The 53,851-nt window shown below is 32.9% G+C and overlaps 2 pseudogenes; both read left to right on the top strand.

The window, feature by feature from the left end:
- The first annotated feature begins 9,573 nt into the window (after positions 1-9,573).
- LOC124371805 lies at positions 9,574-18,079 on the top strand (annotated as a pseudogene).
- An 11,892-nt stretch (positions 18,080-29,971) lies between these two features.
- On the top strand, positions 29,972-53,217 carry LOC124371806 (annotated as a pseudogene).
- Positions 53,218-53,851: the final 634 nt, after the last annotated feature.

Here is a 53,851-nt window from a genome sequence, read left to right as displayed (position 1 = left end):
ATTTTGACATACAATAAAAACTATGTTAACTAAAGTTCTATATGTAAATTAAAATTAAAAAAAATTATTATTGTTAATACATTTTACTGTATATTTGATTTACCAAAGTAAAACACAAAGCTCACTCTAGCACATTCCTCATGTGGTCAAAGGCAAAGGGGAAGCAAATGATATTTTACTCACAGTTCCATTTTGTGGTTATCAGAAAATAGTCTAATAAAAACTTCAGGCTGTATTGCCGTCATTATCGTTATCTGATTTTCTTATCCACTGGAAAATCCATACTGCTCATGTTGCCATCAGCAGTGTTTGTGACACACCATCATAGCTTTAAAAAACCGCTCCTATCAAGCTTTTTTCTTACTAGGCTTCTCTTTAGATTTTGTATTGGCATTCAAATTGAATCCTTACATTTCTTTATTAATTTCTTAATATTTAATTTATCGTTACGATATTTATTTCTGGATTGATGGCCGATGATTGCATTAACACTTCTGAATTTCTGGTCTATGATGAGCCAGTTATCATCCAAGCACTAGAGCTTTGCGGTCACTGCGTTGTACAAACACCTTGATATGTCTTTATAAAACGTCTAGTGAGCACGAAAAAGAAGTTCCACAGGACTTGCAAAAACAGCTTACTTATGTGGCAGTGTATAAATAGATTGACCGATCAGTGGCTTACTTTAACCGTGTTTAAAAGCACAATCGACACAGTTTGCACGCTGGAACGCCTTATAATCAATAAAGGTTTGATTCCATAAAAAGTAAATATCTACACTTTTTTCTAATTCATGTTCTAGTATTGGCTTCCTTCTAACTTTAATAGTCACAAATTTAGAAGGGGGCTTCACCCTTTTTGTTAAAATCTACCGTACTGAACGTTATAAAGATGATTTTATGGTTTTCATTTTCAACATTTTATGTTATGTACGGCCAAGAACGGGAAGTGACTAATTTTCATTAACACACAATTTATGAGTCTAGAACCTATTCAAACAGGTAGATTACCGCCTTTAAATCTAGAACTAAAATACTGTGATGCAAAATTGATAAATCATGTTTTTGTTACATCACTACAAGGAGACTTTGGTTGAAAAATATGCTTCCGACAAGCATAGACAAAACTCACAGGTTTATGGTGTAAACAGCATCAAGTTTACAAACGAATATGTTACTGCATCAAGTTAATACGCAACATTATCTTCTTAGCAATTTTACTGGTCTGCTTGTTCCTTATGTAATTGTATCAGCCACTGTTCGAAGTAATAGTTATTGTTCCAGTGCCGTTGTCTAGTTCTGATAAGAATTTTAGTTCTATAGTAATAAATACAAATTTTGTGTTGCTGTTCTCTGGATCATATAATAACATTATAACACTGAATTATGGAGAGGTGATTCTAAGACACCGAGGCTTTACTGGTTGTCTCCTACATGCCATTATCAGCGTTTAAAATCCAATATCTCATTTTTATGAAACACATTATGTAAAATTACATTATGTTAAACATTGACTGTACGGTTAGTTCAGTTACTGTCCACCAGGTTACAGCACGAGTTAGTCCTGACTGAGTCTGTCGGGAGCATCTTGTCGCTGTGTTTATCTTCTGTGTTGTCAATACTTTTTGGCACTTAAAATAAAATAAAAAAAGTCTCCTAAAGTTATATAAAACGTTATTATATTTCAATTTCTCACAATAAATATATATTATTTTCAGTGCAATACAAATAGAAACAAACAATACAATCAAACGTACTTTTGTACGCTCTCGTCTGAAGATTTAACAATAGTGTTTTATCAATTAATCATTCCCATTGAAAATTGTCTAATTATGGTTACTCCTTAGACATTTACTCTTAACTGAATGTTTGGAAGTTGCAATCATTCATTCTTACCTGAATGTTGATTGGCAGCTCATCTTCTTGTCTAATTTTTAGTTTACATCTTTTATGAGTGCCTAATTTGTTATGAAGGTAAATTTTATTTAGCATTGCCGTTTAAGCACTAACATATTTACTACTACGATCAAGAACTGTAAATATCGTTATTTAAAACCCTAAACACGGAGGATTTTAAACACAAAACCTTGTAAATTTGTTGTACCGTATTTATTAATTTTTATATGTACACATTAATTATGCTTTTAGTAATATTTCAACCATCGTTAAGTAAAAAGAGTCGTAAATATTAATTTAATATTAACATTCTTAAATTAGTTAAATGTGTCTATATTTAAAAATACTGTCTCTATAAATATAATACTGTGTTTAGTACAATATAAATACAAACAGAGCGACGTAATGGAGGGTATTTTAATGCGCTCTAGTTCACAGATTTAAATGTTGCGGCTGCATAGCACCTAATGTTATAGCACCTTATTCCATACCACCTATAGCAAAATAATCGTGAAGTTAGGTGTTGTGAGATTAGGCGCTGTAAGATTAGGTACTGTGCGACGATCCACGGTTTGTTTTAGGTGGCGTGCGACTGTTTCAGTGCCACATCACCTACTCGTTTCTTATTGGTTTAAATCAAGCTTTGGTGGGGACAGAGCGGTTGGAGGAGAATAACCGCGCAAGGAGAATCCGACCTTACCCCTTCCCCTCTCCTGACGATCCGCCATAGCTACAGAAGGGCGAGCAGTCGACAGCACAAGGCGAGGCGACACGAGATAGACGCTTCGCACAAGGAGGACGGGTCTGTGCGTCCCCTGATTATAGATCCTTCCCAGAAGTCACGGCGGTTGGTGATTACAACTAAGGATAGCACAAAAACACCTTGAATGTGAATGATGTTTAGGCAAAACTATAAATCCTGCACATAATCCAATAATGTCACTGCAGTTTTAAATATTTATGTCAGTTTTTTAATTGTTTTTCGTAGTTGGAATCGAAAAACTATACAAGTTCAACAGGTTTGTACCGTGCACCAAAAACCAGTAATACTATCGCATTCCAAGCAATTTCTAAAAAAAAATACAAAGCCCTCTCTCAGGACTAAATCTCCCACATTCCGATATCACACAAAGTTTAAATTTGACCCACGTAAGCATCATGACTTAAATAAAAACAAAAGTATTTTGATTACAATCTTACAGATTTTATGACAAATTTACAATTGAGTAAAGGGGGGCAACTAAACATTATCAAATACAAACCCCTATCATGTCTCAAGTTTTTACACACGTCTAGCACACTGTCAAACAGCCAAAGGTGAACAGTTTGAACACCTGCTACATTAAAAACAGGTAACTGTTTTTAGAATTTGCGTTAGTGTTGACTCATGTTACGATAAACAGGACAAGACAGTTACTGATTTTATTATTGTAAATTTGTCATAAAATCTGTTAAAATAAACGTAGAGACCTCTAGTTTGGATTATTGGATTTATTTTTTTATTCTCTTTAAAATGAGGGGTCACACGATAGGGGTTTGTATTTGAAAATTTTTAGTTGCCCCCTTTACCCTCCACTTTACTCAATTATAAATTTGTCATAAAATCTGTTAAAAATAAACGTAGAGACCTCTAATTTGCATTATTGGATTTCTTTTTTTATTCCCTTTAAAATGAGGTGTCACAAGATAGGGGTTTGTATTTGAAAATGTTTAGTTGCCCCCCTTTACCCCCCTTAAGAAAGGGGGGGGGGCATTTTCAACAACTTGAAAAATTAAAAAAAATATGTTATAATAGTTAGGGTCAAGGTTTCACATAGATATCTCGGGCCGTTTAAATTATATCCAGGTGTGCCAGGACATAAAACTCACTCTGTATATATCTTACTCCAGCCTGCGTACAAACCTTGTAAACACTATTTAAACACTGCTATAAAACCAGCTTGATAATTAAAGCTGTGAATGTTTCCACATAAGCTACTCCAAACTGGTGGGCTTCCTTTACATTGTGGTATGAGTTGAAATAACCATTGATAATAAGGACAAAACATTACAAACAATGCATTTACTTCTAGTATATACCTTAGGAAGATATCATTTTAAACGAGTTTAATAAATCATTTTTCAATTTAGCGTCATCATCTCAATCTTATTTTATTAGCATCAGACATCCTTTCGGCGATGAAGAACCGTTAGATGTACAGTCGCAAAAGTAGAAGTTTCCGCTGCCTTCGGTCTTGTGTGGTTCAGTTTATCCTCTTCATAAAAGTAGACTAATAATTGGTTTTAGCTTACTAAAACAGTTAAAGATCTTTCCTTTTCTCAGTGATGGGATCTGTTCGTTCGATAAGATGGGAGAACTCCTTAATATGAGAAGAATACGCAAGTTGATCTTACTCTTCTGAAAGCTTGAAAATACAGACAAATCGGTCAAGAACGTCAGTAACCACCAACATCTTTTTCCACAGACACTTGTAACCCTGGATGCACATTAAAATATTACGAATATTTTTTAATTTATCCTCATGGATATTACTTATTGTAAAGATAATAAATACAGTTCACTGTAGAAATCAAATTAAATATGACTCGCCTGATGGTCCTACTATGAGATACCTGTATTAGTAGTAAAAGTACGAGTATCATACTATTAATCGATGTATTCTGAATGCACTTGAAGTATAATTATATTAGTAATTGTTTTATATATTGTTTACTTGAACACTTACTGGTTTTACTTATACTATTAATACAATGACTGATTTGACAGCAACAGATGTAGGCTAGGCTTATGGCTAGGAATTTTTATTGCACCGACTAGGATGAAGCTTTGAAAGTCAGCTATTAAAGAATATTATTTAAGGAAAACTTAATGGTCCTGTGATAATTGTATATTTTACATCAGCTTAGTCCGTTTGATTTTAATAACTCGATAAACAACAAATAGTATTTTTAAATAAATGTTCGAGTTTTCATTTAACAAAAACAAATTTTAATTTTAATAACGTAAAACATTAGGTTGTTTGAGCCCAGAAACTAAACGTTGATCAAATGTGGGGATGATTAAACGCACATTTTTATTCTTAGTTTACAACTTACGGTAAATTATTATGTTGTATAATTAGTTAGTAGAATATACGGAAAAGACAGTAGAATGCGGTTTTAACACTCTGTATATAGCATTGCCATTGGTTCTATTGTCTTTGTTTTAATCTTTTGGTAAAAGTGGGCTTTGAAATTCAACCACGAATCAAGAACACATTTGTATAAAATACTTTCTTGTTTGTAGAATTGGACTGTACTTTTGGCAACCCTGAATTAGGTATATCAGGCAATGATGGTGCAGGGGTTAATTCTGTTACATATAGAGCTTTCTAAAATCAAGATACTGTTGTAAGAAAAAGTAAATATATTGTCTCATAACATTGTATTATAGTGCAACTGACAGGAGTATATGTAGATCTCTTACATGCTTCTGGAATTTCTTTTAGAAATATGTCTATGATGAAGATAAAAATAATTAAACACCAGAATTTGATCATATGAATTCAAATATAAACTAATGTATTCACTTTTTTTACTATGTTTTAAACTAGGCTGACAATCGTGTTAATACTAGTTTAACTTATGTCCACCAGGTTGCAGGCTGGGTTAGTTTGAGGTATTTGTTGCTTCTTTCTGAAGTATGTTTATTAAAAATTGAAATGAAAAATACAAAACTATGTTAAATTTAGTTTAACGTGAATGCGTTAACAGTTTAGATGTAATGAGAATGCATAGTCAATTGTGTCTTCTACAATAAAATAACAAACCGACAAAGAATATTAACTTTATTTTTTACCTTCCCACTCGAAGATGTAATATAGTACTTTTATAAACATTGTCCATAGACAAAGATTTTTTAATCCGAGGAAGGTTTATATTTGAAGATTATTGTTTGAAAGCTGCTATCTATCGTTCTGACCTGAATGTGGAAAGCAGCTCATTAAAATTGTAAACTACCTATAGTTTAGTGTGAAATTGTAACATTTAGTCTACATTAATTTATGAAATAATACCTTAATGGCACACTTCTAAATACATAAATAGATTGATTTTTCATCGATTTATATTCGTGTAGTTCATTAATTATTACGACACTTATTCACCGACCGCTATAAAGTGTTTCTGTCACACGGTGTGTATTGTTATGCGGGTTTCCATTTTCGCCTTTGATTATTTGAAGTACCTAAAAACCGCGCTATGTTCTGTTGTTCTGTGTGTTGTCAACTGTGGACTAATTGAAAGGAATGGTGCATTTTTGATGTTCGAAACAATTGCATTATAAACTTCATCACTTGGCAATGAATCAGTTCATTTTGTATAGTGGGGCTCAAATAATTTTTTGGACCACTAGGCTTTTCCAAAATTCCCTTTAATAATGGGTCATATTCTGAGAGAAGTTGAATGATTGAAAGAACATTTCCTTTATTTGAATCTAGTATGTTTTTGATTTTGCTACGAAACGGAAGATTGCAAGTAGCTAACAACAGTGAAACGCCTTTAGCCCTTTTTAAAATCTTTCTCCCAGCAGTTTCGTTCGTTCTTTAAGTTAGTATCCAATGCCCAATCAACTGTGCTATACATTCGCCATGTTTCAAAAAGAAGGCAATAAATTTTGTGGTGTTCTAAATCCTTGTGAGTTTTAATACGATCTGTTAAATGCTGCCAGTCACATATTCCAGTCTCCCACGAGTCCCGGAAATAACCAGTATGGTTGGCAGTAAAAGTAATCTAATTTAGATGAATAACATAACCAAGAACGGCTTAGTTTAAGACCGGATACTGCCTGTAAATTGTAACAATTAACAAGAAAAGATCTTCCCTTCTGAGCAGAATCTCTTGGAAACCATCCGAGAGGTTGACAGAGTCTATTGACAATATGTCTTTCTTGATCCTATGGTCTGTTATCACAACAGGGAGCTCGTAGTCTTCTTTCGTAATAAACGCAAAAAAAGCTGTTACAGATAGGAATTACTGTTAGTAGCAGTCATGGAATACACATCAGATTCACTCATTTCAAAATTTTCAGAGTTAATTGTTGCATTATATTTAACTAGCCTATATAAATGTAATATGGTCTTTTTCAAAGCATTTATTTTAAATATATACTTATAACTTTGTTACAGTATTTCGTAAAATAGAATTTAAATGCAATCATATCATAAATAATTTTATGGACCCTGAAATGTAATGAGAGAAACTCATAAGCTGAAAATAATTGACATACCATCATTTTATATATTTAAAAATGGTTTAGATGCTGCCATAGCATCACTTACCTCACATCTAGAAAACCCGGGGTTTTGTTACTCGTATTAGCAGTTCCGTGTCCGGTTCCGGTGGTACGATTGTTTCTAATGATACTTTTAAAACATCCTGAACATCTTTGCCGCGGCCTGAAAAATGTGAAAAGCTTATATATTTTTTTTAAATACAACAAGTAGTTGTAAAACAGCGTTTGTTGATACTACACTTGTTTTAATACAAATATAATTAATAATACAAACACTTTTAATAGATAAATCTTTGTTTGGCCAAGTTAAACCCATCTTATGCGTTGTCTACATGATAAACGTATATTCTACTTACCATAGACAGAATTATCATCGTCACTTGAAGTAATTCTCTGGATGGAGAAGCAGAACTTGCAGAACTATTTTCCAATCGATTAGACATAGAGCTTGAATACTGAGCAGCTTCTTTTCATGGGGTTTCCTTTATTATCGTTTTTGAAAACCACTCTTATGAATTCTCTTTATTTTACCATCAGTATTTAATTGTAATAAATTATTACACTTTGCCAGATTAACACAAGAGTCAAATCACATCACCACAATGGGCGTATTGAGACTGAAACCGTGAAACCTGTGGAACATGAAAGGAGGGTATGAAGAGGAGTGGGGGAACCACGCAGCTCAAGCTAGTTCTAACTGCTAGCGTTGCTACTAGTAGGCAATGCATGTGCTAGATTCGCTGTTACTCTCATGTAAAACTATATGATGATCTTTTTATTGATGCGCGGGATTTTTTTAAAGATAGTGTAAATGATATTTTTGAGTCAAATTAATTTGCTTTTTCAAGAAATTTCTTTATTTTAATAAGATTTCTTACTATGAATAAAATACTTTCACATGGCAAATTTTGAGTTAAAGAGAAAACTAGATGCGAGAATGCGGCTTTGAAGAAATAAGAAATTAGCTAAGATGCAGGTTTTCAGAATCTCAACTCCAAACCTCGGGGATCCCAGTTCACCGCACCAGCCTAGCTACGCCCCTGTTTCTAAATGCATAAATAGATTTTATTTTTCATTGATTTATATTCGTGTACGTTCATCAATTATTTACAGATCGCTATAACGTGTTTTTTGTCACACTTTGTGTATGAAACCCAAAATTTAAATAACTTAAAAACAAAATATTGTACTTTGTAAATGATATTTAACTTGAAGTTCATATTGTCTGTCTATATTTTTTTCATTGTAGAGCGTCTGTCGCGTCTATTCACAATACATGCAGTGAACGTCAACCGCTTAGTGGCGGTAAAAACCAAGGAATTATACTACAATTTGTTGGTAAAACACAGTTTCTTATTTCCTGTTTCAAAACTCGTGTAGTTGTATATAAAGTAAATATATCCTCTATAAAATACACATACATTTTTATCCCAACATTTAGTTATCAGGAAAATGTATAATAAATATTATTTCAGTAATACAACTAACTATATATTTCAAGTATAAGGTATGTATAATGGAAGACCATTTTAGAATTTTTAAAGTCTAGGTAAAAGGTGGAGTATATGTGTTGTAATTCTTAAGATATAGCCATTTTTTGCAAGCGCCTGTTATTCTCTTTTGTTTAATTGTAATTCTATTACGTTATCGGGTGGTCTCCAAAAGATTTAAATTTAGCTTAAATATGTTACAGCTGTTTTTGTAAAACATAAAATAAGAAGAAGAATAATACTCTCAGATGGCTTTAAAGCTTAAAACTTTTAATATTATTAGCATTTAACATATTCCAAGGCCCCGTACCTCAGCTTGAGTGGAAGGTGGAAAATCTGTAGTGGTAAACCTCTATTAGATCGTCTTAAATACAGTTATGGCAATTATGGCAATGAGCCATAGTTCCTCTCTTAGTCGAGGAACTATGATGCCGCACCGTAGACCGCTTATTAAAGCTCTCCTCTCCCGTTTTCTATTTTCAATTAGTAGGTTTATTAAAGGGAAAACATTTATTTCATCAGCATACATATTACATATATGTATCCTGGAAAATGTACTTCAACCGTGGCCCAAGTTTCGTAATAGGAATGCCTTAAGGGTCTCTGGCGAGTAGCAATCCTAATTCTCACCAGCTATTCATTTCCCATATTAACTTAGATTCCGGAATTCTCAATTTTCACGTAAATAACAATACACCACAAATCAGGCCAATGGTTTTACATATTTTTAATATTCACTAACAAATTTTTACTAATTGTATTCTTTTAAACCTGTTTTATATTAACGTAACTAACAGGGAAACCACAATAAATGTTATCGGACTTTGAAGCAGCATGGCTTATTCCAAAGCATGCTTTGTTTGTGCTAATGTGCAAAACAAACAGAAAGAAGAAAATAAATCTAACCTCAAAAACTCTAAATCATTTAAATTAGGTTATTCGATTTGTTGTGAAATTTTTTATGTTAATTTAAAAGTATATTTCATATTTAACGTATAATTTTTTAATAATTGTATATTTTTATACTTAGTTTTTAGATTTAGTTATAATATAGAATATAGATTCATGTGATATAAACTTTTCAGTTGTAGACTAGTGAAATTAGTAATAGTTTATCAAACCAGTTTTAAATGTAAATATCAATGCAATTAATGATTAGGAAAATGGGTTCACTCTAGATTGCCTTATTCTTAATGCAGTATTACCAATAATAATGTTCTAGTGTTTTATGATTATGGATTCTACATGGGAAGATTTTGTTGGATTACCTGCTGATCCTCCCTCAAAGCGGGATATCTGTGATAAATGCAAGTATGTATAATTCTTCTTTGCACGCATTATTGAAATTGTTTATTTCAGTTAAGATGCCATTTTTCAGTGCAGACTACATTGTAATACTGATATTACAAATATAGGTCTAGGTTTACAATTAAAAGATATTATATATGGCCCAAATAAACTATGTAATAATCTTGATTTATTTAAAAATTATATGCTAAGGGCTATGTCTAGAAATAGAAAAGATTGTGTTTTGGTAAGTAGACAAGCCTAATATAAGGTAATATGTGGGATCTCTAATGTCAATATTAAAAACAATCTTTATTTTGATTTTCACCCCCTTAATCTAAGGTGACCAAACATCCCGGAAAACCGGAATTGTCTTGGTTTTTGATCATGTTCCAAAAGATTGTCTCAGGACATCTAAAAGTCTCGGAATTTGGTTTTTAAATGATTTCATTAAACTATTTAGAAATTTATATAGCCCATTTGAGTTTTACGATGTTGCTTCACCGTGCGTTGAGATTGTGTCTATCACATCGTAGTGCACTCAATTGTGCACCTGATGAGACAATGAGAATACCTTTTCACCCATATTACACTATATCTTGTGGTCTAGGTTTCTCTGATTTCAAACAATGTATTGAGTTCATTTAAAATTTCTTTGCTAGAGACTTTTTTGGATTTCTTCAAACAAACATGATTCCTATTTTTGATTGCAGTGTTAACCCATTGCGGATTGTGTTGTTTTGGCGCGCGGGCACCAGCGGGCACGAATTAATTTACGGTCAGCAGCCGAACGAACAGCAATGGTGCGCCACATCATATCGCTCGCTATTTTATACTAGAAAATTCAGCTGTAAAGGTATTCGTTCAGATGGGACATGGGCCTGCTGTTATCCGTGATGTAGGAACGATAACACGCTCGCAAGGTTCTGATGTGGCAGGGATGATATCTGAATCATAGTCTAGATAAAGCGGCTCGGGCGAAGTGATTACAACATCCGGACCATTGTCTAGACTAAACCCGCCAACATGTACGTCTGCGTCGTTTAGTTCTTTGTCACTAACCTCAAAAGTATTATAATAACAACTGTAGAAAACACCCAATCAGAAGCGCTAAAAAGCAAATAGTAAACTCATATGAATGATTTTTCAAATTCGACTTACAACTGCAATCTGTAGGATATTTATAAAACTTTTGAAAACTCTAAACGTAGACCGTTGTTAAACACTCTTAGTTGACAAGTGATGTCAACTAGTTGACGTTCGCCCGATCTATCAGACATTACTAGAACTATTTGGAGGGAAACTTAAAAGCAGACTGCTTTTGCGACCTGAGCTCGTCATCGTGCTGTTAGGCCCGGGCGCTGCGTGACGAGCCCAGCTCGTCAGTGATCCGCAATGGGTTTTTAATCCCTTTCTACTCATGTCCTTTTTAACTTGGTAAATCCACCTCATAGAAGGTTTGTACGGATCATGCACATGGAGGTTACATGCAGTTTACAGTCTACATATTTTAGTCTTTAAAATTTGATAACAGTATTGTGAATGATATTTAATGTCTATGGAAAGTGCAAAATCAGAAAATTCCGTTACCCTGGAAGTTCTAGGAAGGGTAAATCATATAGCATGTGTTTGCCCGTAGTCAGTGAGAACAGAAAATTTTGCTGAGGAAAATATTGTGATAAAATTAAGGAAGTTGCTTACAATTAAGTACCAAGTGGTTTGTATTTTAAATGCTACTTAAATGTAACTAAAATATTATATTTTTTCAAAAAATATTTGCTTTTAATCTGTTGTTCATTTTATATTTCACTATTAGGTGAATGGAGAAAAACAATTTGACTAAGACTTTGCAAACAAATTATGAAGTAAGTGAGATGGACTACATTCTAATTTGTTCCCAGACGGCCAAGCAATGTCTGCTGGTGCCCATACCTGCCCAGCGAGCCGCTAAGCCCAGTATCTCGTGTCGTGCTGCTGCAGCATCCTGCGGAAGAGAAGAGATGTCTCAGAACTGCACCAATTCTGAGTCTTGGCCTGTCTCCTGGACGTTGTCTCATTTACAAAGGAAAAAAGTTTCCTCAGCAGAGGTAAATACTTCTTGATAGGAACAGCCATCTTTAAATTTCTTGGTGTCTAGATTTGCAATTTTGACTGTTGCAAATATTTTCTGAACTTGTTTGTGCTTTATGGAAGTGAAAGGGTTTGAAAAAATAATAGTAATAAATTAGATTATTTGAATTTATTTAAATATTAACACATTATGCTTATACATGGGATATTTTAGTTGGATCGCCATTTTAATATCTGTCACTATCTCACATACAGTTATATCTAAAAGAATTATTAATATTAAGTTAACACATGTAACTATGCAATTTTAATAGTTTTTTCACGCATCACAGTGTATCTACCTCTAATAACTATTACTAGCATATATTAGTTTTTCTTGTATTCATAGAAATTTCGTATTACAAATTCTGCATCTATATAAATGTTTGAAAATGTAATAATTTGAATATCAACTTTTAAATATTGCTAAGTTATGGAAATGTAAAGTATAGCTATGGTCATTGTATTAGTGTCACAATACAACTGAAAAATAGTGAAAATTTAATTACACTGTTTTGAAATGATTGATGATTTTCAACCTGGTCAAAATATTAAAAAAATTTAATTTTTAAACATGTGTTACTAATACAAATATTTTGTTCTTAATACAAAATAAATAGTAATATTAATTCATTGGCCTAGACTATTATTCTTGAATTTGTCATATTAACCCATTGGCCTAGACTATTACTCTTGCATTTGTCATATCAACCCATCAGCCTAGACTGTTACTTGTGCAATCGTTATTTGGACTGACATGGGCTCATTATCTCAGCGTAATTTTAGACTTGCATTGTAATATTTGTTAGTATTTCTAATTTATACCGCTACATTTTGTGCCAGTAATTTTTTTTGCAGACGTTTTAAGTTATGGTTGTGTACAGTTACTAACTGTAAGCAAAACTTACAATATTTTTAAAATTGTTACAATTGATTGTCAGTGCTTTTTTGTTGCTACTCGTACTGTGTTATGTCAAAAAAACTATTAGGTGCTTTGTTCAAAGTATTACTGCATATATTACTCCATTTCTTAGAGTTTGCACTTTGGAACTCAGAACAGGATCATGTAAAAAACATAGAGACAGGGCAAGGTCAATAATCCAAAATCCCTTTAAGAATCTCAACAGGAGTCTTTGTGATTCAACCATGCAAGGATTCTCCCTGTCTCTTTTTGCAGCCTGAAAATTCATTCCATTTTGTGTTCGTCACAACCCTCCCCCTCCAGTTTTAACATTTTTGTTTGAAACATGTAACTTGCATGCATTGGAATTGATTCTTAAGAAGAAGCAAACCACAATTGGGCAGACACTGGATGTCACATTTATGTTTGAAATGTGAAACTTACACGCATTGGCCTTTTGTAAGCAAGCCACAATTCGGCAGACCCAGGATTCCACATTTGTGTTTGAAATGTGAAACTTACACGCATTGGCCTTTTATAAGCAAGCCACAATTCGGCAGACCCTGGATGTCACATTTTTGTTTGAAATGTGAAACTTACACGCATTGGCCTTTTATAAGCAAGCTACAATTAGGCAGACCCAGGATTCCACATTTTTGTTTCAAATGTGAAACTTGCACGCATGGCCTTTTATAAGCAAGCCACAATTCGGCAGACCCTGGATGTCACATTTTTGTTTTAAATGTGAAACTTGCACGCATTGGAATTGATTCTTAAGAAAAAAGCAAAGCACAATTGGGCAGACCCTGGATGCCACATTTTTGTTTGAAATGTGAAACTTGCACGCACGCATTCTTAAGAGGAAACAAGCCACAATTCTGCTACTCTGGATGCTGTTTATCTGTAACTGGGGATGCTGTTTATCTGTAACTGGGGATGCTGTTTTATCTGTAACTGGTGCTGCAATTTTCATGATACACACAGACGAAAGCTTTGGGTAGGTCAATTAGTATGCTGAGTATTTATAAAGCCATCAACAACACTATTTAAGGTGGTAATTTTATGGTGTTGATTGATGTACTTTTTCTGAAGCCATACTGTTCAGAATTTAGAAGTTCATTTCATCTAAAAAGCATTCAAGCCTCTCACAGAGGTTTGCGTAATTGAAAAATATTCTTTTCACGGTGTATTATGTTGCTTCATCCCACTTCATGTGGTGAATTTTAGACTTGCAATTTTAGACATTTCTAATAGCTGTTTTCTCATATTGTCTTTATGTTGTTTAACTCTCATATTTAGTGGTAGTTTTTGTCTCATCTTTATATTTCCTATCACAATAGCATTTATCATGTAAACACAGGTTTTTGAGCTCTGTGTTCCATTTTTTGGTCTGGTTTTTTTGAGACTTTGCATGAGTGTTTTGGCTGATGTTTTAGCTTTTCTAAATACTCCTGGCATTTAAGGAATTGACACATAGGTAAATTTTCCTTTTTATATATTTTTCTAACTCAGTGTGTATTCTAAAACCTTTTTTGCACTTATATGTGATAGAGAGGGTATCCATTTTGTATAAGATCTGATTTAAATTTGTTTATTCCTTCTGTTTGTCTATCTTTTTCCAAGAATAAGCTCTTTGCTCCGTCAAACAAGGACTCTTAACACCTTCTTTGACAGATTTTGTACGGTTAAATTGAAAATGTAAGTATTGACTGGTGTGTGTTTGCTTTCGATAAACTGTTGTCTTAAGGATTTTCCTAGTGTACTACACACACATCAAAAAAAGAAGATTTTTTGGACTTGTACCTCCCTGGTTTGGCGAATGAAGGGAAAAATGTTATTCATGTGTTATCATTTAGTTTGATGTCTCCATGAGGGAAAGCAATGAAAGTCTAAGAGAAATATCTCCACCAAAGAGTATTTTTACATCTGATGAAGAGGATAGATTCCAATCCTCGAAACGGAGTGTTTCTATCCTTAAGGATGGCAAATGTCCGAATCCTGTTTTCCTTTCAAATCAACCTTTGTCTACAACAGATTTTAAGCAAGGATATTATTTCATAAACATAAAACAAAATTAGACTTCAAGAGTAAACTTGAAGCCTTGATGTATTTGAAACGTAAGAGTATAAATACCATTGCAATAACTTAGTTTAACATTGTATTAGCTGAAGTGTTAATAAGAGAAAATATTTTGCACATAGGATTTATTCAAAGGACCAAGTTCCAGATGGAACAAAAAGAAAAATTGAAATGATACAAGATATGAACATAATGATGAGAAAATGAAAGTATATACTATTAAGGAAATAAAACAAGTGAGTTATAATTTATATTTAAAGTATTTGCTTTAGCCAAAAGAACACTGTATATTGGAATTTACTTGCCAGTCACTCTTAAACCGTTATTTATAAAAATACTAGTTAGTTTCGTGTGATATACCAAGCTCTGTAATAACTGTAATTCCTTGACAAACATCTTTACTGCAGCTGATGCAAAGGCTGAGTGCTCTGTTTGGTCTAACTCCGTGTAGACTAACCATGAATGTTGTATTTGGCATAACATAAAATAACCCTAACTCTGCCTCAAATAAAAAATGACACTTCATTTCATTTTATAAATCGGATACCTTTACATTTTAGGCAAATTAACCCTTTGAGCAAACATTCAGCAGGCTTAAAACGTAATAAAAGATTTTTCATGTACGTTTTTAATCATTATATCGATACTTTATTGTTTTTGTTAATTCAAACATTATGACATTTTGTGCCAAATCTGTCACTTAACCATTGTTATGGTATGTGAAACGAACTTAAAAATAACACCTAATTTTTAACAGTAATCAGTTAGCAGCTTCCTAAATGCTTTCTTCAATCCATTTCTTAAGCTTTTCCCTTAAAAAAAAACAACCTATTAGTCACTAATCAGTGCTGGTAACGAAGAGACAGCCAAAGTAACAGCGGTGTAGGCTGATTGCTATGGTGGAAGCTAGCTGCCTTACCTAGTAGCGCTACAGAAACTTGATTCTGACACCTAGCAGATGTGATTAAAACTAAAACAATTTGCTAATAAAATCACCGAATGATTGCAGATAGGTCACTAAAAAAATAAGTAAATCACAACATATAAAGTACGTTCATATTGCTTTAAGATAAATATGAAAACACAACAGTGATGTTGTTACTGCGGGTCGTTTGCTAGTTTTGGTTTGTGAACTTTCGGAAAAATAACAACTAAGCCAATGGGTTAAGTAATGAAAATTCTAAATAATTTTAGGTTAATTTCTATTTGTTTCAAGTTGAATAAAACCTATTGGAATATTTATGAATGTTAATAAACTAATTTTGAAAAATTATGCATATCTAAATGTACTATATTTTGATTTTCATCACAAATCAAATTTTACCCGGAATCTGATGGTTATAGAGTTTTATGAAATGTAACAAAAAAGACATTAAATGTATCATATTAAAGTACAACTTCATTTATATGGATCTCATTTCCATTTCAGAGTCAAATTTAAAAAAATAAGATTCTTAAATTTCCAACATTTATCTATTAAAACATGTTTGACGTTCATCAAATAATGTTTAAAATATAATAACATCCAGATTTTCATTTAGCTGTGTTACTTCTGGTTCTAATTACTTTGGATAAGTGAGGTTGTACTGTAATGTACGTTTTGCTTTAAAAATAAACAGCTACAATGGTTGTGCCATTAAACAAAGTTGGCTAATTTTAAAAGTCCAAAATTTTTTAGAGATTGCAGAAAGTTTTAAAGTGTTTTGTGTTGATACATTTTTGCAACACAAAATATTCAGGATAGTCTGTAATAGCTGAAGCGTCTCTTAGTAAACAAAAATGTATAGTTTTGCTAGGGGGTTTTAGTGTTAAATACAAGATGAAAATTAACTTTAGGTTCACCAAAAATTTTTACAGGAGTGGCACCTTGTTGTATAAGCTTCTCTATGAATAATGTTGTTTTTGAAGACATGATGGTCTGCTTGAGATACTCTCCGACCCACATTCGGTACTGCTGTATCCGAGCAGGGCTGCCACTACATTGGATGATTTACTGCTAACCTCCAAACCTACCAATCTTGTGATCATCGATGGAACATGGCCGCAGGCTAAGACCATTTACAACAACTCACCAATCCTACATTCAATGAAGCAAGTGAGTATTGTAAATTTTCGTACTTATTTTGTCTACCATGTCTTAATTTTATTAATGCCGTTACTCCTAGCTTAAGTATACATTTTTTGCTCTCTTTCACTATTTATATTAATATATTTTTTAACACCTACTTATCGTTTTTCTTTCACTTTTTGTAGAACGTGTTCATTTCATTTCTCCGTTTTATCTAGACTTATGACAAGAGTTTTCAAAAAATGTTGATCACAAAAGTTAATTATTACTTTGTTTCGATTCAAATCAATAGTGAACAAAACAGTAGAATGAATTTAAGCTGAAAGTATCAATGTCACTTGGTTAGTTTTTACTATATAAATTGTTATGCAGGTGAAGCTTGTACTGGGAGTGACGAGTGAATATGTGATCCGCAGTCAGCCAACGGACGGATGCCTCTCCACGTTAGAAAACTGCTGCAGAGGCACTGGCGCTTGTGGAGCGGTCGGCTGCTTACAAGGCGGTACTCTTCTGCAACCTCTACGGGCCCTGTGTGATTTCCAGCTGACTCATGGTGCCGTTACACACCAGAGTAAGGAATTCCGCATCAAAAATGAGACTTACCCCAAGCTCATCGGGAAACGGCTAGAAAAACTTCTCAGGTCTACTGAGAGTTGAGGGGAAGATTCCTAAATTGTTTTCTAATAATGAAAACATTAATTACATTATTTATTATTATTAATAAATATAATTACGCTTTAGTATTTTTTAAATTGGTACGTACTGCAAAAAAAAGGATGTTTGTAGTGGAAAAATGATATTGTATTAATTATAATTTTTTTCCACTAATATTTTTTGGATACACATATATATTTTTATGATTTATACGATATGAGTATATTATGTAGAAGGTGGTACAGTGTTTTAATTACAAACAAGCAGTGGTTTGTTTATGATTTTAAGAACGGATTTAATTTTTTTCTAACAAAATTATTTCTTATCTTAAGTACCACATCATGAGTGCAAGAAAAGGATTTGGATTTAGATAAAACTAGTTTTTAACTCTAGAAGTTGCAATGTAAATTCTCTGTATTGGCAGGGTGTTTTAGACCATCTGTTCATGTATTTTTCTAAAGCATGTTATAAACTTAATCAATGCCCCAAACTTAAAAAAAATTTATAATTTTTTGAATAATATTTACTGTATAATGTTCTTAATCTTAAATTAGATGTACAAGTCATCAAAAATGTAGTGGTGATTTCAAAAATATGTAGTTTGTATATCTTTAAAAATACATATTTATACTTTTTATGTATATTTTTACAAAAATGTACAAACACACTTATTTTTTATTTATAAGCGAATAGACAAAAATCTATCATATACGTGTTGACATATAATGTATTTAAGGCCCTAAAACAATGTTTATGAATCATTTTGATTAGAAATAAACTAAAAATAAATATAAAAAGGACGGATGCAACATACCTATATTTACAATATACACAAGTGTAAATATATCAGTTTTCTTATGTCCATAGAGGAATCTACAAATAGTATAAAACTAAATTATACAAAGTATTAGTGAGAAATTTGACTCTTCTTTGCAAACATATGAGTTTATCACTATCGGATTTACTCCTTCAAAACTAACATAATACGACACAATGTAATTAGATCTGATATCAGGAACTGCCATTTGAACAACTACTAGCACCTGTCACTTCTAGAGCTAATCTGCCAGATATCCTTGGTTTTGGGTTTGTATGTATTTACCAAGAAAATGCTGTATTAAGTATTAACCCTTTGAGTGCCAACATCCGATTTTACCGGACGACAAAAGTTGGCCGAAAAGTGCCGACGTCCGATTTTACCGGACGTTCGGGAAAAAGTCACTAAAAAATTGTAACCTTTAATATTTTTAAATAATATCATATTGAAATGTTCGTGAAACAATCGTTCTTTTCAAAATAGATTGTTATAGTACACTTCCGATCAAACTTTAAATTATGAAAGTCACATATAAACATTTTTGGTTGCCATAGCTACCAGAAAACAATGTGACAATAGTTTCTTAAAAGTAGTATAACTTGCTCATTATTGAAGATAATAAATATAAATTTTTCAAGATTTACAGACAATTGCATACACTGTCCCGTGATATGGACTAAGAAAAGGATATAAATTTTTTTGGTCATAATAATTTGGTTGAAAAATGAAATTAAAAAATATCTGTGAAATTTTTTTAGATAAGTCCATTTTTGGTATTCCTAAATTTAGTGTTATGGTAACTTTGTTATTTTATGTTAATTAAACAGAGTTTTCAGAGAAAAATAAAAAAAAGAATCATGTTGATAGCTTATTAAATAATCGAACTGTGAATTTTTTACTAAAACCTTGCAAAATGCCTGAAAAAGGGCTGTCACTTTTAGGTACACCCACTAGAAAAATACCTGGCACTTTTCAGTATACCCACTCAAAAAATACTTGGCACTTAAAGGGTTTAATCATAATATACAATAAGAGCTTAAAATAATGGTAAAATACACATTGAAAATCAAAATACCGTCTTTATGTTGTTAAAATTCTGTAATGTAATATGTAATAAAACAAATAAGTATAAAGGTAGCTAAAGTGTATTTTGTATCGAAGTGCAAAACTATCATATGTTTAAATAAAGGTTTTATAACAATTATTGTACCAGTCTGTAAACATTTGATTTATAACTTTACTATATAAGACAAAAACATAGGAGAATAGCCTGCTGAGTACCCATGTAACATTTGTGAACAATTAGTACAGTAGAAATTTTAATTTTGTATTCATACAAAGTTAATTTGTATAGAGAATATGTAACATGTATTATATGTATTGTGATTCTTTTTATATTCAAACTGATAATGACGAGTGATCTTAAATTTGTTACATATACAATTAAAAATGTAAAAAACATTTTTTAAACTAAAGATACAAACATTTTTTAAGGTATGTGTTTAATGGGACTGCCATTAATTGCCACACTATAAAAAATCCTGCAAAGTTTAAATTGTGCATTTTTTCTCCATAATACTTATTTGATGACTGGTTGTTGTTATTTTTAGTACAAAGTTAAAAAAAAAAAAAAAAAAACAGCAGAGTTGCTTGTCAATTTAAAAAGTACAAACAGGTGTTGAGTAAAACGAGCAAAGTATCAATTTACAAATGTTTTTACTGATGTAACTTATGTGCAAAATGAATAAACATTTTTAATTTGTTGAAATTGAATGTTTTTACTCTTGATAACTTTCGCAAAAATTTGTCCCAAACTGTTTTAAAACATTTTCTCGCTAAGAAATTTCTTGACATTTATAGAACAATGAATATTTCTCAAAAGGTTTAATTGATCTGCAGAACCTACCCGTGGTCAAGTAATGGAATGTTTTTAAGAAAAGTGTGAACGTTTTATGGATTATACGTTTCAAACTGTTTTAAACATTTTCTCGCTAAGAAATTTCTTGACATTTATAGAATAATGAACATTTCTCAAAGGGTTTAATTGATCTGCAGAACCTACCCGTGGTCAAGTGATTGAATGTTTTTATGAAAAGTGTGAACGTTTTTATGGATTATACGTTTTTTAAAACATTTTCTCGCTAAGAAATTTCTCGACATTTATAGAATAATGAATATTTCTCAAAGGGGTTAATTGATCTGCAGAACCTACCCGTGGTCAAGTGATTGAATGTTTTTATGAAAAGTGTGAACGTTTTATGGATTATACGTTTTAAACATTTTCTCGCTAAGAAATTTCTTGACATTTATAGAATAATGAATATTTCTCAAAGGGGTTAATTGATCTGCAGAACCTACCCGTGGTCAAGTGATTGAATGTTTTTAAGAAAAGTATGAACGTTTGATGGATTATACGTTTTAAACATTTTCTCGCTAAGAAATTTCTCGACATTTATAGAATAATGAATATTTCTCAAAGGGGTTAATTGATCTGCAGAACCTACCCGTGGTCAAGTGATTGAATGTTTTTTATGAAAAGTGTGAACGTTTTATGGATTATACGTTTTAAACATTTTCTCGCTAAGAAATTTCTTGACATTTATAGAATAATGAATATTTCTCAAAGGGGTTAATTGATCTGCAGAACCTACCCGTGGTCAAGTGATTGAATGTTTTTAAGAAAAGTGTGAACGTTTTATGGATTACACGTTTCAAAAAAATAACTTATAGTTCTAATTTCAGATTTTGATTATGTTTCATAACCAAACTAAAACTGAATTCTTTGTTTAGGTCCACCTAAGGAAGAAATCGTATTGCATATCTCTAAACGTAATGTTACTGTTTTTTTTTTTGTATCACTGAATAATGGCAAATGTCCGGAAAAATCCAGTTTTTTTTCATAAACTGACTGTGGGTGACAATCTTCTGATAGCAAAAACTTGAATAATCATTACATGGATGTTTAAGAATGAAAAAAAAAATTGTGAATGAGGGTATTAAAATATTTATCCACTAGTGCAGAAAATTTATTGTGAGCTTAATGGAGGAGACCATGTAAGAAAAAGATGTACGTCTAAATTAAATTACATGTAATTTTTTAATAATTCCAAATATTTACCATTCTTCTATCTTTTATGGAATAAGCCTCATGAATTGTAACATTTTAAGAGACATTGTTCCAACAAGTTTTTCTCGCCATCAAAATAAATTTGTCCACAAGGAGGAGTAAAAACTCGTAGCACATAGAGGGTTATGTATCACTTTTCTCCATAATGGAGAAAAATAGCTTATAGTCTATTATTGAGTTGAATAAGTCTAAGTTAGTCTGTACTTAATTTTGATACAGAATATTGAATTGCTTGTAATAAGCCCATTATCGGCCCTTTTCTGATTGCTGCAAACATAAACTGTCCCAATTTATGGGTTTGTAATATAATCATGTAAATATGTAATTATGTCCAAACATGTAATAAATGTTTTTATAAAGATAACTGTATCTTATTACCTCTATTAACTCTTACAACTCATACGTAGGACATTATGAGCAACTAATTATGACAATGAGTTAAAGTTTATCTTCAGATAGTTTTTATGTGATGCATGGAAACCATATGACACCTTATCATCTGACAGTGTCAATTGTTTGGTATTAAAATATTACTTCAATAATTCAATATCTATGTATCAGCCATTTATATTCTTTTATGCACTGAAGTTATCATTAATTTAGAAAATTATTTATATAATGATGAGCCCAGCAAATAGCAAAGTATACAAGTGGCGTGAAGTTGTCTTTCCAACAATAGACAATTTGTCAGATAATAAAAGTAACTTAGACTTGGGACTCACAGCAAAAGAAATCATCCTGCAGAATGTTTAGGGATATACCATACATCTGTTACAATAAAACACTTTCTTGTTTGAGTATAATTATTTATGTAGGCTACATGTACAATAATTATCACTAAACTGGTTTTACATTTAAATTATGCCAAAATAAACACTGACTGTGGAGGCAGTCCTCAGATGCAGTCCAACTTGACACAAGTCAGATTTACAACTAGGAAGTATGTTTTCAGTGTAACGTTTGTTATGTAATATGCAATATTTTGGTATAATCATCATACTATTTTGTATGCCCTCAAGTGGAAATTATGAAAATTCTAATATTTTATTTGGTAAAATAGCTTTTTTTAAAGATAGACCAAATTTTAAAACAAAGAAGCATAAATATCTTAACAGTTTTATTTTTTTTAGTACGTTTGTTTCTCAATCTTCTTTACTTCATAATTTACTTTCTATGATAAGATACTGTGGAATACAATCAGCGTCAGAATCCTATCTACATAGCAGTTTTTGCCACTTGATTTGATGATTGCAAAACAAATGTTTTGACCTCATTGGTTATCATCACCGTCATAGGGCTAATCATCAAGATTCATCTCAAGTCTGTCAAAAAGTGTTATGAAAAGTAAGAAAAAAGTAAACACCAATACATAAGTTGTAATAAAAACTTATATGTTTGCTGCACTTAGAAATACTTTCTACCATGGGAAGAGGGAAGATTTCAGCTAATCTAATCTAGAAGCCCATTCTCATACTCAAGTAATGTCTTTGTTTAAAACAGATTGTGTCTCATCATGGTGTTTTAGTTATTAGGATTTAGCCTTCTCAAAATTACATTCTACTATTAATTAATTTTTAATTTATTATGTTATTTATTTTTGTTATGAAATAAATTTCTTAACACAACTTTATCAAAGAACACATCTAGAAATGTCAACAGACAAACAGAAATATGTAACGTTTTTAACTCCTTAGTTCTTTTTGTACTTTAAACTGTGTTGTTTTAAAATATTTTGCTCTTAAAATAAATACTTTTAGAGTTAGGATATTTACTTGTTTATGCAAAAAAATTACTTTTAGTGTCTTTAAATTTGTATTGTCTATTATACGTCACTAAGTCATTTTCTCTATCTGTGTTTGTGTCATCATCATGTAAACAAAGCCAATCGTCAATTTGTGTGTCAGCTATTGCCTTGTTACAATGAATGCTAGAACTACTTGAGCGAACCATAAAATACTCCAGGACAGTTGACATACAACAACACGTGGTAGCTGTCTGTACTGTGCGACTACAGCGAACTCACCATGGTGCAAACACTCATGACAGAGGACCAAGGAAGTGCTGACATCTAGTAGAAAACACCAGAACTACTTGCACGACTTGGTTGTCATAGAAATCCTTCTTGCACAATATTAGGGCAGAGAACAGAATAGTAGCACACTTTTATACAATCGCTATGAACTTAATATTACTTCAAAAATCGTGAAGGGTTTAAATTCACATGCATAACAACACACTACATGCAAGGTAATCAATTTTATTTTGACATGTTACAACACATATTTATACACAATTAATTTACAATAATTTTAAAACATAAGATAAAATTTCATAGTTTAGTGTTTAAAAACATAATTTATTTATCATGTCTTATTTACATTTATTTGGAGAATTTAATAAATACACAAGTAATGTTTTTAATAGAAAACATAATAATGTGGATAATTTAGAAACTAATTGATTAATATTTGATGAATTAATCTTCATGTTATGTCACCCCATTGGTATACTATGATGAGAGTGAACTGCAGGTTATGACAGTATCACAATGACGAAACAGTCTAACCATGAAACTTTGGCTATGTAGTTGTTTTAAATAAAAAAATCAATGGATAATTTAGTAACTAATTGATTAATATTTTATGAATTAATCTTCATGTTATGTCACCCCATTGGTATACTATGATGAGAGTGAACCGCAGGTAATGACAGTACCACAATGACGAAACAGTCTAACCATGAAACTTTGGCTATGTAGTTGTTTTAAATAAAAAAAAATCAATAGATAATATAGTAACTAATTGATTAATATTTTATGAATTAATCTTCATGTTATGTCACCCCATTGGTATACTATGATGAGAGTGAACTGCAGGTAATGACAGTACCACAATGACGAAACAGTCTAACCATGAAACATTGGCAGAGTGGGTATATCCAGACCCTTTAGAGAGGAGAATTTAACGGAGCACCAGGTGCCACTCTGAAATAATCTAGCCTTCCCCAGAGCTCTGCCTGGGTCGACATGTTAGAACCCTAACTGCTCATGGAAGCAGAAGAAAGAACAAACCAAACTGAATTGCCCTTAAACACTTGAAGTTGAGAAACAACAGAACCAGTACTATCAGTACAGATCTAAGATAGATATGGACTATGCAGAGAAGCAGGAGCTTTTGAGAAGTCTATATCTTAATACTCTCCAGACTCTCTTGCTGAGGCGACTCAGAAGCTGGGTGGGCTGAAGGTCGAGAAACCTAGTCACAGCATGGCTCAGTGAAGAGTGTCCATTATAATCAGGCTGCAGGAGTGGGGTAAAGAATGGGACCCAGCCAAATGGTGAAAGGGTAAAAGAAAATACAGAAGGAGACAGACAGAACCCCAAGCACTGAAGTACGCGGCTTGGTTTTGCCCTTGAATGAGGCACTGAGAAAGAAGGCTACGGTGAGGCTCAAGTTCTTGCAGTGGACAAGAAAAAAGGCAAAGAACTCACAAAAATGGCAATTGAAATCGAAGGCTTTCCAGAGGCGAAGCAGAGAGAAGTCATCGAAGATACACTCATGGATGTAGTCCGACCAATTGACAATGGGTGGATTCTTTACAGGTGGTTATCTTGAAAAAGGGGCACTGGTTATCTCTTGCATCAATAATGCTGCCAAAACATAGCTGGAGTCATTGATGGGAAGTTCTGACCAATTGGTGAAAAGGTTAAGCTTATTACTGGACTGAGAGAGGACTTTATAAAGACTATGAGTTCAATTATTTATGTATCAGTTTTGGATTTGTCTTCAGTTTTCATCATATCGTACAAAATCTCTTTCAAAGTACTCTTCAATAGTGTACTAGAGATTTTGTAGTAGCCACTTCTTTACTTCACTCTTGAAACTATTTACTTTTCACTTAATGAGATCTTATGGTAAGTGGTTTGACAGCTTTATTCCCATGTATGTGGGCTTCCTTTCAAACAGAGCTAGCCTGTGCACATGAAGCTGAAAGTTTGCTGCACCTCGAGTGTTGTAGTGATGGATGCTGGAGCCTCTGGTTAGTCTGTTCTCATGAACATATGTTACTGCCTCCTGAATATACAGAGCTACAACCATTATTAAGGACATGCAACAGCTCTCTCTTGGTTGCAAGCCAATAAGTGCCTTCACTGCCCTCTTCTGGATCACTAAGATGTGATGTAAGTTGCCTGTTGAAGATTTTCCGACACTAAGAGAACATAGTAGAGATGAGTTTCAATCAGTCCTAAGTATGCTTTTTTAGTAACATTTTTTTTAGTCTTGTTATAAGATACATCCCAGTATTCAGTTTTCTACATAGATTCTCAATATGCGGTGTTCAGCTTAGGTCTTTATTATCACTCCCAAGTATTTTGGTTCTGTTGCCACCTTAACACTAGGTAAGTGAGCTGTTTGTTCCTTTATACTGCCCATTATGATTTGCTGAGTCTTGGCTTCAACTACCAGGTTGTTTATATTGGCAATACTGAACAGCAATGTTCATCGCAATGTATGATTGGATCTTTAGTTGTTCTAGAGATTTTTCACACAGAAGCAAGACTGTATTAATTGGTATACATTAAGGTTGTAGCAAATTCTTCCAGATACTTAGGGAGATCGTAAAAAAAGGTGTGAAAAGTACAGTCGCTAGGACAGATCCTTGTGGAACACCCCTTAGAATTTTTTGGACTTTATTTTGTTGAGTATGTTTAATTTCAACCATCTGCTCTCTATTCGTCAAGTAGATCCTAAACCATTGCGTTGTCTTGCATGCCCAAGGAGGGTAGTTTTCAAGAGTGGTTCAAAGTCAAGAGTGCAAAGGCTTTGCTTTTGCCTTCTATTTGGTCATTGATGTATTCCCATGAAGCCAATCAGAGTCATCATCAAACTCAGTTTTGCTTAATAGAAATGAAGCTCCATACAAACTTTAAAGTCATAAATCAGTTAATTTTTTATATATCTAGCGGACAGACAGAAATTAAATTTTTTCCTGTCCTTTGATAGGGTTTTCTAACGCTCGTCGGTCAATTAAATAAGTGAAAAAAATCCGCTGGAAACAGTGTTCACTCCCTAGATCTGCCACTGTTATTATTTTGTTGTTGGGTTATTTTGTTTTAAGAAAGAAATAAATTAATATACTCCATCAAGACTTGTATTGTTAGAGATTTTTTCTTTTACTGAAATATGTTTTGAAATTAAGGCGTTGGTGTGAATTAAAAATTCAAAATAATATAAAGTGTAAAATATGCCATCTTCACGTATGTGCTGTTTTGATAAGCACATCAATTAATTTCCAATTACTTTGCAAAGTAAATATTTTCTATTTGTTGTGAAAACCAAGTACAGTTAGATGTTAAAAAATTTTACAATTTCCTTATAACAATGATTTGAAAGTTTTAAACTAAAATGTAATCTAAAAACACTCTCAGTGATTAAATAAGGTATCTGGTAAACTGAGAGGTAAACGCAGATCTCAAATGGAGTGTAAACAGATGACTTGCCATAGATCTTGAATGGAGTGTAAACAGATGACTTGCAGAGTGTTCACATGAAGCCTCATTTATAGATTTATGATGATGACAGCTGACCTTGAGTTTGGACAAAGAGAGAAAACCCTACTAGGGCCTTGGAGAATGGTCAGTTGTAGACAAATTTGTATTTGGACTGTAATAGAATATATGTTTTAAAACGACTGTAATATGTTTTTTAAAACGTATTATAATTGATTATTTGAAAATTACAACTAATTATACTAATACGTAAATGTAAAAGTTTAGAGGTTTGTATTTTTGTTCTTTCATCATGCAAAAACTATTGCTCCAATTGAGTTGAAATTTTGTATAAACTTAGTTTAAGACATAAAAGATCACACCTCCTTCTTGGATGTAAGAGATCATGTAAAGCTAATTGGTCATGCTTACTTTTTTATTATTTGCTATTTTTCTTTAGTAGGAAATCTTCTCAAAAACAACCTGCGATTAGTTTAACAAACTGCGTCTCAGAATATACAACTTTAATTATCTACAAATAAAACTGTGTTAATAAAAAACATATTACAAGTAATGTATAATTTGTTGTAAAATTTAGATAACACAGGAAATCGTGCATTCATGCATAAGCAAATTGTGTTGTGTGTTTTTTTAAGCATATAAATAAAAGAATTGTATTTTAAAATGTGTTTTTTTAATTGTATGTGTCTAATTAGAGAAAAATGTACAAAACGGAACTTGTATTTATTATAAGTGAGTTATTATGATAGTATTCTTAAATGTAAATGTTAGTTTCAGAAAATATTGCTGAATTGGGTGCAGGGGACAGCAAAATTGTATTTATTTAAAAAATAAAGTGAGTAAAAGATTTACAAATTTCAAAGTCTTGTGTAGAAATATACGGGAAGACAAAATATGAGTTTCCAAGCTAGAGTTATTGTTGATCATAATATTACTACGGAATATTGAAGATTGTGTGGCATATTAAACACTAGAATAACATATAAGCTATACCGTATATTATCATTTCAATGTTATTGTCTTGCCAAATGACATTCAAACATCCCATTTAAATGCATGGAGATGTAAAACATAGAGATCAAACTGACACATTTGTTTATATAAGCATTATACATTTTGGAAGTATAGTATCATTTCTTATTTCAACCCAATAATTTTATTCTGCTCAGCGTTTGACTTCATAAGAAAATTAAAGAATCTATTCTAAATACACTTTTAAATGCAGATTTAATTGGTATACTTGATAGTACTGTGCTGCAAAAGCAAAGGCAAGATTTACTACATAACGTCACAATTATTATTCAAACTTGTAATACATTGGTAATATAATTTAAACTCTGTCATAAAGCCAAACTAAATAAATAAAATGTGTATGTGTACATGCAGATACTCAAAAATAGTTTCCTTTTCTTTAACATTGTGGAACGACATATTAACAGCTGCATATAGAAATATGACATTTTAGCTGGCCACAAATATTTACTTGACAAACTTCTTTCTAAAATTCTTTATTCGTGCTGAAATGATTAAATACAAAATAATGTATTGAGCATGTTAAGGGGACAAGTTCATACAGTATTTATCTAGGCACTAATATCTTACGTACGATAATTGAAATTTTTAAGTGGTTATAAACTATACTTTTCTGTAAACCCCAGTATATTTAAATGTACCTTTAAAAATGTTAAATAGGTATAAAATCCAAAAGATGAATATAATTCAGTTGCTGCAAACTTTTTACGCATCATATTTCCAAGTTTATACACAAAATTGAAAGCCCATTCATTTTTTATTGTTTGTGCTGTGTTATAATGGAAAATTGGACAATATTGCATGTTATTTAAACTACGTATTAAGCCAATTGAGACAATGTTTGAACTTTACAGAATATTTTGAAAAATGTCGTTTAAGAATAATAAAACATTAACACACGTCACAAACTAATTCCGTTGCTTTTATTTTGTATTTCATGTAACCATGCATTTAGTATTAAAGGATCTACTTGGTAGGAATTGATCTTTATTCAGTTTTGGTAAAAAAGAAGAAAATCATAATAAAAAAATGTCATTGCCAACAAATATATTTAGTTTTTCAAAACATTTTGTATTTTGAACATTTTGGTTCCTATGTGTAAAATTTGTTATTTTTCAGTAAACCCATAAAGTATAACAAGGAAGTTTTTGACCATAAACAAAGATCTAGCCAGTACTCAAATTTTTAATTGTTTCAATTACTTTTTAAGTAAATGATTATTATTATTGAAATAATTCCGTATTACTGATATGTACTAATGCTGAAAGATCGTTCTCAACCCAGATATGGATCAAGAACTTTTTAAGGAACAAAATGAGGTTTTTACTTTCTGTCTACTTTGGGAAAATATCATCTATCTTGACCCCCCCCCAAAATTGTTTTCCTGGCTACCTTATTGGCCACAAATACTGTATAATATTTTTATATAAATTTTATCTAGTAAAAATGCTTATAAGGTGTATTCGTCTTACTCAACTTGTTAGAATTTAATACTGCAAGTAGGTGAAAAATAAAATAAGCTACATCAGTTATAACTAAAATCATAACAATTAGAGTAAAAGCTGTAATTCTGATAATTTTTATTGCTAATTCATGTGTAACTGAGGTTTTAAACGTCAGCTAAACAAATGGGTTCCTGAAATTTAAACTTACATATGGACTGACAGCAAATTATCACAACTGGATGTCCTTGAGAGTGGATGTGGAGAGAGAGAGAGAGAGGGTTTAATGATGACGTCTAGTATGCTGGACCTGTGAATTATCCACTCATAGCCAGCTTCTAGAAGTGCGCAGTAAAATATTGTTCAGTGTGTTATCAGCTGATTCTTTTTAGGTAATGTAATTTTACTGCAACTATTTTATCTATACATTAACTTTGTAAACAATCAGGAAAATAATTAATTTTGAAACAGTCTACTGTAGTAAACAGTTTTTACTTGTTTGATATGTTCCAGCTATTGAAATGTTATAATGTACAGAAAGTAAATTATTGTGTTAAATAATTTTCATGAAAACAATAAAATTAATAATGCAGTATCATTTAAATAATATTAAATTTATTGATGGTTTGTATAATAATTAGGAGAAAACCTTTTTTTAAATAAATTTACTAAACAATATTATAACCTTGGTTTTGAAAATAGTTGTACTGTTGTTTATTATATATGTAAATTGTTTGATTTTGAAAGTAATATGTTTATACAATCTAGTTAAATAGCCATGTATTTTATATGTGTTTAACGTTTTTAGCTACAGTATTTAAAAAATATACATAATTGAGTAAATAATTGAATTGAGGAAATACTCAACTGTATTTTATAGTTTTTTAGACTCAGGGATTTATAATTAATTCAACAGGACAGAGCAGCATTTTAATTATTTTTAATAAACAAGTATGATTTGCTTTGAACAAGAACAATAATTTATAAATTGTTGAGTGAGTAACTTTTACCATCCTTTATTTAAAGTTATAACCAAACATATGATAAAAAATGTATTTGGTAATGAGAGAATACAACAAAGAAAACTTGGTAATCTACTTGGTTCTCAAACCACAAGTATGCAGGAAGTAGTAGATAACGGAATGTGATAAGAGTGTTAACAAAGCTGAAACTATTATTTCGGAATATTATTTAAAAATTTAAAGCTCTTATACAAATTATTTGTTGGGATATACAATTAAATTCATAATACTGTCATCAGTTACTTATGGGATTAGTTTGAACGGAATTCACATTATCAACAAATACACCACAATACTGGGTTAAAATATCACATCACAATTTAAATTTGTATAATTGAAAAGAATAAAGAACGAAAGAAGCTTGATTGTCATTAAATACATGAGGGTGCAATAGACATTCTCAGAAAAACAGTAAACACATGCTATACTAGTAATGAAATTATATTACATTTAACAAAGTTAAAACAGATACAATAATAAAAAAAAAAAACACAAAGTTTACAGTTAAAACATTAAGGTACTTGTTTCACAGGCTAAGAATTCATTGATTGTGTATAAAGGAGTTATCTTAAGCCAATTTCAAAGAACAATTTTACAGTTACTGGGGCTTGTCCATACTCTACCAGGTAACTTATTGAAAAGTTAAACCTCCGTTACAGCAGTGGCTTTTTTAACTTCTCAAGTTTTAGTGGAATAAAATTTAACATATGTTACAATAATATTTGGTCCTTGTGTTAAAGTTATGGATATTGTGATGCATCTCATACCCATTTCGATTTTCGTCCACTTTGACAAAAAAATAATATATATATTCTTCTGTAGAGCAGTTTTAAAAGAAAACTACATATTTATTTACTGTACAATATTTTGTTGTAATTGCAGCTTTCTCAAGTACATTGTATAAACGTACACCGAATGAAATAAAATACAAAAGAAGGAACACCTGATAACAAACTTTTTTTAAAATCTCATTTAAGCCTCAGTGTCAGCTATGCCGGCTTGATGTGCTCTGGTTTTTTACTTTAAAAGTACAAAGTACATGATTGGACCTCCCTGGGATTTGAACCCGTGATCTTTCGGTTAGAGAGCCGAGAGACTATAACCATTAGTCTACAGAGGACATAGCAATCTTTCTAAATGCAAATAACAATTTTCACACTCAAACAAGTTTTGATTAGTTGTTGATTTAAAAAAATAATAACATAATATAATTTTGAATTAAGGTAAATTTATAGATCAGAATCTAAGGAAAAAAAACAATAAGTTAGCGAATGTTAAGTCCATATGGTTGTATTGATTTTAATATAAGTTGGTGTGCTAATTCATTGTTCCTTAGATTCAAATCATTTCAACAGCTATTTTCAATAGGTTTAATTTTGCTTATATCTTTTGACTTTACAGCAATCCTCAAAGCTTTTGTTATGGTGAATAGCGTGTAAGGCTACTGGTTTTTTGTCTTTGCGATTAATAGAAAAACGGTGATCGGTCATTCTTACCCGCAAAGAATTTGAGGTTTGCCCAATGTAGTCCTTGGGACAAAACCTACAAGTTAGCTGGTAAATTGAATTGTTGGAGGTACCATCCAATTTACCAGCAATTGGATAAGTTTTCTTAGTGACTCTACTTTGGAATTGATCGGTCCTATCCATAATTTTACAAATACCACAATGTGGTTTATTACATGGTTCAGAGCCAAGTGTATATATACACAAGATTCTCTACCCTTCATATTCTTGATCAACCTGAAAGCTTGCTTTTACTATAGGGAAAACTCTTTGTGGTCCATTACTATTGTACCGTACCACAGGATTATTCCATGTGACAGAAGTGAGTGAAAAATTGCAAAATATGATGTTAATAATGTATCTCTATTTACACAAAAAAACCCATAAGTTAGTAACCCTAGATAACTTTGTACATAAACTACTTGTGTGAGTATCCCAACTAAGCCTGTCATCCAAATGAACCTCCAACTGAGTTACTTCTATTTGCCACAGCAGAGCTTAAAATAAAATAGTAGTGTCTGTTTTATTAGCGTTTATATTTAAATAATATGCAGTAAACCTATAAAAAGTGATCTTATAACATTACTCTGCACAATATCTAAGCTAATTAAATCTTTCCCAAAATTTAGTAATGTGGTATCATCTGCATATAAGACAGAATACAGGGTACAGTAAATGCAAAATAATTTTACAGTTGTAACATACGAAAAAGGCCAAAGGATAGAGCCTTGAGGGCCAATTTGAACGGTTTTAAACTCTGATACATGAGAACCTTGAGCAACCATTTTGACTCTTACTATTTAGATAGGAGGTCATTAAGTTAAACTCTTTTCCTTGAATACCATAACATTGAAGATTTATTAAATGCAAATCATGAAATATACTGTCAAATGCTTTAGACAGGTAAATTAAAGTGGTAGATAATGTTTCCTTGTTTTCGAAGCTTCTCATGGTTTTTTTAATGACTAATTTAACTGGAAAGCAAAAACTGCTCTTTTCAAAGACGTTTTCTCTCAACAAAGTAATTGTGCAATTGCTCTTTTATACAACATTCAAAAACCTTACTAAATATAGGTACTAGTGAAATCGGGTGATAACTAGAATAGTATGATTTATCTACTACTTTTTTAAAAATTGGTATAACTTTGTCAACTTTAAGAATATTTGGAAAAAACATCTAGATTAAGAATCGAGTTAAAAGAAACACTCCTTAGCTATTTTGTTGGAGGGCACTTTTTAACATCTTCACTTTATGATGAACTCAATTTTTTAGAGACACATTGGAGCACATCAATTAAACATATCTGCTTCCAATGAAAAATGTTATTTCAATATTTACATTAGATGTGTATGTATTCAAAAATTAGATAGCAGAGTTATTACAATATTCACAACATTAGTTACTCTGTGTGTGATTGTGGAATTAATAGCAATATAATAATTCTGTGTGGAAATTGATTTAATCTTCAATCTGTCTATGATATGAAACCAGCCACTCCTACGGATTTCATTAACACTCTCATCCGAGGTGTCTGTCGATTTATTTTTGCTTGTTTTCTTTGCTGTTGGAAAACTATTCTTCCATTAAAGCCCCGGCGAATCTGAGGTTCAACGGTAACCACGTTACAAAAATCATAGTTTTCCTTTCTCCGCTGAAAATTTTAACGATTACTTTGTAAATATTTGTAATGATATTATACCAAATTCAAACCCAGCCAATATTGTAAATGTAGACAAAATGCTAGAAACAACACATGTTAACATTGTAAATAATTTTAAATGGAATGATGTAACTGTACTTGATGTAGAAAGATGTATTAAAAAACTCAGTAGTTCAAAGTCCGAAGATTTTTATGGTTTATCAAACTATGTATTAAAGCAATGTTACAGTGTTTTGCTATGTCCTCTGGCCTATTTGATAAACTGGGTGTTTTTTGAGGGTATCTATCCTAAGTGTCTGAAAATTACCATTACAATACCTGTTTTTAAGAAAGGAGATATTTACTCTCAAAGTAATTATCGTCCAATATCACTAGTCCCAGTTATGTCAAAAGTTGTAGAAGCTATAATTAAGGAACAACTCAATAAGTACTTTGAAATAAATAAATTTCTATCATCAAGTCAATATGGTTTTAGGAAAGGTCTTTCTACCATCAATGCTATAGAAAATATAGTGTCCTATGTATTTCAAGGATTCGAAGAAAAAAATTATACTCATGCAACCTTGTTGGACCTAAGTAAAGCGTTTGACATTGTGTCTCACGATATTCTTATGACAAAACTTGAATTTTACGGTATTGTGCAAAATGAGCTAAATCTATTAAGGTCGTACTTGATGGATAGATATCAAATGGTTAAAACTGGTGAACAACAATCAAGCCTGCAAAAAGTATTAAACGGGGTTCCCCAGGGCTCAGTACTTGGGCCATTTCTTTTTATTATTTTTACTAATGACCTCCCAAGTTTCTTATCCAGTAATTGTGCTTTATATGCTGATGACACAACATTGTTAAATGCAGGAAAAGATCTTAATATATTACTCGAAGACAGTGAAACCACACTTAAAAAGTCTTGCATATGGCTTGAAAATAATAAATTATTACTTAATAAAAATAAGACTGAAAGAATTGTTTTTGGGCTTAAAAACACTGAAAATAGATCTGTTAAACTCCTAGGAATAAATCTAGACTGCAAGCTTAGTTGGAATGAATATACAAATCAATTGTGTAAAAAAATTGGCTAAAGTTCTTTTCTTATTAAGGAAACTAAAAACATGTACCAGTAGGGAACTTATTTTAAATGCTTACTACTCTTTTTTTCACTGTCACCTATTATACGGTACAACTCTTTGGGGAAACTCCTCTGGGGCTCAACAGGTTTTTATATGGCAAAAGAAGGCGATTAGATGTATAGTGGGAATTGGGGACACTGAATCATGTAGACCGCATTTTATTGATCTGAGTATTCTAACGTTACCCTGTGTGTTCATGTTTCAATCAATTATGTATATTAAAGACCATTATGCAGAATTTAATTTACGAAGCAGTAAACATGTATATAACACCAGAAATAAAAACCTTATTGATGAAGAATTTGTACGTCTAAGTAAGACAAAAAGTAATTACATACATATTGGCATAAAGCTTTTTAACAAATTACCTCTAAATGTAAAGTCTTTGTCTGTAAATAGTTTTAAATTAGTTCTTAAGAAATGGTTTTTAAAAAAAGCGTTTTATAGTTTAGACGAATGCTACAATGTTTCATTAGATGACATAATATTTTAGGTGTAATATTTATATATCATAATTTATTCTCATATTTTGTAATTTTGTATTATTTGTTGTATTTATTGATTGTTAATTTTATTAATTGTTATGTTTGTTAATTGTTATATTTGTTCATTGTTATATATTGTTAATTGTTATATATTGTTAATTGTTATATTTAGATTAAGACTTAAGACACATTGACAAACAACAAGCTATCTTACATCAAATTTTCACTGAAGTCAAATGTCTGCTATTTTATTTGTATCATTGTGCTACCATTTAATTGACTAATGTGACAAAGCCTATTGTAACGTATGTTATTTAACGGCAATAAACAAATTGAATTGAATAGCTTTGTCCTGTAATAGATTGGATGGCTGCTGCTTGTTTTTTTTCCCATATCTACTTCCAATGCGAGTAGCTGAGCCAAGAGCCTATCATCTGAAGGGACGTTGGCACTATGATCTCTGAATATGAATGCATAATGGTGAACTCTAGAAGTGATATTTTTTCTAAAAGCTTTTCATTTAGCATTATGAAGTTTTCTTTTTCGCTTTGCAATGTTTGTATTTCATCTTCAGCATCAAGTTTGCTAATTTTCAATGCTTCATTCATTTATTGTTGAGGTTTTTTTTAGTGATTGATCTTGTAGCTTGAGCATATTTTTAGTTATTGCTGAGACTTTTCTATATTCATCCATGGTATTCTGATTTAGCAAGATTAAGTTTACTGCCATAGTGAAATAGATTTTTTGTCACGGTTTCTTTCAGAATTTTTGATTTTGTGTTCATAATTGTTTTTCTCTTTGTCCTTATAATCACCCATTTATCAACATTTCTTTGGCCTTCAGTTTATTCTTTAGATGTGAAGGTTCCAGATTTTTTAATTGTTTAGATTTACAATGTGTTATGAAAGGGTTTCAGTTTTATTTTCGAATTCTTTTAATCTGTCTTCTAATTCTGAGTGAGATGAGCTATAATAAATTTTAAGATCATGAATTCCATTCTTTAGCAGACTATGTTTATTTAGAAGGAGGCTACCAGCTTCAGCAGTAAGAGTTAAGAGTCTCTAAATCTTGCTCTTCATTTGTTGACAGCTTTATAATTTTTTTCTTTTAGAGTATTTTCTTTGATTTTTTAAGGCAAATGTTGTTGGTCATGTAGCAGTTTTTTGTGCTTCTACCAGAGCACTTTGAAAGGCAGGAATTTAAATTTTGTCATTAGAAGTTTCAAATAATTGAAAGTTTTCAAAAGGTGTGCTGTATTTTTCAGTACAAGTAGTAGTTTTTTGTGCCATAAAAAACAATGTGGTAACTTAAACGCATTTTAAGGTTTTCAATTTTATCGATGAATGCTGGCCATGGTGACAGACCCTTAATTTTAGCAAAAGTGGTTTTATTTATTTTAAACATTTTGTTTAAATTTTTACAACAGTAGATTGTGGATAAAAAATATTTCTTAGGGACAGATTGGTGTTATATTGGTTGTGGGAAATTATAGCAGAGAGCAGTGTAAGAGAGATTTATCAGGTTGTTGTAGAGAGATACAGTTACACAGACACAGCTGTCGACTCTGCTGATGCTGACTGAACACTACAGTACAATAAATTGGAATTGAAAATAGGATTTTGTACTTTACACAATGTGTTGAGTGGTATATTTAATTTTTTTTTATAGTTGAGTGTAGTGTAGTAAAGCTTTGTTGCACAACTTTGATTTTGTGTTAATGAAGTCTGTTATTTTATTGATTTCAGATGCAGAAAGTAACGTCACAGATATGGCTGTGACCACTGGCTCTATATTTGTGGATGTTTTAATAGCTGTCATTCCTGCTCTATACCTAGTGTACTGGTACATCACAAACAATAACGACTATTGGGACAAAAGAGGTGTACCTAATGTCAAAAAAGGACTGTTATGGGGCACCTTCCTAGGCAAACAGTCGCAAGCAGATGCAGTTTTGGAGATTTACAAACAGTTCCCTGATGAAAAGTACGCAGGACTCTTTCAATTCAAAAGACCTGTTCTTATGGTGAGAGACCCAGTCTTAATTAACAAGGTTCTAGTGAAAGATTTCACTTACTTTCAAGACAGAGGAGGACCTATAGTTAAGAAAGATATCTTCTCCAAAACTCTATTTGGGTTAAGGGGACAAGTATGGCGGGCACTGAGATACAAGTTGACACCTACCTTCACAACAGGCAAATTGAGAGGAATGTTTGAACAAATTTCAAAAAGTGGAGATAACATGGTTGATAAACTCAAGGAGCATTTGTCCACAAAGGAAATGGCGAGAGGTGTAGATCCCAAAAACTTCCTATTTGAATTCACCTTAGATGTAATTGCAAGCTGCGCTTTTGGTTTGCAGTTTCAACCAAACAGTCCTGACTTCAACAAGTTCAAGTCGATTGTTGAAAAGATGTTTAAGTTCTCCCCTTTGCGGTTTATAAGATTTTGGTTTTGTAAACTATAGCACCAAAGATATCTGACTTCCTTAACATTAGCATGTCGTCCAGTGAGGCTGCAGAATATTTTACCAACCTGACAAAAGCCACAATTAAATATCGTAAGGAAAACAATGTCCAAAGGAACGACTACTTCCAAATGCTGTTATCACTCAAGGAGCAAGAAGAGAGTGGGAAAGACATGTCCCATGTGGTACCCGCTCATGTTACTGAGGATGATGCAGTCATTGACCAGATGCATTACACTCAGGAGGATGACCAGTCCATAGATACACCTGAGAAATGTAAGTTGTACATAGCTATAACTGAACAATTCCAGTGTTTTAAGTGGAAAGCATATATTAAAAGTTATAAAGAATAGAATAATTGTTGTCACACACTTATTCACAGGTCAATCATTAGTCCACCCCTATTAATTTTTAATAAAAAAGTAAACTATATATTCTAAAAGAATGACATAACTTTTTAATATGTTTAAAGTTTTGAGAAATGATTCCTCTTTTAAGAGCACCTAAAACTTTCAAATGCCAACTATGAATGAATGAATGAATGAATGAATGAATAATATTTATTTCCCAAATACAAATTAATAACACGTACAATGTATCTATATACTATAAATCCTACATCCATTATTAACATAATAGATAATCATCTAAATATGGTAAAAAACGGCTGCAAAAATATTCAATAATACTATTCCATCAGGGAAAAATAGGGTCTACATGGGCAAGTAGCCTGTGCGTAGACCCGAGCCATTATGGCAACGATATAGGAACGGATTTTTAGAAAAAAATTAGTTTATGTGATAGAATATTTTGTAATTAAGAAAAAATTAAATAGTAAAACAATAAAAGAAATACAATACATTAATGTTTATAGTTTTGGAGCAATCAGTTAACGATGACAACAAACCCACCTCTTTAAGCTAAAAATAAAAAAAATAAATAAAAATATATCAAACCATAACAATCTAATATCTGTCGGATACAACTATTTCCTTCCAGGGGCAGCCGGACGCAACAATACACGACGCAATGACTGAGGGGTAGGTGAGGGGGGTCAAGGTCAGGTCCGCCTGTTGTACCCGGTCACAATGAGGGCCTCGACTTCCTCGTCACTGAGACTGATAAGCAGTTCCGACACTTTCCTTTTAAAAGTCGATAATGCAGTTGTTTGAAAAAGTTCTACGCCTTCATATTTTAAGCACAAATTTCGGTAGAGTAGTTGAGAAATGTAATAACAATTAGTAGTTGAAAAAGATTTAATAAGATTGGAGGTAGTAATTCCTATGTTTCTAGAGTATCTAGTGCTGTAATTATGAGTAATTGGAATAAATATTTCGGTAAAATTATTGAACGTGTGTATTAATACAGTTTTAATGAAAATTTGTCTGACCGTAAAAACTCTAGTCTCTTGGAATAGGGTACTGGTCGGGCAACGTTTACTCTTCCTAAAAGCAGCTTTTAATATTGATTTTTGAATTATACTAAGGTTATGAATTAAAGTTTTATTTGCTCCACCCCACGCAATAATACCAAAAGACAGAATCGACTGTACAAATGCAAAATAAGCTACTCTAATTTCGTTTACGTTCAGAATATTTGTTAACTCTTTAAAAGCAAAAATATATTTCCTTAATCTGTTTTTCAAATACTCAACATGTTCCGTCCATTTCATACGATTATCAAATATAATTCCCAGATATTTGTAACTGCTAACACGCTGTATATTTCCACAATTACAATTAGTGTTTGTGTAATTTCCACAAGAGTGAATGGTCAAGTCAGAGAGTACATAATCTGATTGTGTAGACAACGAAATTGGCATAAATTTAGTTTTTGAAATGTTTAGTGTTAAAATATTTTGATCGAGCCATGTTTTCACTATTGCCAAATCACTTAGAGCATTTAAGCGTACTTCATTCCAGGTCTTCCCCCGCGTTAAAATAAGAGTGTCATCGGCAAAAAGAACTAATTTACTTGTTATATTCAACTTAGATATATTATTGATATATAATAGAAATAAAATGGGCCCAAGTGTGCTTCCTTGGATCACTCCGTAATTAATGGGCATTTGATCGCTGTTGACACCCCACAGATCGTTGTTATCTGTCGCCTATCTGTGAGGTAGGACTGGAACCACGAAAGAGCGCCGCCCCGAACACCCACAGCCTTAAGCTTATCTAAGAGCTTATTCCTGTTTACAGAATCAAATGCCTTTTTTAGATCTAAAAAAATTAACATTAGACGCTCTTGACCTGCTATTGCTTGATTTATTTCTCTGCAGACATCGAATAGAGCATTTGAAATGTTTTTGTCTGACCGGAATCCATACTGATTCTTCGACATAATATCATGAGTAAAGAGATATTCTACCAGCTGTTCTTTTATTATTTTTTCCAATATTTTTAGACAAAACACTTAGCAGAGATATCGGTCGGAAATTACTTTTATCGGTATATTCGTCGGCTTTATGAATCGGTATAACTTTAGCTATTTTAAAAATATTTGGGAAAGTACCAGAACTAATGCTCAAATTGATTAAGTGTATTAAAGGTTTGCAAAGAATATTTAAATTAAATTTAAGAACTTCAGCTGAAATGCCATCGCAACCGGGGGCAGACCCTCCCCGCAGACCGGATACATGACGTAAGATGTGTTCCTCTGTAACAGTATGCAGTGTGAAACAACTGTTCTGTCGATAGTCCTCGTCAGTCACAACTGGGTCGCCGCTAGGGTTAATGTTGTTTGCTAATATTTCGCCTACATTCACAAAGAAGTTATTAAATTCGTCTGCTACATTTTTTAAAAACAAATCGTTGTTTTACATTAATATGTGGACAATATTTTTGGATTTTAAAAACGTCTTTTTGTACATCCCTCCCTGCCAATTCTTTAATAATTCCCCAGAGAATTTTTGGATCTTTTCCGGATTGATCAATCTTTGATCTATAATAATTCCTTTTTGTTTGCTTGATCAAGTTACTGACATTTGCGCGATGTGCTCGAAAGATTCGTCTGACAATTGGGTTAAATGGTTGTTTTTTTACCACTTTACTTAATTTATCCCGCTCACGTATTGCTCGGATTAGCTCATATGTGATCCATGGTTTCAATTTTTTTCTTCTCGTCTGTTCGATTTTTACTACTTTTTTAGAACTTTCTATTGAGTTTTTGATATTTTCGCATAAGATATTAGCACAACTATCGACTTCCAGACAGTTCAACACTGCCTCCCAGTCGGACTTGGCGAGGTTGTCAGTGAGTAGGGCATGGTCTACGTAAGCGCGAGGGGGGAGTTGAGTGTCAGTGTCCGTAGCAGTTTCTGTTATCGTAAGGGCAGTACTGTAATGGTCCGTAAAAGCCGTCTGGAAAATGGCGGCTTTCACCTTGGTCATGTCACTGTATCGTACGAAAATATGGTCGATGCTGGACTGACTCTTTTCAGTTACTCTGGTAGGTTTATCAATACATTGTACAAGTCCCGCTTCAACACAGCAGTTTTTATATTCGTCAATGTGTACGTCATTTTTTAGTAAGTCCAAGTTTATGTCTCCTAGTAATATGCACATTTTGTTTCTACCCATAAATTTATAATAATTGTGTAATCCTTCCAAGAACATATCCATGTCACTGTCAAAAGTCTTGTATAAAGCTAGTACATTAAAACGTTTGTTAAAAAATATAAAATCTAACGCAATACCGTAAACGTCCCCTAAAGCCACTTGTTTTACAGTTGAAGATATGTGTTTCCCTACATACACGACCACTCCATCGTTCTTGTTCCGTTGTCTGTCAGTTCTGTGACAGTCAAACCCCTCCAATCGAGCCTCCGCCCCTCCCCCACCCACCAGCCAACACTCTGTCAAAACTATCGCATCCAACTGACATCTCAACGATTCTATAAATATAGCTAATTCATCAAAGTTTTTTGCATATGATCTTATATTGCAGTGGAAAATATTTAGGCTGCAATCCTCCAGATTAGTCGTAAAAAAAATCACCATACTGATTTATATTCTTCAAAACTGAACAAGTAATGGTAAAAAGGTTAGTGCCGTCATTATCAACTACGTTTTTGGTTGTCATAAGTTCCGCACAGCCCACCTGCCCAGCCTACTAATACTAGCATATTTACAATTTTGCCTTAATTTAAAAGTTGTAACATGAAATGTGTAATACTACTTGTAATATAACAGCATGATTTTTTAATTTACTCGGTCTTTTAGACACTTATCCTCTTATTTTAAATTTTAGTGAATTAATACTAAAGTGTAATTCGTCGCACAATGATTACAAATAATGGGAAATAAAAATGTAAAAAATAAAAAATAAATAACATTTATGAGTATTGGTTGTTATTGATATTAGATGTTATACATAATTTTTACTATGACGGTTAATGTTTATTATGACGGTAAATATTTTTACTAATTAACCATTTTGTATATTATTTGATACTTTCTAAAATAAAGATATTTCATTTACAACATTTAATAAATAATAAGAAATTATAATAATTAAACAAAACATTCCCTGTGAGTTTAAAAAACCAATGACAAAAAACGAATCATTTCCTAAATTTAAACAATAAAATTTACTTAAATAATAGTTATATATAACAACTAAATATTATATTTCTCACAACATATCTTACAAAACGAACACAAAAAGTAATTAAAACAAAACTTACTTGTGGATTTAAAAAACAAACATACAAACAAAAAATAACAACAAAACAGAGGATAGTCAACTTACTTAAGTAATGGTTTTAGTAAACAAAAATCTTTCTTTTAAATCCTAACTGCTGACACTGCATGTCTTATAGACAGACAGAGATGCACATTGTGAAATAATTGCAGATATATAATACTCCCGATTATGAATCCTGATTCACAATCAAGGATAATACAAATAAAAAACAACCTTGAAATCTTTCTTACGCTTTGAACATCACTTGCCTTGCACTATGAATTAGCTTGATTTTTAATAGTTAATTAATTAAATTTATAATAAATAATACTGTTTATGAGGATAAAAAAGCTATGTACTCAATTAAACCAAAACAAAATTTAAGATTAATAATAATAAATATATAACTCTAATCTGTTATTCTTAAAAAAACAATCAAACTACCACAGTATCAATACTTGCGGTCAATTGTATTTGTCCATCTCCTCCATCTCCAGCACTCTGATGGCAGCATCCTCCTCCCTGGGCTTGATCAGGACCTTACCGTTGACAAAACCAGCGTAGTGAAGCTTTCCCTCTCGCCGCAGTCTTCTGGCCCTTCCAAGCAGTGCCTTGTTACTGGGGGTAAGGTGTTCATTAATAAATACACTGGTCGCGGGGAACGAAGCTGCGATATCCGAAGCCACAAGGTTTCTCTTGACTCGTGCGGCAGCCAGCCACATCTCCCTGACCATCCTCGACGTAAACTGCACGATGAGAGGCGGGTGTGTGTGCTTACGAGAGTACAGGCGAAGGCGGTGAGCAATCGACACATCTCCTCTGTTGTAGTCGATCCCGACGACACTTGCCACTTTCCCGAGGATCTCGGAGACATCCTCCCCCTGCGTCTGTGGAATGCCGATAATCTCCAAGTTAGATGACCGCGAGTGTTGCTCCACATCCTGCAACTGAAGCCTCAAGACCCGCGACTCGTCTGTCAACAGTCCATTTTTCTGTTCGAGAGTAACACAGTGCTGCTCCAACTCATTCTGCCGTCTGTCTAAATTTTCCACATTGGTTTTCAGTGACCGAATATCTTCTGATAAAAGATGGATTGAAGATCTGACTTCATCAATTTTAATTTCCATGGAGGATTTTAGGGATTTTATTGCTTCTAGGATTGTCTTCTTATCTTCGTCTTCTGTACTTCGGACTGATGTTGTCGAGGTTGATTCGTCCACACAAAACATCACATTTCCACGTTTTATTTTTCGACTTTGTGAATTGAGCAGAACCAACACGTGTACAAGTAGGATGAAACTCCAATTTACAGTCTGTACACTTTGCCACAATGTCTGTTGACGCAAAATCCAACACACACTTGGCACATTTACCCGGCATTTTGTGCAAACACCACGATTTAAAAATGACACTGAGTACAATTTATTAAAAATATACGAATAAATACTCGGCACAATCAGTGAGCGGGCCGGACAGGATTAGGCACGACGTTAGCGGACGAAGTTCACTGCAGATAAGCGGAGCACCGCACCCATCGGCTGCCTGATAACGACGACTATGTCTTGGTGATGTATAAAAGCAAAGCATTTGGCATAAATAAGATATTTTTGTTTGTATGTTTTCAAGACATTCAGAAAAATCAAACTTATAATTGGACACACTAAACAATGATAATTCTGAAACATTCTGAGAGAAATTAACAATAGATCATTGATGCACAGAAGTTTTTGAGAAAATTTAATCATCCATTAAGAATTTCTAACCTCCAAAAGAGATTTGCACCATCCAGTTTGAAAACCAGATAAATAACTTTGTTTATCTAGCACTGGTAACACTGGTTTTTATAACACCACCCCACTAAGTTTATATGTTCACGCCATACATACAAATCTATATGTAAACCACTTACAAAAAGACACTGGGCGATTTTAGTTTCACGCAGGGTGGGGTAAATACCCCTTCACTGCTGTGATGCTGCCCTCTCCCAGTATCCCCACCAATGCTCGACACTCGCACACTTGCTGTATCCACTGACTTGGCCACTGCCATTTAGCGGCTAACCTCACACCAAAACGCAGGCTCCCTGGATAAGGCTAAGGCTACATTAGTCTGTTCAATTAATATTTTAACCCTTGTATAGGCCTACAAACAAAAATACAATATACTTATAGAATTTGTAAGTAGCTGTAGTGCAAATAAAATGGTGTTAGTGCGACACGACCTACACAGCTGATAAAACAGACAAGGAGATGCTTGCCACACTCCCCATCACTGAAGGTGGGCCCCTCCTGCATGTGGCTACTCAGATATTTGCTTCTGTGCAGATTTTTTTTGCGAGCGGTTTATCTATATTTACTTTTTTACCTATATTATTTTTCAATTACATAGTGGTTATACTGTTGGAAATAAATGAAATAAAACTGTTCTTTTGATTACGTGGAACTTATATATATATATATTCTGTTTGTTAAAAGTCCCGGCGGAGCAAGTACTTTTTGTGATTTGATGTTTATTGAAAAAATTAAATAAGGCTATTGCCATTTATACAAATTTAATTAATGTAAATTTATATTCTGTATTGTTGAAGAAACTTTATGTAGTTCCAAAAATTTTATTAAATAGATTAAATTAAATTTAATGTTTCTAATAGTGTTCTCAGAAGAAGCACTCACTTCAAACACTGTCATCTTCCTCTCTGCTGGTTCGGAGACAGTGGCTCGCACTATTGGCTTTACTCTGTTCGAGATATCCAGGCACCCAGATATTCAACAGAAGCTTCAACAGGAAGTGGACTCTGTTTTGTCCAGGCACAAGGACTGGTCATACGACGCACTCAAGGACATGACGTACCTGGACGAGGTCATACAAGGTCAGTCCAATCATTCACCACTTGTATTATCTGGTGTTTGTTTTTCTTCAACTGATACAATATTTGTCCAATAGAGTCACAAAGGATCTACAACCTCCTGCCCATGCTGATGAGAGAGTGTGTCCGACCCTACAAGGTACCTGATTCGGACCTCATCATAGAGAAGGGAACGCTGATTCTCATTCCTGTTACTGGTCTACACAATGACCCTCAATACTACCCCGAGCCTTGCCAATTTAATCCAGACAGATTCAAGGGTAACAACTTCAAGCCCAGCTCTACATTCTTACCCTTTGGCGATGGACCAAGGATTTGTATTGGTAAAACATATTGAAATTAATTCTAACAACTAAAACATAGTCACAATTAAATTTTTGAGGCTTTGAGCTTCTTAATTGACTTGTAAAATGCAAGGTAATAACTTAAAGTTAATTCTGATTCAGCGATAAATAATTTAGGTTTCCGCACCTGGTAATCCATCCGATTTATGAAATATTTTATGTGTTAACTGGGTTTTTTGTGTGTTTGAATTGATAAGGGTATTTTGAAATTTTTGATTACTTCATATATGCTCCATCTGAAAAGCAATATCAACAATATAAGAACAAAATTTGGTTTGTATGAAACACTTGACTACAATTTCAATTGCTTGAATAAGGTATATTTTTTACTTCTGTAATGCTACACAATATTATTATATTTAGAATATTTTTATATGTTCTGTCTATCAAATTCATACTATACCTGTAATCATTAAATTTATAATTACAGTCTGGTTAAGAGTTCAGCAAAGAATTTCTGCTTCTTAAAAAAGTTTAAATCAGTAAATTATTTTGAAGTAAAACTCAGCGGCTTTTACCAAAACAATAATTGTAATCGTAGTTCAACAATAAGTACAATTCGGCTAGTACTTTGGTGAGGGTGGTTGTCCCATTATTAAAATTAACTGTTGTGTACGGGTTACGGGGAATCGGAATAAAAGACTGAATTAGTTTACATCATCGACTGTGCTCGGTTAAGGTTGGAGGGTAACAGAGAGAGAGAGAAGGGCAGGACACTGGAAGTGGTAGGTGGTGTGATCTGGTGGGCGTGATGAGAACAGCCAATGGCATTTATTCAAACTAATCACCCCATATGACGTCACAGCATCATAGATCATACAGTTGGTCTTTGGCTGTGGCTTTAACTTGCCAGTAACAATTTATAATATGTATAATAATTATTATTATAATTATTATTGTAATTCAATACATTACATTTCCTCCCTTCCAAATTTCAAAATAAATTGAATTCACACAAGTCATAGATAAATTAAACAATACAAGTGTAATAATAAATATATAATAAACACATATAAATATAAATAACACATATCATTATTAAATGTCATCCTTAAGTACTGTAAGTTATTTACAAGTTTAATTTCTCTACAGGTTTCCTAATACGAGTTGGGTATCTGTTTGTATGATCAGCTGTTCTAGTGACAGGAGAAGGAACAGCTGAGGGTAGAGAAAGACGTGGTCTAGAATGAGGGGTAGTGATGTGACATGGAGAGGTTATGATGCGGTGAGGAGGGGGAGAGACCAGCTGATCTAGTGAGGTCAGTGTTACTAATTCTGACTGGGCTTGGAGTTGGCGGACAATGAGCGCCTGCCTCACGCTCCGCAACTGTACGGTCCTGAGATGGTGGAATTTGACTGTCACTGTCAACAATACTACTGTGTAGTCCTATCAGCTGATCAATATGTCTACTCCAAATTAGACCAGTTTTTGTCATAACAGAATACATTACATTATTTAACTGTTTTATTACAATGCCCTCTATCCATTTGTCTTTAGAGCGATAATCTCTCACTAATACAGATTGATTAGGAAATAGAATTCTCGTTTTTCTACCGCCAAAATATTCTTTTTGTTTGTCCTGTTTTAATTGCACAGTTCTGGCTATATTAGGTCTGAGTAAATCTAGCCTGCATCTTAGTGGTCTATTAAACATTAATTTGGCAGGTGTCTCGTTAGTAGTGCTATGAACGGAGTTTCTGTAATCAAATAACATCCTATTCAAGGCTACTTTAGTATCAATATTTTCTTGAAAAGCCAATCTTATTTTACGTTTAGCATACTTAACTGAGTTCTCAGCCTGACCATTAGACTGAGGATGATAAGCTGGTGAAAATGTATGTCTTATACCATTAAGTTGCATGAAATTTTTAAATTCAACTGAGGTAAATGGTGGTCCATTATCACTATGGATAGTGACAGGTAATCCAAATCTAGAAAATAGTTCTCTTAACTTTTCTATAGCTAGCTTAGCTGAAGTAGAGCCTACTTCAAATACTTCCAACCACTTAGTGTAAGCATCAATTACTACCAAGTAGGTCTTATCTTTGAAAGGACCCAAGTAATCAATATGCAATCTTTCCCATGGCATAGATGGATAGTGCCAAACATGTAGATTACTCTTACTAGGACTAGAACGTTCCATAAGACAGGAAGAGCAATTGTTCGCTAGGCTTTCAATGTTTTCATCTATATTTGGCCACCAAATATAGGATCTTGCTACTGACTTCATTTTTACAATTCCCAAGTGACTCGCGTGTAACTCATTTAATATGTAGCTACGCAACTTGTTAGGAACAACAATTCTATATCCCCACATAACAATGCCATGCTCAACTGTTAGCTCGTCCTTCCTTTGGAAATAAGGTAACAATTCCCTATTCTCTCCTGACAAAAAATTTGGCCATCCGTACATCACATAGTTATGTATTTGTTTTATAATAGGATCATTTTGGGTTTCAGCTTTTAACATCTTCAAAAGTTAAAGGTACTGAACTTTCAGCGATACAGTGTAAATAGGTACCTTTCCACCTTGGTTCATTGTTATTATTTACAACGTGTTTAGTGCTTAATGGTAAGCGTGATAATGCGTCTGCGTTACCATGCTTTTCTGACCTTACATACTGTACATCAAAATTGTATCCACTTAAAAATAATGCGTATCTTTGTAATCGGCTTGCTGCGAAAACAGGTAAACCCTTTTTCGGTCCAAATATGCTAATTAAAGGTTTGTGATCAGTACACAATGTTAATTTTCGGCCATACAAATATTGATGAAATTTCCTTACTCCATATACTACTGCTAAAGCTTCCTTATCTATTTGTGAATATTGACATTCTGCTGGTGATAAAGTACGAGAGTGGTATGCAATAGGTTTCTCAACGCCTTCAGGGGTTATGATACTAAGTACGCAGCCCAGCCCTGTCGAGCTTGCGTCTACTGCTAGTTTTACAGGCAACTTTGAATCATAATGCGCCAAAACTGGTGCTTTAGTCAAAACATCCTTGACATGGCTAAATGATTTGAGACATTTTTCATCAAAATCAAATGGCACGTCCTTTTTTAACAAGTTGTACAACGGACTCAAGATTGTTGACAAATTTTTGATAAACTTACTTTCCATAATAATTTACCAAGCCAATAAAAGCCTTGACTTGAGTGACAGATTTAGGTACAGGTGCCTGATTTATAGCTTTAATTTTAGATTCAGAGGTATGCAGTCCATCTTTATCGATACTAAAACCAAGATACTCGATTTTGTCTACAAAGAACGTACATTTATCTTTCTTTACGGTAAAATCCTTTTTCACTCAGGCGTTTACAAACCTCTTGCAACCTACTTACATGAGTTTCGTTATTAGGTGCGGTGATAAGAATATCATCCATGAACACTGATATGCCTTCTAAATTATGCAAAGATTGTTCAATAACTCTTTGAAATATTCCTGGGGCTGATGAGATTCCATAAGGCATTCTACTATATGAGAAAAGAACCTTATGCGTGCTAATTGTACATAATTTTTGTGACTCACTATCTAACTTTAATTGTATATAGGCTTGACTAAGATCTATTTTAGAGAAACGTTCTCCATGCTGTAAATTTGCAAATAAATCTTCTATTCTAGGTATAGGGTACTTGTCTACTTCTAGATACTGATTTAGAGTAACTTTAAAGTCTCCACATAGCCTAATTTCACCGTTCTTTTTTAATACTGGTACAATGGGCGTTCCCCATTCCGAGCTGCTTACTGGAATTAACACTTGTTCGTCAACTAAGCGTTGTAGTTCTTTTTCTACCTTACTTTTCAATGAGAATGGTATCGGTCTTGGCTTAAAATACCTAGGTCTAGCATTTTCTTTTAGATTTAGTTTTTACTGGTTCGCCTGTATACTGACCTAGTTTCTCAGTGAACACTTCTGGAAATTGATTAGTTAGCTCGGACGTCATTGTCTCGAAATTAGCCTTGTTATCTATAGGTCTGTTTATAACACACAAGTTATTTTTAAACGAAATGTCAACTCCCAGTACTTTAAGCCAATCACGACGACCATTAAAGGATGTGAACCTCCTCTAATCACATACAAATCTAAGCATTTATGTATTTTCTCATAGCAAACATCAACATTAACTTTGCCCACAGGTATAATAGGTTCATTAGTGTACGAATTCAAAGTTAGGTCGTTTTCTAACAATTTACAAGAACTAAAATTATTTTCATAAAAATCCTCACTACACACTGTGACACTAGCTCCAGTATCAACTTCAAATATGGTTTCTCGACCTTGCACTAGGACTTTAATCTTAATTGGGGTCAACTCTAATTCTTTTACGGTGAGTTTCATTTACTTTAAATAAATTCTGTATGTCCTCGACATAACTCTCAAGATTTTTCATCACTCTGAACATAATTCTTAGAATTATTTTGAATCTGACAGTTCTGAACTATCATTTACAAAATTATGTTTCTTATAATCTTTGTTTTTCTTGTTTTGAAAATTAGACTGATAAGATATACCTTTCTTAACTTTCGAAAGCTGATTGTCTGGTAACTTACTAATTTCAAGTAGATCGACATACCTTAGATATGTGATTTCTTTTACCACATTTGTGACACACAAACACCAAACCAATTTGCACTGCTTCCTATAGTGACCCACACTGCCCACAGGCACGTACACTGCACCTTGACTTCGTGCCTTGCGTTGTTAGCTCGCGCTGCCACCGCTGCCGCCGACTCTCACAATGTGGGTGGTGATGCGCTGCCATCCGCTGGACCCGGCTGCCGCCGTTCACTGTCCAATGCCGCCGCATTCTTCTCCGCCGCTTCCACTGAGCAGACGATTTTCACAGCCTGGTCGAAGGTTAGGGTGGTCTCTCCCAACAGCCTCTGCTTGGTCGACTCACTCCTGATGCCGCTCACCAGTCTGTCTCTGAGATAGTCGTTGAGGGATGCGCCAAAACTCGCAGTATGCAGGACAATTTCTTGAGGCTGGCGATGTACTCTGCGACTGATTCTCCTTCCTGTTGATTCCTTTTGCTGAATTTGTACCTTTCAGCTATGAATGATGGCTTCGGGTACAAATGGTCCTGAATTAACTTCACTAATTCATCAAACTTTTTCACTGAAGGTTTTTCCGGCGTACATAAATCTCGTAACAAACTGTACGTTTTCCACACCCACGACTGTTAGTAACGTACTAAACCTTTTTGTCGTCACTAATACATGTTACAGTCAACGAATAATTCAAATCGTTCAACATACGAAATTCCAAGTTTCTGCACTGTTGTCGAAGTCACCAATTCCGCCAATAATTCCCGCCATTTTTACTGTTTTCACTAAATAAAGACGAAATGTTCTAATTTACGACCTTGTCTTCCAACATCAAAATGTACCGATTTTTGAGTCCACGTGACGCCAAACTAACAGACTCCACTACACTTCCACTATATATAATTTTCGGAGAAATTCATTTACGCACAATCGAACAGGTTGCATTGCACTCGCGGGATCGCATTAATACCTCGTCGCCAATTGTTGTGTACGGGTTACGGGGGGGGGAATCGGAATAAAAAGACTGAATTAGTTTTACATCATCGACTGTGCTCGGTTAAGGTTGGAGCGTAACAGAGAGAGAGAGAAGGGCAGGACACTGGAAGTGGTTAGGTGGTGTGATCTGGTGGCGTGATGAGAACAGCCAATGGCATTTATTCAAACTAATCACCCCATATGACGTCACAGCATCATAGATCATACAGTTGGTCTTTGGCTGTGGCTTTAAACTTGCCAGTAACAATTTATAATATGTATAATAATAATTATATTATAATTATTATTGTAATTCAATACATTACATTAACTTGATTCACACTCACTGTACTCTTCATGACACATTGTCCTGTGTTATTATTACATAAAGTGGTTGCTCAGCTGTTACTATCAGAGTACAATTACAAGATATTTTCAAAAGAAGACTAAAGTAATTATCCAAATCTTGATTGGGTTTATTGGAGTTATTGGGTTTATCATTCACACCAATAAGCTCAAAAGCTTTTGAGAAAAATAGCATGCATTCATATGCATAGGCACAATACATTTATAGGAACTTTTTGGGTTTGTTTTTGACACCAGAAACAACCTCCTAAAGTTTTGTCTGTGTATTTAAATTTACACCCTGTATAGACCATTGCGAATAATAAAAATAAAATTTATAGAAAAAAACGTTTTAAAGATGATATAGAACAATTGTATGTTTTACATGGGAATATAATAAATGTATGCAATAGCACATACATTTTTACTTTCTATAATGAATTTAAAACACTTAAAAGTATAATTGGATGAAGTTTTTTTTAACTCCTATAGATGTTGCAAACCAGCCAAACCATAAAAATAACAATTCATGGGTGCTGAATTGATCACAGAAAAAGTAGTATTGTAACAGGTTAATCATCTTAACAATAGAATACAAACTTACGGTATTAGTGGACAGATAATAAACAAAGTATCTCCAACAGCCCTACAATAACAATGACAGCCCATAACATAACATCTCTCTGTTACAGCCATGAGATTTGCAGTGATGGAGGTGAAGGCTGGTGTGGCCAAAGTCATGTCTCAATACTCAGTGGAAACTCAGTGACAAAACTCAACTGCCTCTTCAGTATGAAGTTCGTTCATTTATGCCATCAGTTAAAAACGGAATTTTCCTTTCTTTTCAAAGGAGATCGTTGAAACCAGAAGTGTCATAGTAGTTTAGTAAAATGGTATTGTTACTCTATTGCTTAATTAACGACTTTATTTTTTATTATTATGCGCTACACTATTAGTTACCTTTATATTCCTACTATATTCACATCTATTTAGAAACATATGTAACGATTTTCAACAATTAAATTTATTTGAATCCGGATTATGATTGCAAATTTAAAATTCATGTCACAGAGCTGTTGTTACAAATTGGAGTCCAAGGATGCGAAACTTTCATTTACTCAGACTGGGGGACCGACCTGACCTTGACCCCCCACTGCTCCCCCCCCTGATCGTCCTTACCACGGTCTTGTGTATGTAGTCTTACTTCCAGCGATGGTTTTTGTCTGATACAACAATATTTATCTCTTAATTCCTTCATCACACAACTAGTATTTCTATATCAGTTTATGCCCTAAAAAACATATTGACACGTAACAGTAACACTTTTTTCAACATTTAGATAACATTAAACTTTTCAATAGAACTCTACCATACACACAGGCTGCTTGCCCATGTAGGCTAATTTTCCATTGTAGACATAATATTTAGCTGTAACATATGGTCTTATAATAACTCTTATTTAAATTATATCAATATTATCCAACTACTGTAATTAATTTAAACTGTTTCATTTTAATCGCCTGCTTCGTAAGTATTGTAAAAAGGGTAACATAATTTACAAACTGTATGTATGTGTATATGTTCTTGGAAATAAATAATTTTTCTATTTCTATTTACCAAATAGCCAATATATTTTACCTTTAATTTTTATTTTTTCTTATATAAATTAATACAATTTTCTATTCAACTATAAAAGTCTTAATCTTCACTTTTATGAAAAAGATTTTAGTAAAATAAAAGTAATGTATATAGCATAAATAAATAATTCTAGTACTTAAACTATTGCTCGTCTTAATAATATTATTGCGATTATATAATATAAGAGAAACTACAATAAACCCAAAAATCTCAAGGTAACTTTAGGTTTGTGATTTAGTTAAACAACTGTAATGGGCTTTTGCTGATTAGAAAAATAATGCCAGGAAAGTATTAGTAAAAAAAATAAAACTATTATAAATATACGAGTATAACTCTTGGGACTTACATGAAAGTATAACAAGTGACTGACATGTCCAAATTTGTTTCAAAGAAACATCTGTTATAGCTATAACTCCAGTAGCACTTTCAAAGCACATACCACCAAGCTTGCACTTGATAAGCAGACATGATAGTCAGGAGAGCCAGGTCAGGGTTA

This window comes from Homalodisca vitripennis, unplaced genomic scaffold (genome assembly GCF_021130785.1).
Source record: "Homalodisca vitripennis isolate AUS2020 unplaced genomic scaffold, UT_GWSS_2.1 ScUCBcl_2033;HRSCAF=6389, whole genome shotgun sequence".
NCBI classification, from domain to species: Eukaryota; Metazoa; Arthropoda; class Insecta; order Hemiptera; family Cicadellidae; genus Homalodisca; species Homalodisca vitripennis.
This window is presented reverse-complemented; position numbering and strand designations above follow the sequence as displayed.